Genomic DNA, 72,089 nt, shown 5'->3' with positions numbered 1-72,089 from the left:
ATTATATTTATATTTTTCAGTGTATATTAAATATAAATATATTAGAAGTTTAATCAATAAATTACCATAAAAAAAATTATTTTTGTTTAAAACGGATAAAAAAATGGAAGTTAGCGTAGATGCTCAATTTTTTTTAATTATAATCATTTTCACTTGGCAAATTATAGATGGTGAGTTTTTTTTAAAAAAAATTTTTTATTAGGGCACAAAAGGGAAAGTAAATCACGAAAATACCCATCCATAATTTCAGCAAAGCAGGGCAAAATTGTAAATAAAAATCACGCTATTCCTTCTTTTAAACCCTAGATATCAGCCCTTTCTTTTCTCAACCTTGTAATAGCTGCAACAAGAAATCCAAGCGGCTGCTCTTCCTCTGCATCTCTGACTTTTCTTCCTATCAGCACAGGTTCGTTCTCCACTTTCTCTCCTCTCCTATCTCGCTCACTTCCAAAATATGCTGCCCATCCCCATTTAATATGACCCTTTGGCAATCTTTGCTTGTTGCTTTGAATGTATATCTGGGTAGGTTTTAGAATTAGGTTTTGGATTTGATTGTGGTGGATCTGATGATAAATACTTTATGTTGTTTATCTTCAAAACGTGTGTTATTGGATTTTAGCTTTCTTCAAAACTTTCAAGTTCAGATGATGTTTGTGTAGTTTATACGGGAAAAGTAAATATAATAAGATTGTTTAAGTTTATTTTCTATTATAACTATTGAAGTACTAGCTTGTATTCTCTGCTGATACAGTTTTGCGGATTGGATTGTTATATTAAGATTCTATTTGGCATTGCGACACTCTAATAATTATGTTAGGCCATCTCCAACGCTGCGCTAATTTTCATTTTGGCGTTGGAGATGGCCCTCCAACGCTGCGCCAAAATCCAACGGAATTTTGGCGCTCGCTACAGTGTCACGCCAAATATGGCGTGACACTGTAGCAGCGCTATTTTTTTTTTTTTTTTCTTTTTTTTAATTTATAATATAATTTAAAATTTATTTCTTTTTCTATTTTTTTAAATTATAATATAATTCAAAATTTATATATATTTTCAATTAAGTTTAATTTTTTTTTAACTTTTATAATTTATTATATTTTTAATTTATTTTATATTTTTATAATTATTATTTAATTAATACATTTTTATAATTAATATGTTTTTTTATTTATAAAATAATTAAATATTTAAATATTGGATGGAAATATAAATATATAAATATTTAGGTTGAATATATAAAATTATTTGAATTTTTTGGGTGAAATATATAAATAATATAATAGTAAAGAGAGAAGAATATAAATAGAATATTTTTTTTGGTGTTAAAATTGGTGCATAAGGTTAGAGATAATATTGCACCATTTTAGTGTAAAGCACCAAAATAGTGCACCATTTTTTTACACTATTTTGGTGCTTTGCACTAAAATGGTGCAATATTATCTCTAACCTTCTACACCAATTTTAACACTAAAAAAAAATTCTATTTATATTCTTCTCTCTTTAATATTATATTATTTATTTTACTTTAATTTTATTTATATATTTCACTCAAAAAATTCATATAATTTTATATATTCACCCTAAATATTTATATATTTATATTTCCATCCAATATTTAAATATTTAATTATTTTATAAATAAAAAAAAAACATATTAATTATAAAAATGTATTAATTAAATAATAATTATAAAAATATAAAATAAATTAAAAATATAATAAATTATAAAAGTTAAAAAAAATTAAACTTAATTGAAAATATATATAAATTTTGAATTATATTATAATTTAAAAAATAGAAAAAGAAATAAATTTTAAATTATATTATAAATTAAAAAAAAAGAAGAAAATAGCGCTGCTATAGTGTCACGCCATATTTGGCGTGACACTATAGCGAGCGCGGAGGGCCATCTCCAACGCCAAAATGAAAATTAGCGCAGCGTTGGAGATGGCCTAAGAGGAGGTATTAAAATTTGATTTAAAAAGAATTTTTGATATCTTTTAGTTATAAGAATAAAATAACAAAATAGCTTTATAAAACTGTTCTTTTCAATGGCATCATCTAATGATGCTGCCCTGATTTGGTCTATAACCTCAATCTTAAACTTTGTTTATATATATGTATATATTTATATATATATATTGATGATAAGACATCTTCTACAGAATGGGATGACCAAATTCACCCTGTAGAGTCTTTAGCTGCTAAGACTCGGAATGTGTGTGTGTACAGTGATATTTTTGAACTTGTTCTTTTTAGAATCTCTTTGATCTGCATTTGGTTTCCTGCAGGATGGATACTCAAATTAAGCATGCCGTGGTGGTGAAAGTAATGGGAAGGACTGGATCAAGGGGGCAGGTGACTCAAGTCAGAGTTAAGTTTTTGGATGACCAGAATCGGTTCATCATGAGGAATGTGAAGGGACCCGTCAGAGAAGGAGATGTGCTTACCCTCCTTGAATCTGAAAGGGAAGCTAGGAGGCTACGTTGATGGGTGTATTTCTGCCACTCGTTCCTTGCTTTTTATGATGTAGCAAAAGCTGTTTTGTTGTGGTAGCTAAGAGTAATTTCCAATGCTTTTTATGAGGTTTGTCATCTGGGTTACGTTCTTCATCATAACAATATCAAGACATGAATTTTGAAATATGGGTTTTCTTAAATACTTGACAAAGGCCTAGAGTTTGTTGCGAATTGTGGTTTCCTTTGTTGGGATTTTTCAATACTACTGTCAATTTGTGTTGCTTGCATCTCATTTTTGTATGTGAAAATGTTTAATAGCCTCGAATTTACTCATGGCATGCAAGTAGTGCAATAATATTAGCTTAGGGATTATTAGGGTTTTTGTTAAATTCGAACTCTCTTGCCTGATAAGTTCACTTTCCTAGGGTAGAGTGTATTTTTTTTTTTTCTGAAATGTTTGGATAAAATACCAATCAATTAAAAAATATACTAAATATGTTATGTTCTTGAAATTTTGAAGATTTTTAGTTAATTTACCCAACTAATCAAGGACTTGGAGTATTTGGTCTTATAAGTCTTTAGTAATTACTTGAATAAATTAGTGTAAAAGCATAATTTGCATTATATAATTTGAAATTTAGTAAAATTTATAATTTAGTTTTTATTTTTTTAATAATAAATAATTTAGTCTGTGAATTTTAATTTTTTTTAACAAGAGTTTTATTATATTTACCATTAGTTTTTTTTTAATCGAAGAAGTCAAATTTAAATTAAAAGGATTAAATTATTATAAATATTAAAATTTTAAGTTAAATTTGAATTTAAAAAGGCTAAATTATTATAAATATTAAAATTTTAAGGATTAAATTGTTGAAAATTATGAATATCTTGTTCAAGATATGAAGCTTTTGTTAGCTTGTCATCCTTCTTGGTCCGTCAATTCTGTGTCTTGGAAAGCTAATAGTTGTGCACTTTGGGTTGCTTGTATTTTTAGGCAAGGCTTTTTGCATGAAGGCTGGACTACTAATCCTCCCCCTCAGTTATTGGTGAGACTATGTATGGAGCTTTCTCTTCTTTAATGAAAATATCTTTTACTAAAGGAAATTGTTAAAACTATTAAAATTAAAAGAATTAAGTTATCGTAAAAAATGACAGCTTCTCTTCTTTAAAAAATTGTTAAAACTGTGAAGGGACGGTGCATGCATGTCATAAACATGATAATCGACATTAGAGATTTTATACCTAAAATAATAATGAATGCCAAATTATTTCGCTGGGGATCACGGTTCTGGAATTTCCCTTAATAGTATTAATCCACTCTTTTTTGGATTTAGCTTTTATAATGTTGTTATGTTGAATTCAATTCATAATAGTAATTTTTTTTAATTTTAGTTAATTTAAAAAATAAAGTTAATATAATTAAAATAATTGATATAGTTGAAATGAAATTATATTGTAATTGACTATTATGAAATCTCTTATCCGTTAGTTATTGGGAGAATATTCGGTAGGGATCCTACGGAATAAAGAATAGATTACAGAAGAGTAAGAGAAAACGCATGTAGAGAAAAATATGATATAAGAGTAAGAGAAAACGCATGTAGAGAAAATTACGATATAAGAAGGTGGTTCATTTCTTCTGGGGCTGGAAAAAATTTTGTTGTTAGTAATTGACTTTTAGCTAGGTCAAGGTCTTCCTTTCCTTAGAGTTTATCTTATTAGTGTGATAGCAGTAAGTTCTTATAAAAAATGTTGGTATCTCTTTTACTCTATTGGAGATATTTAATATTATTGCAGCAATTGGTCTTTCTGTTGTGTCTCTTCTTTTTAAATCTTCTCTTGCAAATTCTTAACTCTATCAAAGTGTTCTCGACTTGCCAGCCATCTGTATCATCTGAATGACAACCACAAGAATGGATGCTCGTGTAGAGGGAATAGAGAAGAATTTGCAATCCCTTGAGGAAGGAGTTCGACAATTATGGGCGGATAAGATGAAAAAGAAAGATAGTATTTCTATTCATTTTAAAAAAGAGAAAACAAACAAGGATTATCTTGAAACAAGGAAATATGAAAAAAAAAAGAGGAATGGTCGAGTCTTTTCTAGAGCAAAGATGTCAATTGTGAGCAAAAGTGATATTTGGAAGAGAGGAAGGATTCTTATATGGCAATTTCGACGGTAGGTTTTGGATGTGGCTCAAAGAATAAGACAATTATAATTTCTGATCAGGGGCAGTCAGAGCAACGAGATTGTAGAAAGCCAATCTAGATATGTCACGTGTCCAAGATTATGAAGACAACAAGATTGTAGAAAGCCAATCTAGATATGTCACGTGCCTAATATCATAAAAACAACTATTACCTTCAAATTTGAAGAATAAAAAATCAGTGGGGAAACCTCTAATGTAACACAACAATCGCCCAAAATAAGTCACGAGCTATCACCATAAGACCAGAGCCACGTAATAAGAGTCTGATAAATCGATATGTGATCCCAACTGTTAAAAGGAAGACCCGAATATTGTAGCATCTGGTTTTTCATCAAAACTCGCCCTCTTTTAAATAGATCAAATCTTCACATAAAGTCGTTATTAGTAGACGGGATTCCCTATCAATTAGCCGGTACCAACTGGATTTTTAGGAAATGCGATAATAAACTTCATCTTCTTACATTATAAAAACTAATGATCACAAAGATAAAGTACGCATCCTTACACAACTACTATTGAATTTTAAGCAATTCTTTACATTCATTCTTTTCTTCAGTTTACTGACTTAAGTGTCAGAATGGCTGCCACAAGGTGCCAACCACATTACGTTCTCTTTTTTTTCAGAGTGACCAATCGTGATACAACTTAGTTTCGGCCACATCAGAAAATAAGTAGATAAGTAATAACAAAAGGTCTATTTTGGCCCTTAAAGCCCTTAAATTTTCTTTTTTAATTGAAATAAACCCTTTTAACTATTAAAATGGATCAAATAAGGCATTAAAATTTTAATATTAGATTAGATTTGACATGTGAGAATATATAGACTTTTCAAATTCTAACAGATGACAGATATTAAGCCTCTATTTGTTTTTAAAAAATAATTTATATTTAAAAAATATTTTTTACGAATGAAAATATTTTCCATGAAAGATATTTTCCTGTAAAATGACTTATTTTTCATTATTAAATTATAATTTAAAAAAATAAAATATATTGATAAATTTATATATAAATATGTTCGTACGATTTTCGAAGTACAAAAAGTAATTCTCATTTTAATAGAGAAAATCATTTTCTTAAATTGACATAATTTTTTATTTAATAAGAAAATATTTTTTGTTCATTATTTTTTTAAATATCTTAAATATTAAAAAATATAAAAAAAAATTTCTTAAAAAATATTTTCTGTGAAACAAAATAGAACCTAAATGAAACTTTCAAAATTTTAAAATTTATCAGATAAACTTTTACTTTTAATTTAGATCATTTTCTCATATTATATCATGTTGTCTTATGATTAACGTCTTTCAATGATGTCTTTAAATTTATATTGTCTACTTATATTTCAATTAAATAATCAAATAATGAATTATTAGATCATAATCAAATTAGTGACAGTAGCTATGATGAAAGTAGTAACTCCATAAAGAAATTTTGAACCATTTAATAAAAAATAAATGATCAATTTGCTTTAAAATACATTAAATACTCATTATGATATTTTATATTGGGCCTACAAGATATGCATGGCTTTGGTTAGATTTAAATAGAGTCACATTATAATAAAATCTCTCTTTTATTTATGTCTAAAAGTTGAAAATTTTATTTATTTTATTTTAAAATTTGAAGGGTATATTTGATCTATCATAAAAATTTTAAAAATTTATTTTAACTTATTATAATAGTTAAAAGGCTTTTTTGAGGTAGAAAATTTAAAGATTTAAAAGATTTTTTTTTCTTCTTAAAGATATTGAATTTTTATTCGTTCATTCATAAATATGGATTATAAGCCCATTATAATCAAATATGGGCTTATAGTCTTCATAAAAACTATATGACTAAAAGATTCCTAGGTTCAAAGAAAATAGAAGATTATAAAGAAAAAAACTCTAGAGACTCGACTTAACCACTTACCCATATTCAACCTAGTTGAATGTTCCAGAAACTCCTCTCTCTTTCACTAGAGCACCGGCCACTGTTACAAGTTGGAATCACAAACATACCAAAGAACAAAGAGAGACATCGCCAATAGCTAAACAACCTTATTATTTCAAAACTCAAAAGGGAAGGATGCCTGTGACTAATCGATCAATTGCATTACCAAATCGATTGGAGGTTGTGATCATCGATTCTATAGAGAAATAAAATAATATATTCAGAATCTTCAAGCACTATCTTTTGATTCAAGAAAGGAACTACTCTGAATTGACAATTAAAGAAGGAGTGCATACTCATCCATGACACATTTGGAGTCTTCTTTTGCTCCTCCTTTACTTCAAAATTCTGAAAGTCTAGATTCAAGTAGCCTTCCCAACTTGCAAGAAGAACCACACTTTTACAAAAATGAAAAAAAGATATCGATAGCTAAAAGTATGCCCTCATTTATTATTATTATTGAAAAGAAAAATAAAAAAATATATACATCTCCACCCAACTAGAGGAGGGTAACCCGCAATGAACTAAGAGTTCTCTTTTCGCCTAGAAGGACAAACCTTTCAAACGAAGGCAAAAATGATAAGCTAATTTAGAGAAGGCAGAGGCCTAAACCCTTGAAGGGAAAATTCTTTCTATTAAAGGCTTATAAGATTGTTAGCCTATACTTAGAGGTTAAAATAGTTAAAAAACTATAAAAAGTTATATGCATCGTAGTTGCATATGGGGTATGCATCAGTCGATTAGATGTGAAAATAGTAAAATTAAATAAATCAAATTTAATATTTAATAAAATCAAATCGAACTGTATAAAAAATAAAATTGAATTGAACTGTATAAAAAAAATCAAATCAAACTGAATTAATTTAATTTGATCCATCAGTTATTGATTTTCCAAAAATCAATTGCTTGAAACAATAATATACAGAGAATTAACTAAATCGAACATTACATATTAATCACAGTAATCACTAACAAAAATTAAAGAAAAATTTGTAATATTAATTTATTAGTTAAATATTACATATTCTCATAACGCAACATTTAGCATTTATCTATTATTTTTCAAAAGTAAATAAATAAAAGTAAATCATAGACTCACAGTGATTGGAGTTCCATGATATAATTTAAAATAAAAAAAATAAAAAAAATGAAAATTTTTTATAAATTAAGAAAAAAAATACAAAAGTTAATAATTTTTTAACGAAAAATTAACGAGATAAACTATCTGTTATTTCATGAGTTATGGTTTGATTTATTTAATTTTTTAATAAAAATTAAATTAAATCGATCTCATTAATTTTTAAAATAATTAAAATCGAATGGCACCAAGTTATTCATTAAACCGATCTAAATTTTACTTCGATGATATTGCTTGATTATTTGGGTTTGAAGGGAATTTTGCTCAGCTTACCAGACTATAATACGTTAGAAATACTCGATCATAGCTCTTCTTTCACAAATCAGTTTCGAAGAAGCTCCTCAAAATCACAGAAACAGCTCTTTCCTTCCATAACAGAACCCGACTACAAAGAAGAAAGAAAATTCAGGTACCCTAGCGATCACTATCTCATATTCGCAAAATTCCGTCCTTTTGTCTCTACTAAATTCACTGAATTTAATAATTGTTTGCTTTAATTTTCTCTTTTAATTACATTGATCCTTTAATCAGTCATAATGCCTGAGCAGCAAATTCCAGGTACATTTTAATTATATCTATTTGCAGTGATGTGAAATGAGACGTGGTTTACATTTGCGCTCATTGATCTGCTTGTTGTTCCTCTGTTTCTGGGTTTTATGTTGCCTGGTTGAAAATGGAAGAGTAACTTGAGTTAGATCATGGAATTTTGGATGATTTAGGTCTCTGAACTGTTGTGAATTTTGTCATTTTCAGTTGTTTCACTATCAATGGACCAAGCCGGACTGACTACGGAGCAGGTGGGTGATCCTTTCACTTGTACTAATATAATTTATATGAAAATGAAAATAGTTTGTTTTAATTTTCTTGGGTATTTCTCTTGATCTTCACTTGCTGATGTGACCGCTTTCTCATGTAATTTCAAAGAAAAAATGTTTGTTAACCGATGTTTAAAGGGGATTTTTTTTGAAGAGGTCTATTGAGTGATGTGATTCTGGTTTTGGTATAAACCGTCTTCGTTCCATTTTATAGGTTCTTAAGAGGGATATCCCATGGGAGGCGTATATGACGACAAAGTTGATCTCGGGGACAGACCTTCAACTATTGAGGCGCTATGATAATCGATCTGAAAGTTACAGGGCACAATTGTTAGATGATGTAATGTCTTATCAATCTTTGCTGTCGTAAAGTTTAAATTGTGCATATGTGTCTGTAGAATTGTATGTTGGATGTAGAGATTGTTTCCTTTCCTTTCCTTCTTTTTCCTTTTCTTTTCCCAATTCCATGGAAGCAAATATGGGTCTCTGGCAATAAAATTTCAGGTTCATATCTTTAGATCAGCTACTTTATGCAGAATATATGACTTGTGGGATTGTCTTTGATCCTGTGTTGAACTCTCTTCAGTGGGAATACAAATAATTACCTTTTTGCAACAAATTCATTCCTTGTTTTAAATTTGTGGAGTATCTCACATTCATTTGATAAATGCTGGTGTTATTTAAAGGTAGGCATGATCAGCAATGTGAAATTATCATCTCTGAAATGACAATTTTACTTTAACCATATTTGATTAAAAAGGAAAATGGGAGGTTTAGACTTAAAAGTGGGCAATCAATGGTATTTCTACCATATTTCAATATATTTGGTCTGTTGATTCTCATCTGTTCCTATCTAATACTAAAGTATTTATAAATTACCTTGGTTACAAGCTGTGTGTTTCTAGGTTCTCTATCTTACTGAGTTCTACGAGAGTTGCCTGAATCTGCTTTTGACAATGCCAGGATGGTCCAGCTTATGTTCGGGTATTTGTCAGCATCTTGCGAGATATATTTAAGGAAGAAACAGTTGAATATGTTCTTGCTTTAATTGATGAATTGCTAACAGGTAACTGAAAGATGTTTGGCCTTGTATTGTACTGTTGTTATTTACAAGTTAAGTTTTTTATGATTTTCTTTGGCAGCTAATCCAAAAAGAGCTAGATTATTCCATGACAAGTCTCTAACGAATGAGGATACTTATGAACCTTTCTTAAGTTGAGTATTTGTTCAACTTTTTTTTTGTTTTTCATTTTTCTTTTGAGCCTTACTTGTGTTTTCTTTAAAACATTGTTTTAAGGGTGCAATGGGATTTTACCTCGTTGTGTTTACATATAGAAGGACTAGCTATAGAAATAAGTGAGAACAGGATTTAAAGAAAAGGAGGAAAAAAACTGTTAAATGGAAGAGACTTGTTAGAAGTATCTATAGAGGCTGTTACAGGTTGCCAGCTGTTAAGATCTCGGGAGAAGAAGTTGTAATGAGAAAGAGCTAAGGAGCTTATAAGTAATTCAGATCTTTGAATAATAATCTCAGATCTTTTCTCTCATATATATCTCTTTCTCTCTTTTCTTTACTTATCTATCTTTGACTCTTCTCCTTGTAAGACTGTAACTACTATTCCTTTCCATAACTGCATCATTCAGTTTCCCTCCTAACACGATGAAATGAGGTTCATTTCAGTTATTGGATGTGGCATTTTCTTGTTTGAATTTCAGTTGGTTCTTGGATGTTCTTGAGACTTAGGTTATCTTAGTGCGGGCATCTCAATAGCCATTTCCTGTCAAAAGCTGATTTATAGCTGTTGCAATAAGAGCTCTCAACTTATCTTCCCATTGGTTGATGCACTTATCTCAGTTTACCAAGCTGGAATTTTAAAAGTAATTATTCTTGCATTCTAGTGAATATTTGTTTCCTACACTTGTTATATACTCATCGTGTCGAAAAAGAAAGAACCGAGTACAGAATTTTATGCTGCCATCATCAGTTTATAGTGGCTCTGTCAACGTTAGCATGACAGTATATATTTCCTGGGCCATAAGAATAATAGCAGATTGAGGCCTATTGAAAACCTAGTTTAGAGTTAGTTCATTGAAAAATTCGTGGCTCTTGTACATAATACATTTTTCTTTTAACATTTGTAACTGTATGCATATTTAAATTTATGTTTATATTTTGAACCTTCAACCTTTGGCCATTTCTTTTCCAATATATAAAACATAATAGGTCTTTTTCATTTGTTTTTTGATTATTTGGATCACCCTAATGTCATTCTAGTTTATTCAAAATTATGAAAAGTAAAACAACCTCTTTGGTACTCTTTCAGATTGCTATGGAAAGGTAACTGGTACATACAAGAAAGGAGCTGCAAGATACTTGCTCTGATAGTTAGGTACTTGAAATATTAGTTCATAACTGATGATTAGGTGAACTTCATGTAAATTGAATATTTCATTATAACTTCACTGCTTTCATAGTGCTAGGCCAAAAACACAAGATTGCATCACTGCAAATGGACAAGCATCAAATTCAAAGAGAAAAGTCACTTCCATTGATGATGTGTTGAAAGGATTAGTTGAATGGCTTTGTGCTCAGGTTTGTGTAGAGTTTTGAGAACATCAGTCAGTAAGCTTAATTTGATTGTACTTATTGTCATATTTTGCTCTTGATACCCAATGTCATGCAGCTGAAGAAGCCTTCACATCCTACTTGGGGTGTTCCAACTGCTATTAGTTGCATTGCAATGTTACTGAAAGAACCTGTGGTGAGGTCTTCTTTTGTTCAGGCAGATGGAGTGAAACTTTTAATTCCTTTAATTTCTCCTGCTTCTACCCAGCAATCTATCCAGGTAAGCTTCGTCACATTCCAGATTGCTGGCTTAATCAATGTATTTCTACCTAAATATTTAAGTGTACATATCAGCTGCTGGTATGTCCAGACCGCATGTGGATTTAATCAAGTTTGTTGGCAGGCTGAACGAGCATATGATTTTTACAAAAGCATATTTATATGCAAGCTTAGGAGATTATGAACATTTTGTTTGAAATTTGCAATCGAATATTAAATATTGATTGCTTATCCTTCATTACAGCTTCTCTACGAAACATGTCTATGTGTCTGGCTATTATCTTACTATGAACCAGCAATTGAATACTTGGCTACTTCTAGAGCCTTGCCGCGATTAGTAGAGGTTGTAAAGAGTTCCACTAAGGAGAAGGTGAAGTCTCCTTTTTGTTTCGATAGCTTGTCTTTGTAAGTACTCATTCTTCTAGTTAGGTGCATCAGGTTTGAGTTCGATCCTTTATCGACTTTCCTCACTTTTTCCAGTTATGCAATTATTTTGCCTTCTTTTGGATTATAAATTGAATTGTCTCATGGAACATCTTCACATGGTTTATTGCAAGGCAGGCTAAACCATGTCTTTTTTAGCAATTTGTCATGTTTATGCCTATAAAAATATTAAATATTATGCTCCATCTGATTTTATTAAGTTGGTTGCATTATTTTCTTCTAGGTTGTCCGGGTCATTGTCTTAGCCTTTAGGAACCTGCTTTCCAAAGGTACTTTTGGCGCTCAGATGGTAGATCTTGGTCTACCACAGATTGTGCAGAGTTTGAAAGCACAAGCATGGAGTGACGAGGTAAGACAATTAAATGGCGTAATTTTTATTTTTCTTCAGCCATTATTATTATGTGAATATACAGAATAAGCAATAGGAGGGAATGAGGATGTACTTTCCTTTTTGTATAGTATGAATCTCAGTCCAATATCATGTCTGCATTAAACTCATATCATGCTAGGATGAGCTATTACTATTATTGATCACCTTGACATATATGAAGATTATCATCCCTTTGACATACATGAAGTGTAAATTCAGCGCGAAGTTTGTCATTTGTTTTATAGTAGTGATCATTTCTGATGATGATGATCCTTGTATAGCTTTTTTCTTTTTCAAATTTTCTTTCCTTAAAATGGAACCATGCAGCCACTGGGTCTTTGGATGAATATGCTGTCCAATAACTGTGTTAGGGTCCTTGGAAATGGATCGAGTTATGGGGCTATTGCTGAAATTTTCTGGGGGCAAAATTTTCTTTGTGACCTATGGTTGCAATTGAAAAGCCTCCTTAGAGAGAACTTGAAAATATCTTGAGTTGAAGTACTCAAAAACTTTGGAAAGTTTTCTCATGATTTTTTTATTAAGTTGTTGCACCTAAATACTAGTGGGAGATATAACCATCTCTTAAAAACAAGGAACCATTAAACAATATAAAGGACCACTCTCCTAGGAAAAACAAAAACTAACTTGTACTATTTAAATCATGGATCAACTATTAAGAACATAGTTTAACCACTAGCTACACGACTCTTAAAAATAGAACTACTAACTTGCAAAAAATAACTCGCACTATCTGCTAACATTACTCCTCTCGTTCACTGTATGCTTGTCCTTAAATGCAAACTTAGGAAATTTTTGGAAACTATTCAGCCAGTAGCTGGTCTATTGCGACATCTTTCGGGTCATCATTTGCTAAATCCAGCCAAAATAATTCCTTGCACCAATGTCCTTGAACAAAGGGTTCATCATAATTAAAACAAAGTTCTTTCCATCATCGTTCCTCCATCTTATCTCTGTTCAAGTGTTTTAATTATTCGGGTACCTTGTGCTTTCGTTATTTATTGAGATGAACCAATTTTTCCCCTCATAGAGTCTTGACATGCTCATGGCAATGACTAGGTCTATTGGTTGATGAAGTTCCATCTCCACAGCGATGTATTCTTGCAACCCACTAAGATAAAACTGCATTTTTTGATCCTACAAGAAGCTCAAATTGGGTTTAGTAGTCAGCAACTGTTCCTTTTTTCTTTAATTTTGCTAACTCCCCAAATTTGTTACTATAGATCAGTAGCCTAAAAGGGAGATTGCATTGGTGCTTGATTACTTCCCAAGTCAAGTTAGAAAAATCTTGGATTAATTGCAAGAACTACAATTGAGTTGTGCAACCTTTTTTTCTGCAAAGGTCTATTAGTGTCGAAAGAAGTGTTCACATTTGCTTAGCCATCCTAATGAATTTTTTTTTACCATTGAAATGAGGGAAATCTAATTTGGTGGAACAATCATATCATTGCCTGAATTATCTGAACCCGTTGATCCTACTACTCCCTTGCCTCTGGATGCGCAAGAGTGGCTACTTCCCTCTGTCACAAGTGCTGGGCTATAGTTTGTAATGTCACGGATAAGAGATTTCAACTTAGCACTTAATTCTTCTTGGCGAGCCTTGTTGGCAGCTTGCTTTTCCAAGAATAAAGCAAGAATTCTATCAAGTTGTTGGATTGAGTCACCCATAACCGCTGGCTCTGATACTAAAATGTTAGGATCCTTGGAAATGGATCTGAATTATGGGTTTGTTGTTGGAATTTTCTGGAGGCGAAATTTTTTTTTTTGCGACCTATGGTGGCAATGGAACAGACTCCTTAGAGAGAACTTGAAAATCTTTTGAGTTAGAAATACTAAAAAACTTCGGAAATTTTTCTCATAATTCTTTTATGGAGTTGTTGCACTTAAATACTAGTGGGAGATATAACCATCTCCTAAAAACAGGAAATTGTTAAGCAACATAAAGAATCACGCTTTTACCACCAAGGAAAAGCAAAAACTAACTTGCACTGTTTACATCATGGGTTAACTATTAAGAACAAGGCTTAACCACTAACTACACGACTCTTGAAAACAGTACTATTACCTTGCCTTTTTTTTTTTTTTTTCCAATCCTTGACAAATGTTCAACATAATGTTTATCATTTTGAGCAAATTAACTCCTTGAGTAGTATATTTTTGTTGATGACATCATGTTCTGTGTATGTCCTACTTCTTTTTAAAAGTGCCTTGAGTGGCTTTAAAATTTTCCAGGACTTGTTGGAGGCTCTGAACCAACTGGAAGAAGGCTTGAGGGATAACATTAAGAAACTGAGCTCTTTTGATGAGTATAAGCAAGAAGTTCTCCTTGGGCATCTCGATTGGTCTCCCATGCACAAAGATCCTATATTCTGGCGTGAAAATATTAACAATTTTGAGGAAAATGATTTCCAGGTAATTTTTTTATCCATCTTTTCATGCCATGATTGACTGATACAATGGTGTAAGTGATCAAAGTATGTTTTGTTATGTGGCACTTGATGCGTGGAAGAATCATACAGTAACTGTTTGGTTGAGGTTAAAGAAGGCATGAGAAGCAGTGGAGAGGAGAATAAAAATAATAGAACAAATATTAGTTTCATGTGCGTAAATACGTTGCCTAGGCTAGATGTCTTGTCAATTTTTGATTTGGGAAAAAATTGTCCTTGTGGTTAAGGCTCTAAAACTGTCTCATGTATTTTGAGAAATAATCTGATCAACTACTAATTGCATTTTATTTTTCTTTTCCCTTTTAGTTGATAGAATTTTCTTATGTATATATCCTCTGGAAGCCCATCAATTTGCAATTTTTGGCATTATTAGAGTACTCGTTGTTTTAGATTACTGAGCTCCAAAATATTTAATCTTGTGCAACAGATTCTAAGGGTCCTTATTACAATTTTGGAGACATCGAGTGACGCAAGAGCTCTGGCTGTTGCTTCCTTTGATCTCTCACAATTTATACAGTACCACCCTGCTGGGCGGATTATAGTGACGGACCTCAAGGCGAAGGACCGAGTGATGAAACTGATGAACCATGAAAATGCTGAAGTTACCAAAAACGCCCTGCTCTGTACTCAAAGGCTTTTCCTGGGCTCCAAGTATGCAAGCTTTTTGCAGGCCTGATTCTATGAGTGCCATGTATAATAAGACTGTAATGTTCCGGGCCATCTGCATAAATTGAATGAATCCTGAAGTTAGCTTCTTGGTTGTCTCGGAATTTGATAAGAGCTCCTCTTTACCAGGCGTTAAATTTTGACAAATTGAAGAATTGGTCTTTTCTGTTCTACCAAATTGCGGAATATTGTTTGCAGTTTCTTAAGTATTTATTAATTTTTTAATTTTTTTCTTTTTTTTCTTTCTTTCGGATGTACATGCCTTTGGAGTGTTAGTTGGTTTGGTTGTTCAATAATGTCATCTAACAATCGGGAAATTTTTGGAGTTTACATCTATAATTCATTGATTTATGCAGTTTTTTTTACCCATTCTCTCTAATGCTAACTTTTGATGACTGAAATTCAGGAATTATTCATCATTTGAGACCTCAGTTGCCCACCCCCACCCCCTCCTTTTTTTTCTCCCTCTCTCAAAATAGACTTATTTTTCTTCGTAATCGGTTTTAAATTATTAGCTACTTTCCTTTTTAGGTAATTTATTTATTACTTTTCTAATATATCTCTATTTAATATATATGGAAAAGTAAAATTAATTAGTTACACTAATAATTTAGTAAGGAAGCAATATTAGGGAGTAAAAGCTAGTCTTGTGCAACTCAATTTTTTAATAACTTTACCTCTTTTGTGAGACAGTTTATCAATACCTGTGAGTGTTTCAATTCTAGTAGAACAATTGAACCACTTCAACAAATTTCTTAACTAGGATAAATTTAGGTAAAACTGCACTTTCAAGTTGTGTTACGTTGCACCGCATCTTATAAGCGCACTATTTTTAGAAAAGGAGTAATTACTGATGTGTTTCTACAGTACTTAACTAATTAAATTATTTATACATTTTACTTATTAAATTAAAATATCTCCATAAATTGATTCAGTTAATTATTAAAGACATCCGTCAAAAATAAGCTTTTTAACCATTATTCAATCCATAAGTGTCTAAAATACACTTTCGATGGCACTCATCATCACAGTTGTAGATTTGGCATTATTAAATCCGGTGGTTGTGTCAATACCTTCTCCCTGTGCTTGTTTAGTCTCTTCAAGTGAAGCCAACTTGCTAATATTAGAGATCCAACTATTTTCTTTTGTTTTTTTGTCAATAATTCGTTTTTATTGCTAATCCTATCAGTATTCAAGCTACAAAAAGCCAAAAGGATCTAGTAGCTGACAATGATTTTCTAGTAGCCATTAGTGTAAGTCAACTAATTTCCCTTCTCGACATTAAAGGGGCCCTCCTAATCACACATCTTGCATCACTTCTCTCTAAATCTCATTGGTGAAATCACAATCAAAGAATAAGTGCTCCACTGTCTTCTCATGAACATTACAAAAAGCTGCATTTAGCATCGGCTAGCAACCTCCACTTAATCAGTTTAGTTTTAATAGGTAACATATTTAGAATGGCCATCCACACAATAAAGCCATGTCTAGGCACCACATGTCTTCCCCGCAGCAGTCCTAAGCACTTCCTACTATATACCTACCAAAGTTAGTCTCCATTCAATTTTATCTTTCTGATTATCCCACATGCCTATATCTCCTCACCTCCTTCCATGCCTGATCAGTGAGTTTGTTTAGAGGATTATTGTAATACCCGGCTTAATTTCGACGTCGGAATTCTAACTCTCTGACGAAATTTCCATCAGAATCTGAAATAATAAGATTTTTATAAAATAAATTTGAAGTATTTTTAAATATGTTTAAAAAAAAGAGAATTAGAAAAGTTTTAAGGTTCGACCGCCGAAGGTGGCTTTTCCAGCCACCTATAAAAGACATTTAGCTTGAAAACGTGAGAACTCTTTCTCCATTTTCGGGCAGAGGAAAGTCATGCTCTTTCTCAGACGCTTTTTGCTGAAATTACTTTAAATCTCTTGGAGAATTCATCAGTTTTTACTTTATTTTTGAAGATTTGAGTTTGGATTTCAAGCTTTAACTTTTGGAGATCTTCGAAAATCGATTTCCCTCTTCTCCAAGTCTTAGTTGCTGTGTTTTTCTGTGTTCTTCAAGATGTAAGTTCAATAATTGCTTTTCTTATATTTTCTGAAGGTTTTAAACCAATATCACAAGTTGTTAGACCATGCATGATTGATTATTCTAAAGTTTTAAAGTTTGAGTTAGTTTTAATGATGGATGATTTTCTCTTGGTATTTTGTTGATGCAAGTTGAGTTTAGAACAAATTTTTGAGGTCCCTTATGCGTGTTAAGTGTGTATGGTAGTCTTTAGACTGTTGCATGTAAGTTTGGGTTTGTTTATTGGCTGTGAGCATAAGGCAGAATCGAATTCTGCCTTACTAGAGAACCCAGATTCGGCCGTCGAAGCAAGATTTGGCCACCGAACCTGCCTGTGGAGGCAGCCATTTGGCCGCCTAATCTGCCCCCGAAGGTTTTGACCTTCAGATCCGTGAGGAACCTTTGACTGCCAAACCTGCCATCAGAAGTCCCATATTTAGCCTTTTTCTGCTTGTTTCCTACGAGTGTTCTTGTGTGTTCTTAGGGGTTTCTTGGGGGTTGTTTTAAGTGCGGTAAAAGTTATATTTGGTCTCTCATTTAAGTCCATCTATGTAGGATCGGACTTGAGAGACCGTAGAGACTTGCAGTGATGCAAGTTGAGTTTAGAACAAATTTTTGAGGTCCCTTATGCGTGTTAAGTGTGTATGGTAGTCTTTAGACTGTTGCATGTAAGTTTGGGTTTGTTTATTGGCTGTGAGCATAAGGCAGAATCGAATTCTGCCTTACTAGAGAACCCAGATTCGGCCGTCGAAGCAAGATTTGGCCATCAAACCTGCCTGTGGAGGCAGCCATTTGGCCGCCTAATCTGCCCCCGAAGGTTTTGACCTTCAGATCCGTGAGGAACCTTTGACTGCCAAACCTGCCATCAGAAGTCCCATATTTAGCTTTTTTCTACTTGTTTCCTACGAGTGTTCTTGTGTGTTCTTAGGGGTTTCTTGGGGGTTGTTTTAAGTGCGGTAAAAGTTATATTTGGTCTCTCATTTAAGTCCATCTATGTAGGATCGGACTTGAGAGACCGTAGAGACTTGCAGTGAGATAACTGCTTTAGTATTAAGCGTACATCAACCAAAGGTGAGCAGAACTAAACTGAATCATTATTTAAAGAAATCAAACTTTTTAAGCATGTTCATGCATCACAAATGTCATGCATATGTAATTTGGTTGTTTTGCGTTAGAATTTACGAATATGATGTATTGCATAATTTATTGTTATTGTGGACGGATGTTGGATGACCCACTAGCCCTCGAGTATATTATATTATGATGGGTACGGAAGTTCAGGTCGAGACCCATTCTACGTCCCTGGTAATATGCAAGAGAAAGTCCAAGTCGAGACCCATTCTACGCCCCTGGCAATATGTAAGAGAAAGTCCAGGTCGAGACCCATTCTACGCCCCTGGCAATATGTAAGAGAAAGTCCAGGTCGAGACCCATTCTACGCCCCTGGTACTATAGATATGTTATGTTATGTTATGTTTAAGAGGAAGTCTTGAGGAGCACCCGTCGTGGGCCGAACACTATTGGAATCTGTAGAGGGTTACTGGTGACAAGTCCATCTTGATGTGAATTGTTTGTGTTGTGACGCATTCATACGATCATATATTTTATTGAACTATTTTTTTTTGTTCTACTCAATAGGCTTTTGTAGCTTATCCCCTTTTCCCTAACCCTAGATTTGCAGGATCAGAGTTAGCCCAGAAAGTCGGCTGAGTTGCCAGTATAGTTTGTTATAATAGCATAGCTGTGGACATGTATTAATTTGTAGATTAGAATTGTGCTTTGCCCGGGTTCTTTCTTGTAATCTCTACTTTATGATCCTTTTACATAAAAGTTTTTAAGTATAAGTTATGTTTGAATCGAGCTTGAAGCATGTAATGTTAGCCATACTGGAGCATTTGATGAGGGCTCTGGTATGGGTTTTATATTTTCAATTATGATACATGCACAGGTCGAGTTTTGCTTCATGCAATGATTTTATTTTTGTTGCTCATGTGATTATGTATAGAATTATATCAGGTGTAACAGGATGTATAGTAGGCTTACTATAGGTTCCGGCAACCTTAGGTCGATCAGAACCCTAGCACTGGTAGCGGCCTGGGTCATTACAATCAGGTAATCTCCACTGCCCAACTCTCCACAATTCATTCACCTTTGCCTTATGAGAGATATTAATGTCCTCAATTTTGATGGACATGAATCTATAAACAATGTTATAACCATCTATCTAGGAATCAACCAAAATGAGAACTCACCCTTCCCTAACTTATACAAATAATAACTTTTAAACATACCTCTCATGCCTACCAGGTGCCTCCAAGCCTAGTTTGCTTCCATTGGCTTAGTTATCCCTAATAACTCAATTGCTTTAGTTTAAGTTTCATTGCCTACTTCACCCATAAAGCTGACTTCGAAATTAATGATTCCCATATTTGTTTCCTAATAGATGCAACATTCCGAGTCCCGCTCTCTTTTACCACTAATCCTCCTTCCTTTTTGGCCTATATATAGACTCCAAGGATACTACTCCTTTTTTATCCCTTTCTAAAGCCCCATTCAATAAGAATCTTCTACATCTCTTGTCGATTTCTTGAATAATAGCTTTAGGAATAATGAAAACACTGCACCATCACACACATATAAGCTTCTTAACACATAATTAATAAGTTGTATTTTGCCAACATAAGAAAGATGCTTAACTACCCAATTATTCACCCTAGCAGTTATTTTATCAATCAAAGGCATACACTGCCTCTTGTAAATAATAGTTGATACCAAAGGGATTCCTAAATAGGTAATAGGCAATATACCTTCCCTGAAGTTCAAGGTTTGCAAAATTTGCCTCTTCACTTGAATCGAAACTCTTGCAAAGTACATAGAGCTTTTGGAGTCATTAACTTGTAAGCCAAAAACAGGCTCAAAGTGTTTTACTGCATCCCTCAGACTCTTCACAGGCTCAAAGTCCCCATGACTAAACAAAAATAGGTAATCTGCAAAGCACAAATGATTTACTTTCACCTTCTTGCACCCTTTATGAAACTTAAAGCTGGCTGGCAAATTAACTATAAGGGCTCTAGACAAATATTCCATGACTATGGCAAAGATTAGAGGGGACATAGGATCCCCCTGTTTAAGCCTCTCTTCCCAAGAAAGAAACCTTCACAACCCCCATTCACCATCACTGAAATTCATGGGGTTCTAATGCACTTCATAACCTGTAATACCCGGCTAGACCCCGGTATCGGAATTCCTACGTTCCGGCGGATTTTCCGTTGGAAGTCGGGATTCGAGGATGTCGGAGCTTGCCCTAAGGGTATAAGAAAGGTTTTTAAGATGTTTTTAAGTGTTTTATCATGTTTGCATGTTTTGAGTTAAGAAAATTGAGTTTTGAAATGAAAAGGCCAAGGGGACAAAAGCCAGGTTCGGCCGCCGAAGGTGAAGTTCGGCCGCCGAAAGTGGCATGGTTTCGCATGCACGTTAGGCCGCCGAAGGAAGAGTCGGTTGGCCACTACAAAAGCCCCTTTGCCCGAGACTGGAGTGTTAAACACTCTGTTTTTGGGTCAAAGGTAGGTTCAAGCTCTCCTTGGTGTGCTTTCTCATGTTTTCCTCAAATCTTGCATGTTTTAACTTGATTTGAGCTTTGGTTTAGAGATTTGAGCAAACGGAAGTAAAGTTGAGCTCTTGGAGAGTTTGATTGAGTTTTCTCCTATCTCCAAGCTTGGATCATCAATCCTCTAGTTCTTCAAGAGGTAAGCATGGATCCTCACCTCCCCTTATGTTTAAAGTAAGTGTTAAGAAGTTTTAGTGAGTTATGGTATGATTGGGGGTATAAACATGAGTTTGAGCATATGTTGCTCATATGAGTTTTGTTGTTGTTTTTGGGGCTTGAACTAGGTTTTAGGCCTCTATATGCATGAGTTATGTTATATGTTAGTTGAGAAGTGTTGGTATGCATGTTCTGGGTGTTTGATAGGATTTTGGAGGCTGAGAGCATGAGTTGTGCTCGGATTCTGCCTTTCTGGAGAATCCAGGTTCGGCCGCCGAAGCAAGGTTCGGCCGCCGAACCCCTTGTGGAGGCAGTTTCGGCTGCCAAACCTTGCCCCCGAAAGCTAGGCTTTTGGGTGAGAAAGGGGCTTTCGGCCGCCGAAAGAGGGAGTTCGGCCGCCGAAAGTGCATGAGTTTCGTCTCTGGATGAGACTTTCGGCCGCCGAAGGTGCCGCCGAACATGCATGAGTTTCGTCTCTGGAGGGAGGTTTCGGCCGCCGAACCAGCCGCCGAAGGTGCTCTGTCCAGCCTTCTTTTGCCCATTTTCCATGCATACCTATGATGTTTTAGAGGGGTTTTGGGGAGATAGTAAGAGTTATGTTTAAGTAAGTTTGGTCCTCATTTGAGTCCACCTGTGTAGGTACGGACCCGAGAGACCAAGGAGGCCCACAGAGTTAGAGTTACAGAGACTGCTCAGCAGTTGACAGAGGTGAGTGGAACAGAACTTTATTTTAAAAAGTGAAGAACTGTTTTAGCATGATTCATGCATCATTAATGCCATGTTTATGTAGGATGCTTTGCATTAGTATTCACTAAGTTGCTGCATTGCATTATTACTTGTATATGTGGATTGGACCGAGGCGATCTCAATAGCCCATAAGTCTGTCATTAGTGTACGTCCTGTGTGAGCTCCTTTGGGGCCGGGCATTTACCTTGGATGAGTCCTGTGAGAGCCCTTATAGGGTCGGGCACCATGAGTAGTTAGTGCAAGACCTGTGTGAGCTCCTTTGGGGGCCGGGCACTGACAGAGGGAGTTTTGGGATCATGTCCAATCCGAGCTGTGAAATGTTTGTGCAGTGATCGCATCATATGATAGCATGTTTTAAATGTGAATTTTTTATAGATTCCGCTCACTGGGCTTTAGCAGCTCATCCCTCTCCCTAACCCCATTTTTCAGGGCCTCAGAGAAGAGAAAGAGAAAGAGATAGCAAGGGTAAAAGGCATATGTAATAGTATAGAATAGTGGACATGATAATGATGTACAGTACAGAGTTTATGTAATGTATAGACATGATGTCATAGTAAGTTATAGAATTGTGCTTGGCCCTAGTGCTTGTTATCCCTTTGTACATGATCCTTTTATGTTTATGAGATAATGTGATGCGCTAGGCTTGGTGCATGGTAGTCTTTCTATCTCTGTAGTTACTGTATGGTACCATAGCAGGTATCACTCTTTGAGTGCATACAGACAGAGCATGCATAGTCCAGGCTTAGTTGATGAGAAAGGTTTCAAGAAAAGAAAAGTTAGAAAAGCAAAGAAAAAATAAAAGAGTAAGTAACAGTTTTAAGCTTAAATATGATCATGTATGGGATTTATCAGGTACACAGAGTTGACAGTAGGCTTACTACGGGTCCCGGCGGCCTTAAGCCGATCTGGATCCTAGTGCCGGTGATGGTCCGGTAAGCGGGCTGTTACATAACCCATCCCACAAAACTTATTTGGAAAGTATAACCCTAACAACATTTTCTTAATAAAGTCCCACTGGAGTTTGTCATAGGCTTTCCTCAAATCTACCTTCATGGCACAACAGGAACCTTATATCCTCTACGGTAATTCCTAACTAGTTTATGAGTTAGCAACATATTTTCAACAATTTTTTATCCTAGTATAAAAGCAGACTGAGGCAAGTTGATTACTCTGCTAAGAACATTCCCTAACCTAGTTGAAATGGTCTTTGTTATGAACCTTATAGATAATAGTATAACACGATATAGGTCTGAAATCTGCCAAGCCAGCAGGGCTCTAGGTCTTAGGAACAACTGTTAAGGTAGTAGAGTTGAATTGCTTCAGAAGCCTACTAGTTTCAAAGAACTCTTTCATTGCCCTTATAACATCTGCTCCTAGGATTTTCCATACCTTATTAAAGAAGAAACTATTGAATTCATCCATTTTTGGAGCTTTATCACACCCTTATACACCATATTGTAGCTTTAATTTCTTTATTTGTGACAATAGAGCATAACTCATCCGCCTCCTCCTCACTCACAATCACTCTACTTTTTATTATCTCTGTACAAGCATGTTGCCTACTGAATTCATTAGACCCAATCAAAGTCTTGTAAAACTCAACTATTGCCGCATTTATTTTGCCTTGGTCAAAATTTTCCCCATCATGCAACTTTAAGCTCATAATTTTAGTTCTTACATTTCTAATTTTCACAAAGTTGTGGAAGTACTTAGTATTTGAGTTACTAATCCTAATCCAATAAGCTCTTGAATGTTGTTTATAGAAATCCTCTTCCTGCCTAAGAAGCCTCCAAAACTGATTAACAATAGCTCTTTCCTCATCTAGTACAATCTGATTAAGAGGATCCTCCTGCAGCCTCGTTTGTACTCTTTCCAACATCTGTATATACTTACATACTCTTTCAAATATATCAAAAAATTCTCTCTTATTTGGCTTCCTCAAGTTCTGTTTAAGATCCTTCAACTTACTCCATAATTTGAACATTGCAGATCCACTTACTTCGAAATGCCATGATCTTTGTACTATCTAAAAAATTCAGGATGTGATGCCCACATATTAAAAATCTAAACGGTACATTTCTAATTTTCATATCCTTTCTCATACTCACAATCAAAGGAGAATGATCAGAAAGACCAGGAGGTAGAGCTTCAAACTCTAAAAGAGCATACTTCTCTGACCAGGTCAAATTCACTAGACATCTATCTAGTTTCCTCGAAATTCTACTCTCTTGATCTTTGTTGTTAGTCCAAGTGAAAAAACAATCCTTAGACCTCAACTCTAACAAGGTAACCACAACCACACAATCAGCAAAATCCTAGTTAGACTCACCATCAGTTACATTCCCTTCTACAGCTTCCTGTACATTTAAGACTGCATTAAAATCACATTGAATAATCCAAGGTGTACTTGTACTATTTGCAATATTATGAATGGATTCCCACAACTATAAACAACTGTCCAACAAAATTCAGAACCATACAATGGATAAACTACTCAGTCTTTAACATAACTTGTATTTGGATTTGCTGGGCATTATAAGCAACACAAATTCTTCCATTATTTGCAAATTGATAATTATCAACAAAATTCCATCCATGCAACTGTAGACTATCTTGTACCTTCTAACATTTCTCTTATATCACCTTGTCTTAATTAATTCAACAATAACTAATTTTTTCTAATAATCAGAGTGTGCACCTATAACTGCTTCCTAGGGTCATTGAGGCCCCTCACATTCTAGGATCTTATCATTTCCCCCTATTGAGGGTTTACTTGCTCTCTTGGTCCTCTTCCCATCTACTATAACTCTAATAATATTCTTCTCTTTTAACATTCCATTTGCATCCCAGCCCTCCATATTGTTATCCTTTGTACCTATTTTGCCTTTTCCTTTTGATTTACCTGCCATAATCCAAGACTCATTTTCCTCTAACCCTTTAGTGCTTTGAATTACCCCTTCTATCATGCTATTTCATCTCAATTCATCCACATTCTGCTCATTACATTCCATATGCCCACTTCCACCTGCATCATTTTTTCCCATATCTCTTCCTCCTTCCCCCTCAACATTCTTCTTAACTTGCCAAATCTGCATCTCTTGCTTTCCTTTACAATCCTTTAAAGTATACCCAAACCAGTTGTATCCCTTACATTTCATTTGTGTCCATTCATATACAACTTGCTTAGTAATTGCCCACCACTCTCATCTTCCAAAACCACATTTTTAGAGAAAGCCCCACTTAATTCTATCTCCACTAATACTCTAGTAATCTCAGCTTCGAGTTATTCCCTATGCATTGATCTGAGAACAAAGGCTTCCTTAACACACTGCCTATTCTATTTAAAATTACATTAGACCTGAATTTCCGTGGTAAACCTAGTAGCTGAACCCAAATGGGAAAATTTTGGATTGATTCAAGGTTTATTCAATCTAAGTTTCCATGGAATTAAAACTAGGGGTCTCCTACCAAACGCATACGATCAACCTTTTAAAACTCTAACTTTACCTTCTTCAGTCTTAAAATTAAATAAGAAAATATTATCCTTAATAAGATACACAAAAATTAAACTAAACATCTTCCATTTCCCCATGGCAAAGCGCTCCACTCCTTTGAAGCGGGATTCCATCCATAGACACTGCCAATTAGAGCATTGTTCCATCTTACCGACTCTTCCTCTACTTCATCAAATCTCAATTTTACAATTCTCTGACCATTAGAGATAATTGGCGGTATATATTTCAACACACAGCTACGATCTCTAGTTTTATTCTTCACAAACAGATCCACCTGTGTTCTCTCCCCATCTTCACGCTTAGCACACCCCTCCTCTCTTGTTGCAACTCGTTGTTCCCCATTCTTTATTTGCTCATCCTTATCTATGATTTTGACACCACCCAAGCCAAGCTCATCCAACCCAAAACCATCATACCTCCTTTACTTTTCTTCCTTTCTCAGGTGAATTGATTGATGGATCCTCCCTCATTTCATTCTTTATTAACCCTCGATTGGCATTTTTCAGTGTCTGATGACCCTTCTTCCTCATAATGGAGACGGCGTATGTTAGCCAAGGCTAATGAGCATCGAGAGAAAGCTCATTGTCTCTGTAGAATATTATTTTTGAGATATTACTTGATTTGTATCCAACTATTTCCTTAATAACTACACTCTTCATAAACAGAGATATGAACTTAGATTTCGCATCACTCCATCTTCAAAGTTACTTGAACTTTCTCCATTGTTTGCAGTATTTGGGACGTTGGCCTCTTATTAATGAATCCATTGGCTTCGTAAGACTAATTGAAAAATTTTTTCCTTTGGATTATCATTCGATGGTTTCACCATGTCGATAGGATGGATCAAGGAAGGAAATTTTTATTACTTCGTCGAAGCATTTCAATATACAAACTGAATAAGATGATAAAATATCAAAACTTTTGATAGTCATGGACAGTAGCGGAGGTTGACTAAAATATTTGCGGGGCAATCAGTTATAGTAATTATAGAATAAACTTTACAACTTATAATTATATATAGTTCATAATATATTCATATGCAAAAAGATATACAACATCTGTCTAAAATTATTTATATTTTACAAGTAAAAAAATTAATTAAAAAATACATAAAATAAATAGTTATATACCTTTATTTAAAGTATTATTCTTCATTCTTTTGGAGATTTAAGGTCTTCGATGATTGAATTAAACTTAAAATTTTTAATTATTTCTTTTTCTATATATACCACCATATTATTTGCAGGAAAATCATTTTAGGGTCTTTCTTCTTGAGGAAGGAACCAACAGTAATGCAATGCATTACCGTAACATCTTATAAGGAGATGATGCCATTTTGTAAGGGTGGGAGTACACTGATAGGTACAGTAGTACGCAGATAGAAAGTCAATGATTGCAAACACTAAAAAGATGAGAAAACCATGCAAGTGGAGCAGCAGAAAGAGATCACGCAGAAATTTATGGACGCAATTTCACAGGCTGCACAGAAAAGCAATAAACACAGTTGGTTAAAAGATAAAAAAGTCATGGAAAGAGAATATGTCTTGAAGAGAAGGGCAGGGCAAAAATGAATATTCGCAAAGAAAAATTGATACTATTCATATACTGTTACAAATTGCAACTGAGTTTTATTATATATATATATATATATTTGTTTATAAAATTATTGATAATTGCATAATAATCGCCCAAAGTAAACTATGTACTAGCACTCAAAGACAGAGTCACATGGTAAGGGTCTGATCAGAGGATAATTAGTCCCACCAAAGGAAAAGAAGACCCTGACCCTTCAGGTCTCAGCAAAACTCGCTCCCTCCACTAGGGGGAGGCTCTACAGAAAGTTACCGTTAGAGAGTACAAATCCAGCAGATCCCCATTACACCTATAATCATAGGATCCCTTATCAATTAGTCGATGATTCCACTGGATTTTTAGGAGATGCGATAATTAACTCCATCTTCTTACAATATAAAAATTAACGATTGTAGATATCAAGGTACATAATTCTTACATAATTATTGTTAAGTTCTAAGTATTACATACACTCGCCCTTTTTCTTCAATTTACTGACTTGCGCATCGGAGTAATTGTCATAGGTGCCAACCATTTCACTTTCTCTTTCTTACAGATTGACCAATTACGACACAATTTTGTTTTAGCCACATTATTTGGTTCCATTTTTGAAAAACCTATTGAATTCTCTTTGTTCATTTGGATTAAAACTGGTCTCTTATTCCCCTTTCTATTCTCTAAAATGGTTGATAATTCACAAGCTACTGCCAACAATGGCGTAGTAGTAGACAAAACACCCCAACGATGTTCAACAAGGCAGATCTCACTCATCTAAATAATGAGCAAATGCTCCAATATATTAAAAGGTTGCAGAGTACTCTCAGGCATTATAAAGCTCAAGAGGAGGCCTCATTTATGGCTCCCAGGGTAAAAGGGGACGCCTCCATTGGTACTCTAAAGACTCGGATGGAGGCAATTCAAATGCAGCCTAAGAGGAAAGAAAGCTGGAGAAAGAGGAGTTTTCAGACGAAAGGATGTCGGCTGGAAGCTAATACCGGTCATACAAAGATATCAAAAGGAGTAGGAGAAGGATTATGGGCTGGACGATGCCTCGCCCTTTCAGAAGAGATCTTGGCAGAGACATTTCCTGCTAAATTCAAACTTTCAAGTTTGGAAAAATATGATAGAACATTAAATTTCAGAAGTCACTTGGCAATCTTTAGGACAACCATGCAGCTTTATGATATCAATGATTTCTTGCTGTGCCGAGTGTTTCCGTCAACACTCACAGGTTTAGCTCAGAAATGGTACTAATATCTAAAACCAGAAATTCAGAACTTTATATAATTTGCTATGTTATTTAAATCTATCTTTATTATTTGTATACCTCCTAAAAAGCTTTCCTCTAACTTGCGAAAGATCCACCAAGAAGAGGACAAATCTTTAAGGAGTTTTATCTCACGGTTCAATGTAGAAGCAATACAGATGGTAGAATTAAATCACAAGATAGCATGTGAAGCGTTGAAACAACATCTGAGTTCATAGATTCTCTAATCAAGAACCCAGCCACTACGCACCAACAGCTAATGGGCAAAGCCCAAAAGTACATAAAGCTAGATGATAAAATTTAAGCATTGAGAAAGGACAAGAGGACGAGTTAAAAGCAAAACCAATAGACAAAGGGCCGATGATTGTTAATGTATTTGCCTTAGGCCATTATCTTAGTCCTTTTGTATGTCATTTTGTTTATTAATAAAAGAGATTTTATTATCATTATTATTTATTTGCATGATTACATAATAATAATTAACATCCCTGTTACTAATAATAATAATAAAATATGACTAGTATGATTATTGATTGATAATCATGAGATAATTATGTGTATGTTGATATAAATCAATAATCATAGATACTTGTTAGAGAACAAAGTATTTGATGGACCCATACTGAGATCACTACATGAGTTATTGTCATAAGTGAATCTCAAGATAGTTATGTTTTAATCCTTTGACTTGAGATTGTCATAGTTTTCAACATAAGGACTGCTATGTTTTGATATAATCAAATATTGTCTTTAATTGGATAATCATAAAGGTATGGTTGAACATAATAGAAATTATGTAGAGGATATTGAACAATCAAGATAGAATTTATCCCTCTTTTTGAGAGAGATATCTTCTGAGCCCCTCGATAAGTGAGACTGAAAAATGCATGGCCGTGCTCAAAATGAATTCATAATGTGATTAATATTATTTGGTTTTATCAGTCTACTTAGAGATCGAGAAATCATAAGTTTGAACATTATAAGTTTGACACTGACCATGACTTATGTTCAAACTAGATATCGTGTGACAAAAGGATTAGCACATGTTCTATTTATTAGGCTTTATCGGACTATTGATCCTCGTATTAATTGGATAGTTATAATATATTGCTAGAGGCCACTTATGATTTATAAACCTAGTTGGACTGGACCTATTGCCAATTAATATGAGTCTATTAGGATCACACAGAATAGAATGTCATTGATGTGCTATGTCATATTAATGGGCTAAGAGCCTGTTAGTTAATCCATCCGTTCAGAGAGCTAGCACTCCAAACGGAAACGTTTGTGTAGATACTGTTGAGGATATTCATTTCAGAAGCAGTACCATCAGTCCTGATAGGAATTTTGAAATCTAAAAAGTTAGTTTCTTTATCCTTCCTTTCGAATTAAATGACGCACTCGGATCCTAAAAAGGGAAATAAAAATCTTTTATTTTTCCGCTACGTATTTTGGGTTGCAGTGATCTCTGACCTTCCTTACAAGGATAGGAAGGAGACCAAAAAAAGGCCATAAGGTGGGTTTCGCTAGGCATAATCCATGCATCAATCCCACTAAATAAGGCATCTTATGCCAGGCCACAAGGTGGGTTTCGCTAGACCATAATTCGGGTATTAGTCCCACTAAATAAGGCATTTTATGTCAGGCCACAAGGCGGGTTCCACCACGCCATAATTCGAGTGTCAGTCCGGCTAAACAAGACATCTTATGCTAGGCCATAAGGTGGGTTCCGCCAGGCCATAATCAAGATGTTAGTTCTACTAAACAAGGCATCTTATGCCAGACCACAAGGCGAGTTCTGCTAGACCATAATCCGGGTGTTAGTCCCGCTAAACAAGACATTTTATGCAAAGCCACAAAGCAGGTTCCACCAAGCCATTCTCGCTAAACAATGCATTTTATGCCAGGCCACAAGGTAGATTCTGCTAGGCTATAATCTGAATGTTAGTCCTGCTAAACAAAGCATTTTATGCCAGGCCATTCCCCCTAAACGAGGCATTTTATGCGAGGCCACAAGGCGGGTTTCGTCATGTCATAATCTGGGTATTAATCCTGCTAAAAAAGGCATCTTATGCCAAGCCACAAGGTGGGTTCTACTAGGCCATAATTCGGGTGTCAATCCCGCTAAATAAAGTAGCTTATGCCAGGCTACAAGACAGATTCTGCCATGCCATAATCTAAGTGTTAGTCCCGCTAAACAAGACATTTTGTGACAAGGCCACAAGCAGACCACGTGACCGGGTATTAGTCCCATCGCAAAAAGCTTTTAAGGCATTTTTATGCCTAGGCTATAAGGCGAGTATTCGTCAGGCTACAAGACTGGGCGTTAGTCCTGTTTCGCATAAAGTTTCTAAGGCATTTTATACGAAGACCACAAGGCGGGCGTGCACCAGGCCACATGACTGGGTGTTAGTCCCACTTCAAAAAAAGTTTAAAATGCATTTTATGCTCAGGTCATAAGGCAAGTGTTAGCAAAGCTACATGACCGGGTGTTAGTCCCATTTTATAAAAAATCTCTAAGGCATTTTTTGTCAGGCCACAAGGCGGGCATCTTCCAGACTCAAAATCTGAGTGTTAGTCTCGCTACCTAAGACATTTTATGTCAAGGCCACGAGGCGAGTATCCGTCAAGCCACATGATCGGCGGGTATCTGCCAAGCCACATGATCGGGTGATTAGTCCCGTCAGCTAAAGTAAATTTCTATTAAAAAGCATCACAAGGCGGGTAACTGCCAGACGAGTCTTTGAGTGTTAGTCCGAAAAAACTAAAATAAATTTCTGCCTAAAAGTGTCATGGGGCGGGTAACTGCCAAGCAACGCTTCGGGAGTTAATCCCAAAAGACAAAATTTCTACCAAAAAGTGCCACAGGATGGATAACCGCCAAGCGAGTCTTCAGGTATTAGTCCCAAAAGATAAAATTTATGTCAAAAAGCACTACAGAGCGGGTAACTGCCAGGTGAGTCTTCGAGTGTTAGTCCTAAAAGACTAAGGCAAATTCATGCAGAAAAGTGCCACAAGACGGGTAACGGGTAGGCGAGACTTCGAGTGCTAGTCCCGAAAGATAAAGTTTCTGCCAAAAAGTACCACAGAACAGGTAATCACCAAGCGAGTCTTCAGGTGTTAGTCCCAAAAGATAAATTTCTGCCAAAAAGTGCCACAAGGCGAGTAACTGCTAAGTGAATCTTTAGGTGTTAATCCCAAAAGACAAAGTTTTTGTCGAAAAGTGCCACAAGGCGGGTAATCGCCAGGCGAGTATTCGAGTGTTAATCTTAAAAGACAAAATTTCTACCAAAAAAAGCCACAGAGCGGGTAACTGCCATGTGAGTCTTCGAGTATTAGTTTCAAAAGGCTAAAGCAAATTTTTGCCAAAAAATGCCATAAAGTGGGTAACTGCCAAGTGAGACTTCGGATGCTAGTCCCAAAAGATAAAAACAAGTTTCTGCCAAAAATCACCATAAGGCGAGTATTCGCTAGGCGAGTCTTTAAGTGTTAGTCCCAAAAGACAAAGCAAGTTCTTTGTCGAAAAGCGCCATAAGGTGGGTAATTGTCAGGCGAGTCTTCTAGCGATAGTCCCAAAACACAAATGCAAGTTTTCTGTCAAAAATCGCCACAAGGCGAGTATCCGCTAGATGAGTCTTCGGATGTTAATCCCAAAAGACATAGGCAGAAACTTGCCATGCGAGTATTCGTTAGGCGAGTCTTTAAGCGTTAGTTCCAAAAGACAAAGCAAGTTCTCTGCCGAAAAGCACCACAAGGCTGATAATTGCTAGGCGAGTCTTCTAGCGATAGTCCCAAAACACAAATGCAATTTTTCTGCCAAAAATCGCCACAAGGCGGGTATCCGCTAGATGAGTCTTTGGATGTTAATCCCAAACGACAGAGGCAAAAACTTGCCAAAAAGCGCCACGAGGCGAGTAACCACTAGACACATGACCAGGTGTTAATCTAAAAAATATGAAAAACAATTGTAAGTTTCGAATTTAAAAAATCAAAGACCGGCAGAGGAACTTATGATATTGCATAATAATCGCTCAAAGTAAGCCATATGCTAGCACTCAAAGACAAGATCACGTGGCAAGAGTCTGATTAGAGAATACTCGGTCCCACCTATACTCGTCTCAACAAGACTCGCCCCTCCACTACGGGACAAGACTCCAAAAAAATTATTGTTAGAGAGCGTCTAACAGATATCAGTGATCTCATTAGATTTTTAGGAAATGCGATAATTAATTCTCGCAGAAATCAAAATACGCAATTCTTATACCACTACAGTTAAATTCTAAACATTATATTACACTCACCATTTTCTTCAATTTACTAATTTAAGCATCAAAACCGTAAACTCGAATTACCTTTCTTTTTTTCAAATTAACCAATTATTGCATATTTTTTTCAAATTGCCCAATCACATTTCTGAATCGATTATAAATAAATTTTCAAACAAACATTTATTTATTAATATAAATAGAAATAGAAAGCATTGATTGTACAAACTTTCTGTCCACAAATTCACAAACAAATTATATTACCATTCGTGATAAATCCATTTGTATTTAGAAACAAAATTTCAAATTCATTTGAAACTAAATTACAAACGAAGTTTATTAGAACAAACTCTTGTGTTCTTTATAATCCGTTTTCTGTTTGTAAAATCGAAATCAAATTTTCCATAATGAAATAGACACATTGAGTTGATGCTAAAAAACTAAATCCTCAAATTTCAACCCACGTCTCTCCAATTAATTACGACCACCTATTTCATATAAAATATTATAAATTAAAATATAAAATATAGCATATGAATTAATTAGTTTAATAATAATAAATATACTAATAAAATTTATAACATACTTTAAATAAAACCTTGGGGAAAAAATAACATAAAACATTATTCCCACATTCATTCATATAATTTTTCAACATTACATCTTTTCTCAACAAGCCAAATTCCATATACTTCTATAGGTGTACATATCGGACATCACAATTTATAAATTAGCACGTGATACATGCCAAACTCCTCCTCAAATCTAACACCCATATCAATCTAGCATTTTCTTTCTTCCTTTCTAAAATCCTCCTCTTTCCTCTCTTGGGTACTTCATTATTTCACTTATTTACATGATGGAGTTTGAAATCTCTCTGCAACACCGGCCTCCTCCCACTAAGGCTCAGATGTGAGTGACCAATGTCATTCTGAGTGTATATTGACCAAATATATTGAGCTTCATGCAAACTCCACCGAAATTTTACAGTGGAATCCAGTCTAAGTATCCTCTATACTTCCTATATAGAGGGAGGGTAGGACTATATATGGCTAGTATTCTATGATGAATCCTCCCGTTGGAGATCTATGGGGGACTCCCTTCCTCCTCTTGGCAGTAGTCCTGTAACTCAGGGAAGTTGGTGGTGGTGTTGAAGGTGTAAAGCTTTGGATTTTGCATTTGTTATTGTCACTTCCCTTGTTCATAATTCTAATGCTATCATTCATTGATTCTTCTGCATCTGATGATTCATCCATTTCCTTGTGCATTTTCTTTTTCTTGAAGCTGTTTGATGTCCCAGCAATCTGATCATCACAAATTCCAAATCAATCAATTAGCCATGTAAAGTTGCAATTGATTTGATATTTATTTCATTTATTTGATTTTTTAAACAGGAAATACAAGCACATTTTCCCTTTTTTTTTTAATTTTTAATTTCCCCTTTTTTCTGACGCACATTTTTCTCCTTTTTTATTTTATATTGAAGGGGATGGGGAATGCATTTCTAACCCCTTAATTTTAATAAAAGTACCAAAATAAATATGCAAGTGGGCCATTTTCCCAGAAGAATAAGTGAAATTAAGAAATGGCAAAAACCCATCTTAATTTTAACAAGAAATTGAAGAAATCAATAGTTGGAAATGGATTAAATTGACTGTAGATGGAAAGAAATGTTAGGAATCAAGAATTGGCAGGAGGAATAAATGGAAGAGAAATTCTGAAGACATACCTTGCAACCAAGTGAACAGAAACAGAAAGAATCAAGAAGGCTACGATCACAGACTTGACAAGTATTGGTAACCCCTTTACCAGGCCTAGGCTGAGGCCTCTCGTTCAAGAACACAATTCTAGCACTGTTGATAATGTAGGTCTGAACTCCTGTAATGTCCAAGTATTTTTGAATCTCAGAAACCCTGATCACATCATGGTATGATGACCTCCTTATCTAAAAAAAAAAAAAGGAAATCCATGATTTTGCCAAAAAAATTCTTAGTTATTTACATAATTAAGGTGATGATCAGAACCCATACCTGAATGGCTCTATGGCCTTTGTGAAATGAGAGACAGGCAGAACAAAGGGCGCCATTCATGCAGTCCAAGCAATACATATTGCTTTCACTCTTGTGAGCATCAGCATGAAGCTTGCATTGGACAAAGAAGCTTGTTTGGAGAAGAGGACGCAGCCACGGCGGCCACTTGATATCTTCTTTATTATCAGCATCATCACCGCCATCTGCTGGGCCTCCACCGCCCTATATATTTATATATACAAAGAAAATACAAATGGGTATTCGATATCTCAATACAAGAACTCAAAACACAAATAAAAACAGAGACAAAAGCAGAGAAATTAACATAAATAAATCAAATGTAATGACACTGATATACTAGTGTATAAATTTGTTTGAGCTAGGGACTGACCATGATTCTTCTGCTTTTGGGTTTGATTTCTCTCACAGTGGTCTCTTGATCAGTGATGATCATTTGGAGAAAGAAAAAGGAGCTTTCTTTCAATCTTTTCTTCTTGCTGAGAGAGAAAGAGAGAGAGAGAGAGAGGAGGCGGGGCAGTATAGCTTTGTAGTGGTGGGTGGAGGATGGGTGAGCCTGAGGGAGGTGCTTATCTTGGGCTTAAAAGTCTACCACCGAACCTATATACGAACCTAGACCAAAAAATAGATGCGTTTGGTCTGGGGAACTGACCTTTCTCTTCTTATATTATTTTATAAAATTAAAATATTAATTAATTAATAATTTTTTTCATGTAATAAAAATTAAATAATAAAATATTAGAATAATAAATAAATATAACACAACAATTAATTAATAAATTTTTTAAAAATTTAAAAACGTTTTAATATAATAAATTTTCACAGAATTAAATAATATTTAAAAAAAAAATACTTTTCGTTATATTTTTTTATTTATTGCTTAAAATTTTTCTGACCTGAAAATTTATACCCAAATTTACTTGGACATAAAATATTGTGGAATATATATTTAGGACAGATGTTTGTCCGTTCTGTTTGAAACTTGGGAGGTGCTCTTTTCAACACGTGGAAAGTGGGTGAGTCAGCAAAACTAGAAAGATTTCACAAGTCACCACAACCTTTTCCCGGCCCACTCCAATCTTTACAGGGGGCTTTTTGCAAAATTAGGGGTTGAAGAAAAATTATTTGTGGATTTAGGTTTAGAAAAAAGTTATTTGCGGATTTGGGGTTTGACTGCCAGGTGGCAGCCGAAAAATGAGCGTGGCGCCTATTTAACAGGCGCCAGAACCTGGCGCCTATTTAACAGGCGCCAGCAGTTTTTTTATTTTTTTTTAAGAATGGCCTGGCGCCACTTAGAGTGGCGCCAGGCCATTCTTTATTTTTTTTTTCTTTTTAAGAATGGCCTGGCGCCACTCTAAGTGGTGCCAGGCCCTTCTTTATTTTTTTTATTTATTAAAATATTAAAATATTATAATTATATTAATTAATTAATATAATAGTATATAAATATTTAAAATTATAAAAATTAAAATTATTTTTATTGGACGGCTATTATACAGTCGTACATAATTACAAAATAATATTAATGTCCTAATATTTTGGAGAGTTATGAAATATATTATTATATAATTTGATAACCGCCGGATTTTTCTAACTCTAGAGGAAGCTAAACCCGAAAAAGTGAAATAGGTCTAAGGTCTCAGAAACTCACTTCATTTAGTCGGTCCAGCATCTTCGGTCTTGATGCAGACAGACACGGGGCAGATCGGGCTGCTCGCGAATCTGAGTTCAGCACGAGAAGTCCAGCCCGGTGATGTGACTTGAAGAAGAACAGTAAGCCTAGTCAATTCGCAGCTCTGCCCGCATGCGCGCTATAAGAATTAAATAGCCGTCACGTGAAGAGAGATTCTGATACTTCCATACTAGCGATCTAAGCTCGGTTGTAATTAGATAATATTAGATATTTTTATAATAATAAATATTTTTTATAATTTTAATATATTAATATTTAATAAATTTTATTATTAATTTTTAAATAAAAAATTAATATTATATTATGATTAAATATATAAAAATAATTCGATGGTAATTAGATATATAAAAATAATTCAATAATGTTCTTTATATTTATTTATTGATAAAATTTTTTATTATTTTAATAAATTAATACAGTAATTTTTATTTAAAAATTAATAATAAAATTTATTAAATATTAATATATTAAAATTATAAAAAATATTTATTATTATAAAAATATCTAATATTATCTAATTACTGTTTTTCTTCAAGTCACATCACCGAGCTGGACTTCTCGTGCTGAACTCAAACTCGCGGACAGCCCGATCTGCCTCGTGTCTGTCTGTATCAAGACCGAAGATGCTGGACCGACTAAATGAAGTGAGTTTCTGAGACCTTAGACCTATTTCACTTTTTCGGGTTTAGCTTCCCCTAGAGTGAGAAAAGTCCGACGGTTATCAAATTATATAATAATATATTTCATAACTCTCCAAAATATTAAGATATTAATATTGTTATGTAATTATGTACGACTGTATAATAGCAGTCCAATAAAAGTAAATTTAATTTTTATAATTTTAAATATTTATATATTATTATATTAATTAATTAATATAATTATAATATTTTAACATTTTAATAAATAAAAATAAATAAATAAATAAAGAATGGCCTGGCGCCACTTTAAGTGGCGCCAGGCCATTCTTAAAAAGAAAAAAAAATAAAGAATGGCCTGGCGCCACTCTAAGTGGCGCCAGGCCATTCTTAAAAAGAAAAAAAAAAAGGTTGGCGCCATTTTAAATGGCGCCAGGCTCTGGCGCCTATTAAATAGGCGCCAGACTCCTTTTTCGGCTGCCACCTAGCAGTCAAACCCCAAATCCGCAAATAACTTTTTTCTAACCCTAAATCTACAAATAATTTTTCTTCAACCCCTAATTTTGTAAAAAGCCCCTTTACAGGACTCTCTTCAGGTTCTGGAAGAATTTATGAATTCGAATTAACATGAATTTTCCAGGATTAATTTGTTGGAAAGTAAAGCAGAAAAATAAATAATAATAATAATAATAATAATAATAATAATAATAATAATAATAATAATAATTCGTACCGTATATTGTTTAAACATATGTTATATGGAAAATGATTGAGAAAAAAAAAAACTTTGATTCATATTTAAGTTGATGAGATTATTGGTGTAATTTTTTTATTAAAAAAGGTTAAAATTGTATTTTCATTTTGTAGACTTTTACAATTTTATTTAAATTGTGCATCAAATTCTCTTTTCTATTAAGATTTATTAGTTTCAATAATTTTTATGCATATGTTGTTCCCCATTTTATCCTTTCTCATTATGATTCTCATATTCCAAGAGACTCCACAAACAATTTTTTTTTATTTTCAAAAAACTCATCACCTATTTTTCAAGAAAATCTTCATATTTACTTTTATTTTCATATTAAATTTTATCAGTTGATTACAATTTTTTATTGAAACTAAATTAATTACACTCTTAATTCCATTAAAATTAATTAATTTAATGGTACAAGTTAAATTTTATCATAATTAAATTAAATAAGTTTTTGATTAAATTAAATCGATATAATATATTAAATGTAAGATGAATAGAATCATAATTAAATTGATTACGCTCTTGATATTAGTATTAGATACAAGTTAAGTTTGATCATAATTAAGTGAATTAAACTTTTTATATACAGTTGACAAACTAACTGTTATTATCATTAACTTGATTATATTTTTAACTAAAGTGAATTGATGCCATATATTTGACATAATACAGTAAAAAAATAAAATTAATGTGATTAGTTAAATTTGTAAGAAAAATAATATAAAATAGTTGATATCGATGTTTAAATTAATAAACTAGAAAAAAAGTAAATAGGATGTGTTACTCTAAATTTAAAGATTATGTAAGGATATCGTATTTTTATTTATATAATCGTTAGTTTTTATACCGTAAAAGAATAGAATTAATATATATTAAAAAAATTTATGAAATAACAATTAAAATTAACTATTAAAATATTTTGGTTACTAATCAATTAGCGACCTGGTACAATATAAAAAAAAAGGAGATTTTTGCTTAGCAAAAAAATTAATAGTGAATGATGCTAATTTTGGTGGAAAAAAATAGCTTCAGCGACTATATTAGCAACTATATAGCTATGATTTCGTGATAAAAATATGACACTTTAATATCGACCAGTTAGCGACTATCTTATCAACTTTTTAGCGACTAATATTTGATCGCTAATGCTTTTTGTGGTTGACTTGTACCGACTAATTACCGACTAATATTTGTTCGCTAAAGTTTTATCTATGAAACTTATTAAAACGGTCGTTTTGATATTGATATTGGGGAGATATCTAACCAAATCCCTTGTCCTTCTCGTTGTTTTCCTTCAAAATTGTTTACTCCTACTGCTGTCGCCTGAGAATACACAAGGCACCATTGTGCTGTCGCCCTCACCCGTGAAGAAGCTCCATCGCTACTGTTGTGTCGTTGCTAAACCCTGGCGATTCGTATTTTTTCCCAGCCAGTCCATCTTCGAAAGGGAAATACCCAAAACCAAAGGAAAATAACATCTTTGGTTGTTCAAAAGCCGCCATTTCAAGTCCTCCAACACTCTATCTCAGCTCAGCTATAGCTTCGTTTATTTTAGAGAGTGTGAGATTTTGGAGAGCGAGAGGACTGAAAATAATCGGAAAATGGTGAGGGAGAACGAAAGCTACAGTCTCAACGGAGTTTGATAAAGAGGGAGATTAATCTAAACCCTAATTTTTGAATGAGGTTTGTGCTTTTTTTTCTTGTAAATTTTTAATTTAATTATTTTCTCTGTATGTCCCCTTGTTTATATCGATGGTTGTTTATGAACTATAATTCATTTTTTATCCAATGCTTTCGCAATCTTCTTGTGCATTGATGATGAATTTAGCTTTTGTTTCGCGGGTTTTTGCATATACTGTTTGTTTTCGTTGGATTTATCACAACTGTTTAATTTCGTGTCAGCATGCAAATTTTATTATTCTAAGTGTGAATTGAGGATTAGCACAGATATGAAGATGGCTCGCTTATTGATATTGGTAGTTTCCTTAATGGATTTTGCCAAGTTGAGAGCTTTATGTTCATTTTCCTCCTAGTTAGTCTCAGACGATGACCAAAACGTGTGGGGATTAATTACTTGATATTTGTTGATTCTTTCATATCTGGAATTTTTTTATTTTGTTTTGTGCTCTTTTGTTCAATGAAAGGTTCATCCTCTTGTAAATAAAACACATGTTCATATAAATACTAGTTTTTAAATAATTAATTATACATAAATGTAAATAAATATATTTTTTAAAAATTAATCTTATATGTAATAATAACAAAAAAGTCATTATTCATATGAATAAGTACTTTTTTTAACCTCACTTGAAAATGTTCTTAAGACCTATCAAATGACCCTATAATTAGGTGATTGATGTTGTAATAACTAGGAGAGAAATATATAATTCTGTTCAAAGTTTGAAAATATCTTTGACCTATAAGTCTCTAAATTAATGTGTTTTATACGTTTTCCTTAGCTTAGAATTGAAGTTGTTGATTATTTGATTGGTAAAATTGACTATGGAAATTCTGTAATATAATTGATTCTGAATTCTAATTAGAATAGTCTTCAAGGAAAAAGCTTATACTCATACATAGAGCAGTGTATAGCAATTACTAAAGTGGAAAAATGTTTGCAACTTGGAAATAGCAGCCCCTGTCTAAAATACAATGTAAACATATAAAATAGTGCAGATCATACCTGTGAGATGAAAAAAAGATTAAGAAAAAATATTTCATTTTAATTTAGAACTATCAATTGGTGTGAAAAGACCAACAAAAGCATAAAAACAGAGACACATTTCTGATTTGGGAACACAAGAACTTAGTCCAATTCTGAACCATCACTTTAACCCACAAATAATCTCAGAAAAAAAAATTTTCAGTCCCCACAGTAAGTGCTGCTGGCACAGCAGTAGCTGCAACTGCAGCAAGTGCTGTTGTGCACAGTGCACTTGATGCAAGTGCAGTAAAAGCAAGCTGCACTTGCTATGCATCACAATGTATAGGAGAGAAGAAGATGCTAAACTTGAAGCAGGTTAAGACACTTGAGAAGAGCTTTGAGATGGGGAATAAGCTTGAACCTGACAGGAAAATGTAGTTGGCTAAGGCCTTAGGACTTTAGCCGAGGCAGATAACTATATGGTTTCAAGATAGGAGGGCTAGGTGGAAGACTTTAAATTTTAGGTGCAAGTGTAGCAGCAAGCTTGCAACATTGTTGCTGTGCAAGTGCAGTGCAGCTTGCTGATGCACTTGCTGCAAGTGCGCTGTGCACTGCAGCATTGCTGCACTTGCACACTACACTACTGCACTTGCAGCATTGCTGCTGTGCAAGTGCACTTGCTGCACTAGAACTCTATTCCTTAAAATAAGGCAATACAAACCATAATGAGTGGGAAATAAAGAAAGGGATCTTGCAGCACCTATCTAACACGTGAGGAACAAAGATAAATGACAGGTACAATAAAAATCGACACTAAATACAATCAGAAAAGGCCAGAGAAAGATGTTAATTTCTCAAATAAATGGCTTGCCACTCATAATGTCCATATACTAAAAACATAATATCCATATACTAAAGATGTCAACTGTTTGATCTGGTGGTTTTAAATCCTAGTTTTACTTTAATAATGTCCATATACCAAAAACATAAACACTAACCAAGAGAATTTGGAACTAATTTTCTTGACATACTTTGATACAGTCCATATAATTGAAAAATAAACACTTAGACCAAAAGAACATGGAGCTGATTATCTAGTAATTATGAAGAGTGAAGAGTCAAATCAAGCTAAGAGGATCTTGCTAAAAAGTGTATGATTGCAAGCACCAAAGACCTTATAACCACATTAGTTAACATGTCATGATTGACAGCAAGAACAATACAGATCTCAAGGATGAAAGCAAGTGTTGTATTAATATTATGCTGTAGTGGGTGCTCAATGCATGATTAAAATCCAATTCTAGTTCTGCAAGTTATAAAAGTTAACAAAAAACCCAAAATAATAAAATCTTCCAGCTAGATTTGAAGCTATATTATCCTTCAGCATTGCAAGTAATGACTTAAAATAATTTGTCACAATTTCTTTATCTTATCTCCATTAAACCAATTATTTAATTTATTAAATACAATCGCTTTAATAGACCAATGAGATTGGATAATAAATCATTGCATTAGGGTTTAAATAGAGGAAATGCCATTAAACAAGCAAGAATATAAAGCAAGATATGCATATAGAAAGGGCCTCGCAGAATTGTCACAATCAGTAGGGGTATCTTTATTGCTGCATCTAGTCCCACAAAGTGAAATCAAACTCCCTTTAAAATATTGCCTTCCTCGATTAGAGGACTACTCTGAGTTTGTTTTAATTCTTCACTTGAAGGTGGTCCTCCTCCCAAATTTCCATTTGCTACTTGAATTGGTGATTTCACCGCCTGGAAAGGAGTGGCAGCCGAATGGTCGATTTCATTGATCACCAAAAATAAAAATTAATCACAATTTTATTTTTTTCCATTCAACTTTGAGAACCAAAAAAAAATTAAGAAATAAATTAGAGTTAAAAAGAAAATGAATAGATCCAAAGACCCGGTAGTTGCTAAGTTGGTCTGCGTAATCAGACTTGAGTTGCTACTTTTAGAATTTAGATGATGATCCTTCAATTTAATTATTGTATATTGACATTTCAGGTAATTGTTGTTATGTTATTAAATATTCATTTGATGCTTGTAAAGAGATAGCCCTGCTCCTTTCAATCCATGCCTAATATCACTTCCTTCAAGCAAGCTCTCATTTCCACTATTCCATCAATAAATGATTGGCATGCTGCTCTTGGACATTCCAATAGCAGAATCATATCTTTGCTAATCAAGTCTTTTATTAGCCTTGTTCTTCTAGTCAATTTCAAATTTGTTCTTTCTATAACTTAGGAAAACTGTCTAGGATTCCTTTGGCTTTAGTTGAGTATCATAGTACTGCTCCTTTTCAAATTATTCATGCTGATGTTTAGGACCTGCTCCCATTTCATCTAGTCTTTGATATAAATTTGTTCTTGTCTTAATTGATGATTTCACTCATTTTAATTGGGTTTATTTACTTAAAAATAAGAGTGATGTTAATGCTTCATTTTTACAATTTGAAACCTTGGTTTCTCGTGAAATTAACTCAAAAATATTATCTTTTCATTCTGATTGGGGTGGAGAGTTTTAAAACTTACATCCATATTTCAAAAAAATGGAAACTATACATTGTATAGCTTTTCCTTACACTCATGAACGAAATGGAATAGTAGAGCGAAAAATTTGCCATCTTGTTAATACCTCTTTAATTCTCCTTGCTCATTCAAATATACCAAAACAATATTAGAATTATGCTTTTGAAACATCTATTTGTTCAATAACATAATATTCCATATCATAAATTATTTACCATACATCATTCTTATGAGCTTATCTATCCTTTCGGTTGTACTGTCTATCCTCTCTTACGTCCATATAAGAAATACAAATTTGAATTTCGTACTAAACCATGTGTTTATCTTGGTCCAAGTACTTCTCATTGTGGTAGTCATTGCTTAATTAGATATTGAGTCAGGTAGAGTTTTTATAGCTCGAAATGCTCATTTTGATCCAAAGACCTTGTACCGTAACAAAGAGTCCACATCTATTTCCACCTCTACTTCTTTCCCGTGGCTACATGTCTCGCTTCTACCACCTCAGTCTTCCACCTTGGATGGGAATCACCACACTTCCTCCTCTAATATCTCCACCTCTTCAAATTTAAATGTTGTTCATACTCCTCTCCAACCATTTTCTCCTAACCAACTTTCCTTTCCAAATTTAAATTTAAATCCCACTGACACACTAACGTTATCTTCTTCATCCAATCCTAACTCCCCCTTTAAATAATCCAACCACTTCTCAATACAGCTTACCTCTTGTTGTTGACTTATCTCACTTTAATTCTACTGCCAACTCAATTCTCTTCCTTCCTCAACTGTTAATCGCACACATTATGTGACTCTATGACCAACCACTATGACCAAACGCCATGTCTATTTATCCACTAAAAAATTGACTTCTTAACTATTAAGCCAAATACTTTTAACTAAGCCAAAGACTATGAACCATGGAGAGCTACTATGCAATGTGAAATTAATGCATTGCTACAAAATCAGACTTGGACATTAGTACCTCGTCTGAAAGATAAGAATATTATTGGCCATAAATGGGTTTATCGGTTGAAGAAAAAATAAAATGGGGAACTTGAGCGTTATAAAGCATATATGGTCGCAAAAGGTTTTTCCCAGCAGCTTGGCATTGACCATCATGAAACATTCAGTCCAATTGTTAAGCCAACAACCATTCGAACTATTCTCTCTCTTGCAACAGTTCACCGTAATTTCTTATTAATATTTATGATGCCTTTCTTCATGGCTTTTTAGATAAAGTGATTTATATGCCTGGAATAGGATTATTTAGGTTCCGTTAGGAATTTTAACTAATAACATTTGATTAAGACAAAATTAAGAAAACAAAAGGTTAGAAACTGAAATTTCTTATTAAATTCTCAAAAATTGAAAAGTATCTCAAACATTCAAGAAAATAACTATTTATAATAGAAAAAAAATCCTAATATGAAAAATTATGAAAAAATCCAAAAAAATAATAAAATTATAAAACTGACCCCCTAAATGATGAAATTTTTGCTTCGAACTGTGGCTATTATCACACTTTTGAAAGTCATGCGTCTTAAAATGCCCTTTCCGAAAAGCTATTGTGGGCCTCCAACAGATATCGACAACAAAAATTAAGTCTGGTCCAAGTCTGTCATAAAATCTAAGGCTAATTGCTCTGCATCATTCCCTTCCATTTGTAAAGAACTCGACCTCGAGTTGTCATTAGTAGGATAATACTAAAATAAATCCGCCACATTGAACAATTTGAAAATTTTCATATAACCTGGGAGGTCAAGAGCATAGGTGTTGTCATTAATCTTCTGAATAATCCGAAATGGACCAATCTTTTTTAGGTCAAGCTTTTTTTTTGTCCTCCACCACGTTTCTTACGTAGATATACCATAAATTGATCACCGATATTAAAGGTCTTGAAACACCAGCTTTATACTTGTTGTTGGCTTTCACAAATGCATTATTGTACCTATTTGAAAACATCCACATCTGATTTGCTAAGTTGTTTGCTGCAACACTATTATGAAAACATGTAAAGAGGGCAATAAGGTCAACTGTATGCACTAGCATTCTCCTGTACACAACTACAAAGGGTGACATCCTAGTAGAGTTGTGGACAGAACCATTATAAGCAAATTCTGCTTGGACAAGAGCAAGATCCCAAGCAGTTTTCTTATTACTGTAGATGCAATGCAGAAGATTGCTAAAAGTGCGATTCACCACTTCAGTTTGGCCATCAGTTTGAGGATGAGCAACACTACTGTATCGAAATGCAATCGTAAAACGCTTATCATAAAGTCATCCAAAAGTGAACTAGAAACTTCACATCTTTGTCAGAAGTAATGGTCCTAGGATGTAAATGAAGAACCTCCTGAAAAAACAGTTTTTTGCAATATGAGAAGTATCATTAGTTTTCTTGCAAGGAATGAAATGTGTCATTTTGGAGAGCCTATCAATGACAATAAAAATGGAATTAGATCTACGTTGAGTAAGTAGAAGACTAAGAACAAAATTCATAGTCAAGTCCTACCAAGGGTATTCTGGAATAGGTAATGGAGTATATAAGCCCGTGTTTTGGGCATGACCTTTCTGAGTTTGACAAACTGGACACCTCTATACCATTCATCCTGTATCCCTTTTCAATTATGGCCAATAAAAATGCTCTTCTAAACCAACAATAGTCTTGTTACGCCCTAAATGACTACTCAAACCTCCACCATAAACCTCTCGAATTAATTTTTACCGCAGAGAAGAATGACGAATGCATAACTCGTTTTCCTTAAAAAGAAATTCATCATGTATCAAGAACCCACAAGCAGGCTGACGAGCCTAGACCTTCACCCATATATCAGCAAAATCATCATTTACAGCTAATAAATCCTTCATAAATTCAAAACCCACAATCTCCTGACTAACTGTAATTAGCAGCCTCCTACTCAAAGCGTTTGCTACCTTATTACTATGGTCAGGCTTATGTTTTATGACATAATGAAAAGCTCCAAAATAAGCTGCCCATCGAGCATGCATCTTATTCACATGTTTTTGAGTCTTAAAGTGAATCAAAGATTGATAATTTGTGTGAATAATGAACTCTCGTCCCATCAGATACTGTTTCCAAGTTTTAAACGTCTGAAACACTGCATATAATTCATGTTCATAAGTATAACACTTCTTGCTAGCATCATTCAATTTCTCACTAAAGAAGGCAATAGGCCTATTAGACTGTGATAACGCACCGTCAATCTCAACTCCACAAGCATCACATTCAACCTTAAACAGTTTATCAAAATCATGTAGAGCAAGTATAGGGGCAGAAGTAAGCTAATCTCCTCAAACCTTTTATTAGCAAAGTCAGTCCAAGTAAATTTCTACACTCTCTCTTTCTTCAAATAATCTATGATAGGGGCAATGATGCTGCTGAAATTTCTGATAAACCGTTGATAGAAAGTAGTAAGTCCATGAAAGCTACGAACTTCTGAAATATTTTTGAGAATGGTCTATCTTCTTGTCATCAACATGCATCCCTTCTGCACTAATAACAAATCCAAGAAACAGAATGTGCTCGGTCATATAGATGCATTTTTTTAAATTAATAACCAACTCATTTTCTTGCAAGAATGTCATGACTTGATGGAGGTGCTGTAAATATTCTTCTTCGCTGCGACTAAAAATCAAGATGTCATAATAAGCAACCACGAATTTGCATAAGAAAGGATGCAGAACCTGGTTCATTAGTTGCATGAATGTGCTAGGTGCATTCGTCAAGCCAAATGGCATAACCAGCCACTCGTACAAGCCTTTCTTAGTTTTAAAGGTTATTTTTCATTGATCTCCCTCAATTCAAACTTAGTGATAGCCACTTTTAAGGTCGATCTTAGAGAAGACTTTAGACCCTGATAACTGATCCAACATGTCATCTAGGCGAGGAATAGGAAATCGATACTGAACCGTAATCCTATTGATGGCTCTGCTTCCACACATATTCTCCAAGTTCTATCTTTCTTTGGAACCAATAAGTCAGGGATTCCATAAGGGCTAATGTTCTCCCGAATGTGCCCCTTCTTTAATAATTTTTCAACCTATTTTTGAAGAATTTCACTTTCCTTTGGGCTCATCTTGTAATGAGGTAGATTTGCTAATTTAGATCTAAGAATGAGATTAATCTAATGTTGAATATCCTACAAAGGTGGAAGCTTTAAAGGCTCCACCACTACTCTAGGAAACTCCTCCAACAGCTCTTTGACAGGTGGTAGTAAAGATGGTGCATCCTCGACTTCTTCTTTTGTTCTCACCAATAAAGTCAATGTGCCTCTAGATTGCTTAATTGCGCCTAATAGGTTTTGCACTCTGCAAAAACAGCAACAGCAGTTTTTCTTTTAACTTTAGAATGTTTCGTAGAACCAGAATAGGGGCAATTTTTCCTTACACTGTAATTGCCTTTATACTGTTGAGTTTCTGTCGAACTAGAATTTTTATAATTAAAATTCTGATTAGACTGATGTCGAGGCTGCCATTCAACACGTTCTTCCGCTCTTTTAGCCATCTCAATGGAATCTGCCAAAGTGGAAATCACGACTACTCCCATCATACAACAAATTTTGTGATTCAGTCCCCTCTGATAATGAGCAACTTGCTGGGCATTATTCTCACAGTTATCACAATTCGCTTGCCATCGTAAAAATTTCTCTATATATTCATCCACACTTCGACTCCCTTGAATACAGTTATGATACCAGTTATACAAAATTTGGACATGATCGCTAGGCAAGAACCACTACTCAATCGTCTGCTTCATCAACAGCCAATTTCGTACAGGTTCCAACCTCTTGGGATAACGTTCGTTTTGAATAAAATTTTACTATGTTGTTGCACCACCCTTTAATTTATAAGCCATAATCAGACCCTTTCAATCCTCTTCCATGTTCATAACTTCAAAAAATTGAGCAATCTCCGCTAAATAATCAATGACAGATTCTACATTCAATAAACCAGAAAAGTTTTGAAGATCTATCTTTATCTTGTAACCTTCGTGATAATCCTGTTGGAGATTTGCAACCACAGAATTTGCCGGAACTGGCTATGGGCGTTCGGCTGCAGCAGGTTGGTTGTTACCTCATTGTAGGGCTAGTTGTTCAATCGTCTCCCTCAATTCTGCCAAAGATGCCTCAATTGTAGCAAGTCACGCCTCTTAGTTGTCGACTGTTTAAGTTTCGTCAGGAGTTTTAACCAATAATATTTGGTTAAGATGAAATTCAGAAAACGAAAGACAACAAGCCGAAATTTCTTATTAAATTCTTGAAAATTGAAAAGTGTCTCAAACAGTTAAGAAAATGACTATTTATAATAGAAAAAAATCATAATATAAAAAGTACAAAAAAATTTTAAAAAATAATAAAATTACAAAATTGATCCTTAAACGATGGAATTTTTACCTCCAACTTTATGACTATGCTTATGGCCATTGTCACATTTTTAAGAGTCCTGCGTCTCAAAATTTCCTTTCTGAAATTTTTAAAAAGTTATTGTAGACTTCCAACGGACGTCGATAACAGAAATTAAAACCAGTCCAAGTCTACCATAAAATCTAAAACTAATTGCTCCACATCAATGTTGCAACCAATTAATTTTTTTAATTCTAATTATCCAGATTATTTTTATAAGCTTCAAAGATTATTATTCGGTTTAAAACAGGCTCTTCAGACATGGTTTCATCATCTCAGCGCTTTTCTTTCTCAGGTTGGTTTTGAAGCTTCTAAGGCATATTGATCCTCATTTATTCATAAGTCCGCTTTTGTTAAATTTTATATTCTTATTTATGTGGATAATATTTTCCTCACATGTTTAGATGAAGTCTTTTTGGACTCCTTTTTAGCAAAATTAAAAATAGTCTTTCTTGCCCATGATCTTGGTGCTCTACATTATTTTCTTGGAGTTGATGTTTAATCACTTCTAACGGAGTTATTATTGTTTCAAGCCAAATATATTGATGCCCAAACAAACATGACTTCTAGTAAACTGTGTGTTACTCCTATGGCTCTTGTGCTCTCTAAACAGTGCTTCTCTTTCTTCGGGTGCGGAATATCTTCGGATTATTGGTGCTTTGCAATATATCACTCTCACTCGATCTGATGTAGCTTTCTCTATTAACAAACTATCTCAATTTATACATGCCCCTTTGTTTAGTGTGGTAATTTAATAAATTTTTTTTTTTTTTAAAAAATTGTTTTTGATTTTATTTTTTTTAAAAAAGGCTATGCACTTTTTACTTTCTTCTGTTTAAGCACCATCATTATTTATAATTTAGTTCACATGTATCTAACCCTTCTAGCTTGTATGATTATTGAGTTGGTTCTTTGTTTTTTTTCTTAAGTATAGTAATGCATGTTCTAATTGTCATCTTTTAACCATCTGATTTCTTCTTTTTTTATTATTTTTATGTTTTTAAATATACTTCTTTCCTTCTCCATTAAATTACCTATTGTATAAAATGCAAAAATTACGGATGGTATCTAATAGCAGGGTGAATGTCCAAGTTATAATTTTAATATTTCAAAATTTAAATTATTTTATAGTACTTTATACTAAAAGAGAAGGCAAAATAAAATCTTGCAAACATATTACAAAATAAAAATAAAAAAAAAATCTTACAATACTTTATACCAAAATTGAACACAAAAAATTAAAATGTTATTTATTATTGTGTCTGATAAGTTGGGAGATCGTCCATGCGTTAAGAATTTTTAACCAGTTTTATTTACTAAAATTATCGATCGAGAGAAAAATGACAATGAAAAAAGGAAGAAATGGCAGTGAGAAAGATAAAGGAATTGAGAGAGAGAGGGATATTTAAAGGGAGAGTCGAGAGGGAGAGAAAGGGAACTGTAAAGGGAGAATCGAGAGAGGGAAAGGGATTGATGCAAAAATTGACAAAGAGATGGATGGAGAGAATCATGGGAGAGCCGAGGGGGATCAACGAAGAGAGGGGGAAGAGAGGAATGAATTGATTATCGAGAAAATTAATTTGTCTCTTTTTTTAAAAAAAGAATATTTATAATTATGTGTAGAAAATTTTAGCGTGAACGTACCTTTACCTATACTTTTACTAATAAATTTTCATTTTTACTTCAATCTATTAATTTATATAAAAGTAAAAAAAATTATTTTTTCATCTATTTTTTAAATAAATAAAGAATTAAAAATGTAATTGCCAGTGCTCATGCATTTCTGTATCATCAATAAATTGAATGCTACTATTTGGTCGCACCCTATTTCGAATAGTTGGATTTTTTTTATTTTTATATTTGTTAGGAAATATGTGGTCTTATAATTGGAATTGCTCCTTTAAGGCAAATTCCTTTCCTATTCCATTCATATCAAAGTTGAGTTGTCTTTCCTTCTTTATGTCCACTGGGATAAAAATTGAGTCCATCTACCATATAAGACAAACCACGTAGACTAACACTATATTTTAGATAAAGAGAATGAAGTAAGGTTTTAAAGTAAGATTATCATTTTCTTAAGTTTTATTTCTTCGTGTAAGATTATTTGAGAGAATAAAAAGGTTTTAAAAGTAAATTACAAAAAATGAAAAGTGAATTTTTTTTTTATAAAAAAATAATTTATGCTGAAAACTATATGATAAAAGACTATTTAAACTCCGTCAAGAGTTTTAATCAATATCGTTTAGTTAAGACGATATGAGAGAAAGATAAGATAAAAATCAAAAAATCTTATTGAAAATTTTTAAATTTTCAAAAATGACTCTCTAATAGCAAAGAAATGCTATTTATAATAGAAAAAAATTTTAATATATAAAATTATAAAAATATCAAAAAAAATAATTAAAATGTAAAATTAACCCCTAAACGATAGAATTTTCATATCGAATTTTGTGACAGACTTGCGGTTCTTGTCATACTTTTAAAAATTGTGCGTCATGAAATTTCTTTTCTGAAAAGTTATCGTGGGTCTCATCGGATATCAACAATAAAAGTTAGAACCGGTCTAAATTTACCGTAAAATCCAAAACTAGTTGCTTCATGTTACTATATTTTTAATTCACTAATTTAATGGACTGAAAATTTGATGGTTTTTAAATTTTCAAAGTCATGGTTCTCTCAAATAAAAATTCATTATTTTTAAAACTTAAAACTATTAACTTCCAAAATCGCATCTCAATCAATGTGAATTTTCAGTATAGAGATATTGCACCTCAAACAAATGATCTTTTAATCTTTTATTTTTATTCTAATTGTAAAAGATTAGCAAGTTCAAATGATCATCCCTTTATATTCTAGTGAAACTTCCACGTTCAGAATATGTTACTCCAAGCGATAAAAATGAGGAACTTGTATAGTATGATCCTTGAGGAGCAGATCAAAAGTTGATTGTATATAGACATCAACACAATCAATTTTATCATGCTCACCTTGCAAAGATTAAGTTTAAAAGGAACAATGGAAAAGAAATAAAATATAACTGTTGTAACAAACTAACAATAATAAGAATACACACTTTTTTAATCGTAATAATAAAAAAAGAGATATTATAAAAAATTTAGTGTGATTCAACAATAAGATCTACGTTTATAGAAAATGTAAATGTAAAGTTTCACTATATTAAAAAAAGAGTAAGACAATCTCTTAGACCTCTCAAAATTCTAATCTTAATATTTTTTGAACTCTGTTTCTAATACATATTTTCATTTTTTATCCCATTCGGATTATAATGAGAAACTTTTTAGATCAAGCCACAATTCGACCCATAAGAAAAAAAATACTCAAACATATCACTTGAAATATATCTCATGGAGGGTATAAGAGAGATACTACTAGAATATATTAAATAAAAAATTTTTAACAATAAAATTAGCATTTTAGAAAATAAAATATATTCATGAACCTTATATTATAATTAACATTTAAATGTAGTTATAAACTAATTTGTAAGACACAAGAAATTACAACAAATAATAATGACTATCATCTAACAACAGGCTAAAAGGCATGATGAGTTGCAAAACTCACAATTTTTTTCCTCATTTAATTCCTTGATTTTACTGTAATTTTTACGTATATATTTAATTTTAATTTGAATTTAATTTTGTACAGGTTTGTGAGCAGAAGTTGATAAAAGGAAGAAAAATTGCTGAATTAAAGGATTTTTTATACAGAGAAACGATGGGGAGATAAGATAGATTTTGCCACCTAAGCAAAGATAATATCAGCTTCAAGTGGAGTCAAATTGAATCAAACTCAATAAGATGAGGATAAAGATCATATTAGGATAGAGATAAGATTAGGATAGAGATAAAATAGGGATAATAGATTTTATTTTAATTTTTATCTTTTTGTACCTATATAAAGACTCATAGCATCTAACCTGGAGAATCATATTATACCTCTCACTCTCATTTTCTCTTTTGTTGCCCCCACCTTCTTCTCCATTTTCTTTTCTTTTTTTGTTCTTCTTTTGCTTAGTTGTTATAATTTTATTATGGCCATAAGTGGCTAAACATTTATTTTCAGTTGAAGGTTAAATTAATTTGAGATTTGTTCAAGTTGTGAGGTTATGCACTACAACTCTCTTCATCTTATTTTTATTTTCTATTAATTTCTGAATTCGAGGAATACCACCTCCATTGTTGTTTTCTTGAGAATTCAAGGGGCCCATTAAATCTCTTGGGAAGACAACATATTGCTAATTAATCTAATTAGCTCCGTAATTATTTAATTGGATTAATAACAAGTAGAAATTAATATATTAGTTTATATTAAGAAATTAGTAGATTTGATTTAAATAAAACGCGTGTTTTTATTGATCAAGTTTGGGTTCTTCTCTCTAAATGCAGTTGACTAATTAAATCTACACGCGTGTTGGGATTGTTAGTTAACTAGGAATTAATTTAAGCGCGAAGCGAATTAATTTATTCATAAGGAAGAATTGGTAGGATTCGCGTGTTTGACCACTATAACCAAACAATAGATAATAATATGAAATATTTTGTTTCTAACCAATGATCAACTGCAAAATATCTCAATTTGATTACCTTCAGCTGAAAGTTTTTTAACTATTTGTTTCTTCAATTTTAATTGTATTATTTTTTATTTTTTCCTTTAAGTTTATTTTTTTGGCTTACCCAAGGCAAAATCACTTTCATCGAAAAAACTCTCTTCTTCTCACTTTTTGTATTAAACTACTATTCTATTTCAAATTGGTTATCTAAATTAAACAGGATTAAGGTCTCTGTGGGATCGATACTCACTTATCCTATCTACAAGTTCTTATCAATCAAGAAAAGGGAAGTAAATTTTAAATTGACGGATTCGGCACCCGTCAAATTTTGGCGCCGCTGCCAGGGACCTCTAATAATTTGTTTTTGTTTTTATGACCAGATCTGAGAATAGCAGGATTCAGTTTGATCCAGAAATTGAGAAGACTGCAAAAAGGTTGAGGAAAGCAACCAAGTTGCAAAAACAGGCCAATTCGGGAGCCTCTCAACCATCTGCCCGATCTCCTTTGCGCACCGAGGAGACCTTACCTTCAACACCAACTGAGCCTCCAATTGACACAAATCAAAGAGACAATATGGCCGCAGCTGCTGCCGCTGAAGAGCAACCCCTTTGCATCACATGCCCAGTATTGAATGCACCTTTGGAATTACGAACAGGTATGATTCATATGTTACCAAAATTCTAAGGCTTGGAGAATGAAGACCCTCATCGTCATCTAAAGGAGTTTTATGTGGTTTGTTCAAGTATGAGACCACAAGGTATAACTGATGAACAAATAAGGTTGGTAGCTTTCCCTTTCACTTTAATTGAATCTGCTAAGGATTGGCTCTACTATTTGCCCCCAGATTCAATCACCACTTGGGCGCAAATTAGAGACTTATTCTTAGAAAGATTTTTTCCAGCGACCAAAGCATCATCAATAAGAAAGGAAATAAGTGGAATTAAACAAAGAAAAAATAAAACTTTACATGAATATTGGGAAAGGTATAAGAAATTAATTGCAAGTTGTCCAAAACATGGAATCACTCCAAAACAGCTTAACCTTCATTTTTACGAAGGACTTATGCCATTAGAACGAAGGATGATTGATGCTGCTAGTGGAGGTGCCATTTCAGAAATGGAACCTGAAGAAGGTAAAACCTTAATCTCTAAAATGGCTGCCAATTCTAGATAATATGGCCAAGAAGAGGACAGGCCAAGAAATGCCAATGAAGTAAGTATTGCATCTTTAGATTCTAAAATTTCACAACTAATAGCTGCAATTCAACAATTAGCTGCAGGGAACAATGCATGAACTTGTGGTATTTGCAAACAATCTGACCATCCCACAGATTTGTGTCATATCCTTCAAGAAGGAGAGCAACAGGTAAACGCCATTGGAGGGTTCAATGGACAACAATTCAATGGACAACAAAGGAAGTATGACCCATTTTCAAGCACTTACAATTCAGGGTGGAGAGATCATCCAAACCTTAGCTATGGGAATAGACAACAGAACTACCAATCAAGAACCAACTATCAAGCTGCAAAATCAGGTATGTCTCTAGAAGACATTGTTCAATCCCTTGCTAATAGCACTCTTGCTTTTCAACAGGAAACAAAGTCAAGCATACAGAATTTGGAGAATCAAATGAGCCAACTTGCTACTTCAGTGAGCAAACTAGAAACTCAAGGGAAACTACCCTCCCAAACCATACCAAATCCAAAACAGAACATAAGTGCAATTACGCTGCGAAGTGGGAAAGAGTTAGACTTTGCCAGCCCGAAGAAGCTTGCCTAAGGCAGTAAGGCAGACCAGAAGACAGAAGCAGAAATAGAGATTCTAGAAGAGAATCAGCCTCAAAAATCTGAGGAAGAACAATCCCCAATGTAGGTAATACATCCACCTTTTCCCAAAAGATTTGCTCAATCAAAAAGAGAAAAGGAAGAGAAAGAGATCTTGGAGATTTTTCGCAAAGTCCAGGTAAACATACCCCTTCTTGAAACCATAAAGCAAATATCCAGGTTCGCGAAATTTTTAAAAGACCTTTGCACTAATAAAAGAAAATTGTATGGGTACGAAAATATTAGAGTAGGGGAGAATGTATCAGCTGTACTCCAAAGAAAAATTGCATAAAAATGTAAAGACAAAGGCATGTTTGCGATATCATGTAAAGTTGAAAACCTTGAAATCAAGAAGGCAATGTGTGATTTAGGAGCTTCCATAAATGTTATGCCTCTATCAGTTTATTTGTCTTTGGATGCAGGTCCTTTGAAACAAACAGGAGTTACACTCCAACTCGCCGATAGATCAATAGTTTATCCTAAGGGCGTGTTGGAAGATGTTTTGGTGCAAGTGGGAAGATTAATTTTTCCAGCTGACTTTTTTGACTTGGATATGGAAGATAACAATTCATCCAACTCTACAGATTTATTGCTAGGAAGACCATTCCTCAGCACAGCTAGAACGAAGATCGACGTGCATGAAGGCACACTTTCAATGGAGTTTGATGGAGAAGAGGTAAAGTTTAATGTTTATGATGCAATGAAGCATTCTGATGATAATTTTTATTTTTTGCAGCATAGATGTAGTTGATCCTCTCGCTCAAGAAGTCTTTGAACTAAGCAAGAAAAATAAGTTGGAGGTAGTTTTAACCGAAAACTTGACAATGGGCTGCCTTGACAATAGCACATCACAATTCAGTGAAGAAATCATAGAAATAATCCACTCATTGGACACTTTGAATCATAAGGCACCAGAACTTGAGTTAAAATTACTTTCAGCTCATTTGAAATATATATTTTTGGAAAGTAATAACACATTTTCAATCATAATCTCCTCCAAGTTGAATCCTTTAAAAGCAATAAAGTTAATTTGGGTGTTGAATGAATATGAAGAGGGAAGTGGATGAAACATAACATGCCACTGTCCAGCCTAGGACAATAAACAAGGGCGCTGCTTGGGAGGCAACCCAAGATTATAGGCTTGCCCAAGCCTATAGAGTCACAAGTAAGTTTTCATTTACTTTTTAGTTTTAAATTAATTTATTTGTTATTTTTTGAGCAGATTGGATTTTCTAGGCAATTCGAGACTTTAGGGAACCTTTTTGGAGATGGCCAGCGCCGTCTCCGCCGCCATCCACTTCCTCGCCGGATGCAACCACACGTCAGCGTTTGCAGATGTGATGAGTTATGATGATGAGGAGATGAAACATGAGATTCTGAAGTAACTCCAAGACCGAAAAATGCAACCCACCACCAGCTTGAGTTCTATGGACTTACTCCTCAGGGAAGTTTTTTTTTAACTTACTTTTATTTTATTTTGTGGACTTTCCCGTTTGATTGAATTTTTTCCACATTGAGGACAATGTAAGGAGTAAGTGTGGGGGGAGATGTGGTATGGAAATTGAAGTTTTTTTTTGTGATTGTGATTGATGAACATTCTGAAATTTTTGGAAATTTTTGGGAATTTTTATTCTTTTTCTGCCATTTTTCTTTGAGTTTTTTGTGTTTGAGGTAGAGGCTTGCCCAAGCCTATAAACACTTTTGTTATTTTGATTCTCAGCACTTGCACTTTAAATTGTTTCTCATATTTAATTTTTATGATTTCCAATATTAAGCATCATTTTATTCAAAAAAATAAAAAATAAAGAATAAAAAATATTTTTTATACAGCTCCTTACTTACCATAAGAAATTGATATGTCTTTTATCGTAGAATACAAGTTATTATGCCATTTGTATGCTAGTTTAAATAGAAAAAATTTATCATTGTTCATTTTATTAGTTTTATTTTCAAGACTTATTTTGAAAGCTTATGAAGTACGGTCCTTATTTAAATAGTTGGGTAATGAATGCATGTTCTTTTAAATGAGTTGCTGTCCTTTGTTGAGAATGAATTAAAGGATATTTTCTAGACTATATGTTTATATAGAAATTAAGGGGTGTCATCAAAGAAAAATAAGAAAAAAAAATAAAAAAAATAAAAATCAGAAATAAATGGACTCCTATGACCCACTCCTCTAGTTGCTTGATCAATTGGTTACCAACCCGATGGTCCAAGTAGTGCGGTACTTGGCGTCCCCTTAAAGTGATTCCGTATGGAGAAATCGGTGTTTGGAAGAGCATCACCCCTTTTGGGCCGTTTAAAAAACTCGCCCATACCTTTTTATTGGGTAATTATGAGTGGAGCTAGTAGCCACCTGAGCTGAATAACCTGAGGCAAGTGGCTCAATAACCATTTGTTTCACGTTTACTTTATCGGTTTCAGGCAAGATATAGTAGGAAGTGTAAAAAATAAATAATAAACCCCCAAATCTTTAAATTTTATTGGTCTAGTCAAGAGTTCTAAGATTTTATTCTTTCAAAAGGGCAGTTTAATATTATATGACATTCTAATATTTTATGTGCTTGAAATTGAATTGAGGACTAACTTTATGAGTTGAGAAACATGTTTTAAATATGAAACTTGTTGAAGTAAACTTTGGTGAGTTAAGCTATTTCTGCTATCATCCTATTGCATGACAATTTGGTTCTTTGCTTTGGACAAATTAAATTTCAGATTGGTTGAGGACAGGGTTGTATTTCATTGTTTCATTTCAATTTTTATGCTTGAGAACAAGCAAAGGTGCAAGTGTGGGGGAATCTGATGAGTTGCAAAACTCACAATTTTTTTCCTCATTTAATTCCTTGATTTTACTGTAATTTTTATGTATATATTTAATTTTAATTTGAATTTAATTTTGTACAGGTTTGTGAGCAGAAGTTGATAAAAGGAAGAAAAATTGCTGAATTAAAGGATTTTTTATACAGGGAGGCGATGGGGAGATAAGATAGATTTTACCACCTAAGCAAAGATAATATCAGCTTCAAGTGGAGTCAAATTGAATCAAACTCAATAAGATGAGTATAGAGATAAGATTAGGATAGAGATAAAATAGGGATAATAGATTTTATTTTAAATTTTATCTTTTTGTACCTATATAAAGGCTCATAGCATTCAAACTGGAGAATTATATTCTACCTCTCACTCTCATTTCCTCTCTTGTTGCCCCCACATTCTTCTCCATTTTCTTTTCTTTTTTTCTTCTTCTTTTGCTTAGTTGTTATAATTTTATTATTGCCATGAGTGGCTAAACATTTATTTTTAGTTGAAGGTTAAATTAATTTGAGGTTTGTCCAAGTTGTGAGGTTATGCACTACAACTCTCTTCATCTTATTTTTATTTTCTATTAATTTCTGAATTCGAGGAACACCACCTCCATTATTATTTTCTTGAGAATTCAAGAGGCCCATTGAATCTCTTGGGAAGACAACATATTGCTAATTAATCTAATTAAATTTGTAATTGTTTAATTGGGTTAATAACAAGTAGCAATTAATATATTAGTTTATATTAAGAAATTAGTAAATTTGATTTAAATAAAACGCGTGTTCTTATTGATCAAGTTTGGGTTCTTCTCTCTAAATGCAGTTGACTAATTAAATCTACACGCGTGTTGGGATTGTTAGTTAACTAGGAATTAATTTAAGCGCGAAGCGGATTAATTTATTCATAAGGAAGAATTAGTAGGATTCGTGTGTTTGACTACTATAACCAAACAATATATAATAATATGAAATATTTTGTTTCTAACCGATGATCAACTGCAAAATACATCAATTTGATTACCTTCAGCTGAAAGTTTTTTAATTATTTGTTTTTTCAATTTCAATTGCATTATTTTTTATTTTTTCTTTTAAGTTTATTTTTTTTTGGCTTGCCCAAGGCAAAATCACTTTCATCGAAAAAACTCTCTTCTTCTCACTTATTTCAAATTGGTCATCTAAATTAAACAGAATTAAGGTCTCTGTGGGATCAACACTCACTTACCCTATCTACAAGTTCTTATCAGTCAAGAAAAGGGAAGTAAAATTTAAACTGACAGATTCGGCACCCGTCAAGGCATGATGGTAAGATCCATTGAAGGTCATTATCACTTTATCATCTATAAACTTTGATATAGAATGATCTTCACGTTGCTAGATAATCACTTCTTTGTGACTTACTCATAATAGTTGTCTATATGTTTTTCTATCATATCAATTTATAATTTTAATTGTTGTTTGACTTTGTTAATATCTTCTTTATTAAATCAAGGTAACTGTACTAATACCAACTTTGGGATTGATATGTTATGATATCGTTTAGTAAGCCTTTAGCCCACATCTAATATCTCAAAATATGATCTAGTCAGCAAGTTGTATAGGTGGACGCGACTTGAAGCGAGTGTCAACTTATTTAATTGATAATATGGATTTAATATATATATATATATAACCGTTAAAATTGAATTTCCAAATGCCTTCAATTAGAGAATGTGTCAACTGCATCTCTAAAGACAAGTGGCTTCTCCATCACGTTCTCCTTTGAGTCATCTACAACCATCTTTTCACCTCTTATATACTTCGCCTTCGCCATTCCTACTTCACATTTTACAATTCTGATAAGAAAATAACCACAATCCTTCTTTGTTTAATGAAGATTACGACTTCCTCTATGGCAAAGGCTATGATTGTGGCGAGGGCAGGGTAAGGGAAGCAGTTGTTTATTGGAAAAGAGCTCGAGAGGCATTGGAGTATATGACGTTGGTGTTGAAGAGGAAGGAAGTGAAATCTGTGTAGGTCTATGGTTCTAGAAATTTTGGAAAATAAGAAAGAGAAAGCATTGATGGAGCCATCATTAGATCACCTGAGAATATGGAGCAAATTACTTGTATTAAAATTGTAAAAAATAATAGAATTTCCACAATAACTCAGCTCATTATTTTAAGGATTTTGGTAATGAAAGTAATGCAGAGAAAAAGCAAAGCTTGAAAAGGAATTTTCTAACTTTTCAACGAGGGGTATATATGATATTTTGTAATACGTTGCCCACAAGTACTGTTGTATTTGACACATGTCATTTATACATCTACATAGGTGCGAATATAATATACACACCAATTTATATTATTTAAAGGAAATATTAAATATCACTTTTACAAAGTTAAGAAAGTAAAATGAATAAATTAAAGTTAAAAGGGATAAAATGACAATTCATAAAAAGGTGAGGGTGAGGGGACAAAAGATATTTTTTACTTAATTCTTTTAGTATTCTCGTTGTAGTGTATTTAGAAATTTTTTTTTAAATGATTTATGCTGAAGACAATATTTTTAATTCACCAATTTAATGGACTGAAAAATTGATGGTTTTTAAATTTTCAAAATCATGGTTCTCTCAAATAAAAATTCATTATTTTTAAAACTTTAAGCTATTAACTTCCAAAATCTCATCTCAATCAAAGTGAATTTCCAGTATAGAGATATTGCACCTCAAACAAATGATCTTTTAATCTTTTATTTTATTCTAATCATAAAAGATTTGCAAGTTCAAATGATCATCCCTATATATTCTAGGGATTGTTTATAGATATCAACACAATCAATTTTATCATGCTGAACTTGCAAAGATTAAGTTTAAAAAGAAAAAGAAAAAAAAATAAAATATAACTGTTGTGACAAACGTACAATACACACGCACTGTTAATCGCAATAATAAAAAAAATATTATAAGAAATTTAGTGTGATTCAACAATAAGGTCTACGTTTATAGAAAATATAAAAATAAAGTTTTACTATATTCAAAAAAGAGTACGACAATCTCTTAGAACTCTCAAAATTCTAATCTTAATATTTTTCAAAATCTGCACCCAATGCAGATTTTTATTTTTTACCCCATTCGGATCACAATGAGAAATTTTTTGGATCAAGTCACGATTCGATTCATAAGAAAAAATACTCAAATATATTATTTGAAATATATCTCATGGAGTGTATAAGAGAGACACTACTAGAATATATTAAATAAAAAAAATTTAACAACAAAATTAGCAGTTTAGAAAATAAAATATATTCATGAACCTTATATTAAAATTAACATTTAAATATAGTTATAAACTAGTTTGAAAAACACAAGAAATTATAACATATAATAATGATTATCATCTAACAACAAGCTAAAAGGCATGATGGTAAGATCAGTTGAAAGTCGTTATCGCTTTATCATCTACAAACTTTGATATAAAATGATCTTCACGTTATTGGATAATCACTTCTTTGTGACTTAGATTACTCATGATAGTTGTCTATATGTTTCTCTATCATATCAATTTATAATTTTAATTGTGTTTGACTCTATTAATATCTTGTTCATTGAATCAAGGTAACTTCACTAATACCAACTTTGGAATTGATATGTTATATATAGTTTAGTAAACTTTTAGCTCACATCTAATTTCTCAAAATATGATCCATTCGCGTTTACTTGAAATTTTTGCTTGAATAAAATCATCTAAATTCATTCCATCAAGAATATGTCTCACATTACTAGGTAGCATCCATGAGTAATTTTAACATTATCAAATGCTTTTTTCCTATTATACCAATAAACTTCTCGAGACATTAGTAGATAGTGTACGTTAATATTTATTAGGCAAAAAGTATATTTTGCCCCCTTAACTTTTCATGAATTGCCGTTTTACTCCACAGCTTTAAGTTGTTCCTTTTTACCCCTCAACTTTATAAAGTGATATTTAATAGTCCCTAAATCCTAGTCAACAAGTTGTATAGGTTGGACGCGACTTGAAGCGAGAGTCAACTTATTTAATTGATGATATAGATTTAACATATATATATATATATAACCGTTAAAATTGAATTTCCAAATGCCTTCAATTGGAGAATGTGTCAATTACAGCTCTAAAGATGGGTGGCTTCTCCATCACGTTCTCCTTTGAGTCATCTACCGCTACCCTTTCACCTCTTATATACTTTGCCTTCTCCATTCCTACTTCACATTTTACAATTATTCCCTTCCTCTCCTTCTGAGTACCTCTCTTGCTCCAATTACTCCTCCTTCACTCGCTCCAATTGTTCCTCCTTCACCTGCTCCAATTGTGTCCCCTCCCACCCTCCTCCCCCTCTCCCCATCCTCTGCCCACCTTGCGTTGACCTCAATTTCTCCTTTTTCACCTTGATAAAGCCAATAAGCAAAATTTTGATAAGAAAATAACTACAATCCTTCTTTATTCAATGAAGATTACGACTTCCTCTATGGCAAAGGCTATGATTGTGGCGAGGGCAGGGTAAGGGAAGCAGTTGTTTATTGGAAGAGAGCTCGAGAGGCATTGGAGTATATGACGTTGGTGTTGAAGAAGAAGGAAGTGAAATCTGTGTAGGTCTATGGTTCTAGAAATTTTGGAAAATAAGAAAGAGAAAGCATTGATGGAGCCATCATTAGATCACCAGAGAATATGGAGCAAATTACTTGTATTAAAATTGTAAAAAATAATAGAATTTCCACAATAACTCAGCTCATTATTTTAAGGATTTTGGTAATGAAAGTGACACGGGGCAACTAGCCTTGAATTTTACGGCAGACTTGGACCGGGGTTAACTTTTATATTTTAATTATTATTTTTGGATATTTTGGGTATTTTTATAATTTTGCATATTAGGGTTTTGTTTCTATTGTAAATAGCCTCCCTTGACTATTAGGATTTTAGACTCCTATTAGGATTAGGATTATTTTTGCATATTAGGATTTTATTTCTATTGTAAATAGCCTCCCTTGGCTATTAGAATTTTGGACTTCTATTAGGATTAGGATTATTTTTGCATATTAGGATTTTATTTCTATTGTAAATAGCCTCCCTTGGCTATTAGGATTTTAGACTCCTATTAGGATTATGATTATTTTATTTCTATTATAAATAGCCTCCCTTGGCTATTAGAAACTCACTTTCCAATTGTTAAGAAATTTCAATAAGACTTTTAGTCTTTCAGTTTATCTTTTCTCCTATTTCGTCTTAGCCAAACGATATTGGTTAAAACTCCTGACGGAGTCTAAATAGTCATTCTTTTCTCTTATTTCATCTTAACCAAACGATATTGGTTACAACTCCTGACGGAGTCTAAATAGTCCTGTATCAGATTGGTATCAGAGCGAAGTTCGACCATGGCAGATAACCAAGAGGCGCGACTTGCTGCGATTGAGGCATCCTTGGCAGAATTGAGGGAGATGATCGGACAACTGACCCTGCAGCAGGGAAGCCACCAACCCGCCGTCGCCTCACACCCCCAACCAATCGCCAATCCTGTGGCCGCCAATCTTGTGGCCGCCAATGCTAAGGTCACCTATGTGGTGAAGAAAATCTTATGTTCAACAAAACAGGAGGATGAGACGCAAAGGAGGAAGATTTTCCAGGCAAAGTGTCGAGTAGGAGAGGCAATTTGCAGGCTAATTATAGATAGCTGCAGTTGTGAGAATTTGATAGCTAAGCAATTGGTGGAGAAATTGCAGTTGCCTATACAGCCGCATCCGTCACCATACAAAGTCGGATGGATTAAGGAAGGTCCGACAATTGAGGTCAACAAAATCTGCAGCGTGCCTATCTCGATCGGTAAATCTTATACTGAACTTGTTAATTGTGATGTTGTGGATATGGATTGATGTGGAATTTTGCTAGGTAGCCCTTGGCAGTTCGATGTTGATGCTTTGCATAAAGGGAAGGAGAATTCATACACGTTCACGTGGAATCAAAAGAAGATTACTATCTTGCCTTCCGGTTCTGCGAAACATTCTAAAATGGAAGAGAAGAATGTTGTTGCTATTTCTACGGGAGTGCAGAAGCTATCAGGCGCAGTTGAGAAATCTGGGGGCACACTGACTTTATTGGTGAAAGAAAAAAGTACAATGGAGGATGCACCATCTTTACCACCACCCGTCAAAGAGCTGTTGAAGGAGTTTCCTAAGATAGTGGAGGAATCATCAAAGCTTCCACCTCCGCGGGATATCCAACATCAGATTGATCTCATTCCTGGATCAAAATTACCGAATCTGCCTCATTACAAGATGAGTTCAAAGGAGAGTGAAAACCTCCAAGACCAGGTGGAATTTGCTTACAACAGTATTGCAGCAAGCAACTTGGCAAAGCAGCACGTGGATGTTTTCAAACAGGTACAACAATACCTTACAGAAGCCGATGACAAATATAAAGCTACAGCTGATAAATATAGGCGTTTCAAGTCCTTCAATGTCGGTGACCAAGTTATGGTGTATTTACGCAAGGAGCGTGGTGGAGGACAGAAAAAGCTTGACGCCAAGAAGATTGGTCCATTCCGGATCATTCAGAAAATCAATGACAATGCCTATGTTCTTGACCTCCCACCTGAAATGAAAATTTCCAAGACGTTTAATGTGGCAGATCTATTTCAGTACTACCCTGCTGATGACAACTCGAGGACGAGTTCTTTACAAGTGGAAGGGAATGACACGGGGTAACTAGCCTTGGATTTTACGGCAGACTTGGACCGGGATTAACTTTTATATTTTAATTATTATTTTTGGATATTTTGGGTATTTTTATAATTTTGCATATTAGGGTTTTGTTTCTATTGTAAATAGCCTCCCTTGGCTATTAGGATTTTAGACTCCTATTAGGATTAGGATTATTTTTGCATATTAGGATTTTATTTCTATTGTAAATAGCCTCCCTTGACTATTAGGATTTTAGACTCCTATTAGGATTAGGATTATTTTATTTCTATTATAAATAGCCTCCCTTGGCTATTAGAAACTCACTTTCTAATTGTTAAGAAATTTCAATAAGATTTTTAGTCTTTCAGTTTATCTTTTCTCCTATTTCGTCTTAGCTAAACGATATTGATTAAAACTCCTGACGGAGTCTAAATAGTCCTTCTTTTCTCTTATTTCGTCTTAACCAAACGATATTGGTTACAACTCCTGACGGAGTCTAAATAGTCCTGTATCAGAAAGTAATGCAGAGAAAAAGCAAAGCTTGAAAAGGAATTTTCTAACTTTTCAACCAGGGGTATATATGATATTTTGTAATACGTTGCCCACAAGTACTGTTGTATTTGACACATGTCATTTATACATCCACATAGGTGCGAATACAATATACACACCAATTTATATTATTTAAAGGAAATATTAAATATCACTTTTACAAAGTTAAGAAAGTACAATGAATAAATTAAAGTTAAAAAGGTGAGGGTGAGGGGACAAAAGATATTTTTTACTTAATTTTCTTAGTATTCTCGTTATAGTGTATTTAGAATTTAAGGATAATTACAATCGATTAAATTAAATCAATATATACTATTACAATATAATAACTTATTTTATTCTGCAAGTTAAACTTAAAATCAAGTGAGGAAGTAAAAATGCGGTGATTCAGAGGGATACACAAGATATAATGTGGAAGTGGAAGCCAGCTCCGCAATTATTTTAAATAATTAATAAGAAATTACAGTAAATGATAATATTTATTTAATCTTGATGAGAACCTTGACGCAATCTGGTTCCTTAATTATTTGGAATGCTTTGTTTATATCTTCCAATGGAACTTCATGTGTCAAAAGTTCATCAAGATGAAGTTCCTGCACAAAACCATTTATAAAGATTAATTTTCCCACAATAAAATTTAAATATTATATTATATTATTAAACAGACATTACCTTGAGTTTTTTTTTTTTTTTTTATGAAATTTATTAACAAAAAATTGTAATAATATTTCTATTGTATAAGAGGGTGGCTCACCTTTTTATTATATTTGTCAAATAAATAGGGAAAGTCAGATTTCAGCTTAAGTCCTCCAAAAATGCAACCTTTCAGAGTTCCACCAAGCAGCAAATAGAGAGAGTTGACCTTGATATTGGCTTCATTGGTTGCACCTACTACTATTGTTTTCCCTATCCCCTGTGCATTTAACAATCATATTTATTCCACTCATTCGTATATTAGATTTTTAGAAAATTTATTATTTTATATTTATTTTAAAATTATTTACTTAAAATTTATATATATTTTATAAAATTAAATTATTTTTTATTAAAAGAACTGTTTATTGATTTATTTTAGATTTAGACAGAAATTAAATAGTTTTAAAATTACAAATTAAATAATATATTTCATTTATTTAATAATTTTTATATTTTTTATTTTTTATTCAATTTTTTATTAATATTTTCATTATATTTATTTTAAGTACATTAAATTTTATTAAATATTAAAAGATATTTTTAAAATTTTATTAAAAATAAAATAAAATTTTAATAGTCAATTTATATATTATTATAATATAAAAAAAATAAGAATAAATTTGAGATTAATTAAAAAAATAAATAAAAATTATAAAACGATGAAAATATATAATTAAAATTATAAAAATTAAATATTATAAATAATTCAATTTTTTAATAAAAAAAATCGCAAAAGTTGAATATTATAAAACACAATGATATTTTTATCTGGTGATTTTGAAATAGAGTTAATTTCATAAAAATTTAGAAATTTATCCTTAAAATAATTCCCATTAATTTTTTTTTTCAAATTAAACAAAATAGCTTTCATGATCATTTTAAGCCATTAAGCTCCGATTAATCTCTTATGTGAAATGAAAAACTTACAGGTTTTGTGGCCATGAGTGCTTCATTAATTAAGGAAGTCACACCACTGCACTCAATGCAAACGTCAACTCCTAGTCCACCAGTCTTTTCCTTTATCAGTTCTGAGATGGATTTCTCAGATCCTTCAGGATTTATAAAATCTGTCATCCCAAAAGCTTTTGCCTTTTCTTCCTTTCTTGCATTTATATCCACCCCAATGATTTTGATCGCCCCTTGAATCCGAGCTGCTTCTACGGCCTGCAATCAGTCGTATACTCCAAAAATATATATAAAAAAAGAATTAATTAACTTCATAAGAACTAATATACTTGGTAATAATTTATGGATCCATACCCCTAATCCAACGGCACCAAGGCCAAGTACAGCAACTGTAGACCCTTTCTCAACTTCAGCAACCTTCCAGGCTGAGCCAAATCCAGTTGAGAACCCACATGAGAGGAAGCTTGCATGTGCAAGATTTAGAGTTGGATCAATCTTGGAAACTAAGTTGGCATCAACGACCATGTATTCAGACCATGTTGAGCAAGAAAGAACATGATAAAGCTTTTGACCTCTAACAGACATTCTTGAACTTCCATCAGGCATTAATCCACTGAAAGTTAGTGCAAATTTTAAGCACAAATTGGTCTTTCCTGACGTGCAATTCTCACACTCTTCACACTCTCCAACGTATCCTGGAATCACAAGGTCTCCTTCTCTTAAACCTTCCACTTCATCTCCAGTGCTCTCTACAACTCTGAAATAATAAATGTAATCAATATGAACGTATCAATTTTTATTTTTTAAAATTTATAACATAGAAATTTAATAAAACCCACAATTTTAATAAGAAACAATTTAATATATAAGATTTCTTTTTGTTAAGTAAATATTTTTTCTATTAAAATTCACTATTAAATTATAATAATTTAGTATTTTAAATTTTATTTTTTTACTATTAATAATTGTAATAATTTAATCATTATAATTCATGTTGATTAACAGTAACATATGACTATTTTATTAAAAAAATAAAAATTCATGGACTAAAATTTTATCATTTAAAAAAATACAGATTAAATTATAAATTTTGCTAAATATCAAGGACTATATTGTAAATTATACTTTTTCTTTCACCTATATGATATTGTAAAAATGAAGGCTTACCCGACACCTTCATGCCCTAGAACACGAGGGTAAAGTGGCTATACATAAGAAGAAATGATCAAACGTTAAATCCCCAGAATGGAAAAAGAGGAAAGATTATAAATTATAAGTTTGATTTTAGAGAAAGTATACTGACAAATGGAAAGCCATGGCTGCATAAGATGTCAGTGTGACATAAACTAGCATACAACATCTTAACTCTGATCTCTGATGATTTAGGAGGCTCAACTTGTATATCTTCTATCTTCACCGGCTCCCCATGTCCCCAACACACAGCGGCTGCAGTATTGTTCCAAGCAAAGAAAGAGAAATATATATTATCTGTGTATTCAAAATTAATGGCAATAAAAATCCTATAACCATGCTATATACCTTTGCAGGTTATGACTTGGGATCTGCTGCTCTTCGACATTGCTGAGGATCAATTGGTGGAGGTAAAGCAGAAGTTTTGAGCGTTCTCTCTGCTATGCGTTGCTGCGTCTGCTTGTAAAGGAAAGTGTATATATAGTGCAGATGGTTAAAGATTTCATTTGGGGATGCAAGGACTTGATTAGTTTAATTCGAAATTAACTTTTAAGTTCGCTCAATGAACGAGCCAAACTTAAGTTTTATCTTATTTGATTCGTTAAAATTCACGAGTTTCATTTATTTTTAAATTCATAAATAAGTTTATAAACTTATTAATCAAGTAAAATTATAAATAAACTCATTATATAAGCTAAATTCGATATTATAAAAAATTTGAATCTTCTAAATCTGAACTCTACTCGATCTATTATAGTTTTAGAATTTATAAAAATTTAATTTATTAAAATTTAAGAATTCGCTTTTTATAAATTTTATAAACCGATTCATATATATATTTATTTAATTAAAATTATTTAATTTTAAATTATTTAATTTTAAATTAAAATTTATTATAATTAAAAATAAATTAAATTATTTATTAACTATTTGAAATTATACTCGTTAAAATCTCACTCTAATTTACTAAATGAATTGAAATTAAATTTATTAATATTTTGCTAAATGTGAAAGAAAGTAAATAAAAAATTTTTGACAAATCAAATTTAAATTTTTTAAAATTTAACTGGCTCAACTCATTTTCCATGTAAATTTAGATTATTTTTTGCTTGAATTTATGTGGCATAGAAACAATTCAATACGACAACTCATCAGTTGGCAAGTATGGCATTTTATTGCTTTTTTATTCTTCATTTTTTTTCCATTCACTCATTTTGGGTGGACCCCGCCCTGGTGAGCTGGATGTTATTATTTTTTGTTTGTTTTGAATTGACTCACTCACCATACATTAAATCTCACGGCAATTATTGACTACAATAGATCTATTATAGATTAAGAAACAAATATATGAATAATTTTTATATAAAAATTAAATAAAATTTATATTTTAAATTTATGATACACAAAATTAAGTAATTTTTATTTTAGGTGAAGAGTCATAACAGAAGATGACCTCTTTTTTATTTTTGGATGAGTAGTTTGTCCACTTTCTACCATTTAAAAGTGAAAAAAAACTGGGTAAATAAATTTTTATTAATTAGAATTTTTTGAGTTATGACAAATAAATTTTTATTTTATTTTTTTATCTTATTTTATTTTATTTCTTAATTCTCAGCAACGAATTGACTGGTCCTTCATGTACAAGTCTTTATTGATGTGCTTCATTTAAGTCCAATAATGACACAAATCTATTATATTTATAATTTTTAAACTTTGATTAGCATAACTTATTAGATTATGAATATATAAAACATTGACTTAAGAAAATTAATATTTTGATAAGCAGCCGCCTATACACAGTTGGTGGCTGGCTTGACGAATGGTTCGAGATTATGTTGATTATTTTGGCTGAGGCTTCTCTTTCGGACCAAAAGCAAATTAAACAGATAGATGAGACAATAGATATTAAAAAATAATAAAAGAAAATTACATTTTAATCCTGACATATTCATCATTGAATTTTTATTCAGTTAAAATTGAAATTTTTTATGCATTAAATTTAAAAATTGTGATTAAAAAAATATAAAATAATTGAATTGTAATCATAAATATTGAATGATGAATTTAAAATTGAGAGTTTGATCTTATAAATAAAATAAATATATATCGAAAATATTTTACTGTTTAATAAAATATTAAAATTTTATAAGGTAGTTGAAGTTTTTTAAAGTTTTTAAATCTTGAGAGTATAATTTTTTAAATTAAGATTCTTGAAGGTTTTTAAAAATATTCTAAAATCTCCCATTTCAAACCACTTGTTGGATTGAGAAATTTTTTCTATTAAAAACCTTCAGATACCTTTATTTTTGTCTGAAATAATAAAAAATTATAAAAATTTAAAAATCATGAAAATTTTTTATTTTGTACAACTATATTTTACTATTTCTTTCAAAACAGAGTATGCAGTGAAGACGATAAGAAATTGGCATATGGAAGAAAGTGAGCAGTAGTTGTTATTGGGGCTCTACACGATTTTTGAAGATATTGAATCGAAAAATTGTATCAGGCTGAATCGATATTATAGAAATTGATATATTAATAGTTTTAATAATATTATGATTATATTATATAATTTTAGTAAAATATTTTGTATTTCATACAATTTTAAAATAGTCTTATAAATTATGCTACTAAATTTATATGATAATATTTAAAAATATAAATTTTAATTTTATAAATTATTAAATAATATATAATAGAAAACCTATAAAATAAATAAAAATATAAATAAAATTATTATTTGTGAGTTGTTTAAAACTTAACTTAATAAAATTTATCTCAATATATGTTTATATATATATTTTCTTTAATTATTTTATATTTAATATTATTTAATTATTTTTATAAATTATATTATTTTTTTTAAAGCAAAATTATTAATTATATTAATAAAATTTTATTAAATAAAAAATATATCTTTTCAAACAGGAAACGTCTCTCTAGCTAAAATATGAGTAGTTAGAGTGGCATGAAAATTAATCTATTATATTATTTATATAATTTAAATTTAAAACTCTCTTTTAATTATTAAAAGTTTTCAATACTGTAATTTAAATAATTTAATTAATTAATTACAGTTATTTTTATCTAAGCAAATTATATATATATATATTATTTAACCATACATATATTATTATAATTTTTAATTATATTAATTATATTAGTGAATAATATAATATAATTTTATATATTAATTATATTGATATCTTTTAATTAAAATTATATAATTAATAATTATATTCAAAATAATATAATTTAAAGAGAATTGTATATAATATGCATTATTATTATTATTAATATTAATATTAATATAAATTAATATTAAAATATATTATCACATCAATTATTATGCTTATATTATTTTTATATAATAGGATTTCATATATTATTTTATTTAAAACATCATATTTTATTTTATCTAAAATTTTAAATACACTATTGTTTGTATCAATAAATTCTATAATTTATTCACTAACATATGTATAAGAGAATTTGTTAAAGCAATCCAACTGATATTTTCTTTTTATCTTATATTTTCATACTCAAAAAATTATGATACAAACTACATTGATTATTATTATTATTTCAAAGTTAGTTATTTACTATTTAAAAAATAAAAATATTATAATTTTATCTATAAAAATCAAAATTTCAATTAGAATTAACTAAAATTTAAATTAAAAAAGTTAAAATCTAAACTGAAATTGTATAAAAATTATTTAAAAGTGTATTAAAATTTAATTTTTAAAATAATTCTTAAAAATTAAAAAATAAAAAATTTAGTTCCAATTTTTAACTTTTAACAATAATCATATCAAAATTAAAATTCAACAGTTTTAATTATTGTATCATTTGAATGAAAGTGCCATTAAAGCTGCAAATCGGCTTAATATAATTTCTTGATGGTGCGGCAGATGTTGTAATGGCGTGATGGACTGCTAGGAGAGAATCGTGGTGGTAGAGGTCGTATAAGGGTATTTTTGAAAATTAAATTTTTACCATCATTAACTTAATAAATTTAGTGAATGGAGGATGCCTGATTTGACAGAGGTAACCATTAAAACTTATATTAATTATGACACTTTAAGGCACTAAAATTTTTTTTTTCTATTATTATTTTGAGATAGGATTGAGAGAAAAGTTTGAAAATTTTGTAGATGAATTGGATAAAAAAAATTTCAAATATTTAAATTAATTCATATCCTATATATTTAAAACTTTGAATATTTAATACTAAAGTCATTTTTTTTAATTTGTCATACTAAATTGAATTTAAATAAATTATAATATAATGTTTAAAATTTTTTATTCTAAAATATCTGGTCCCTTAATTTAAATGTAACATTGGACATAAATATATTTCATATTTATCATATACAATAATAAATATATTATATGCTATAAATATTTATTATAAATGAATTTCTATTATATAAGAAAATTTATATAAATATTATATATTAAGTAAAATGTTGATTTAAACCCTTAAATAAATATCAAAAGTCTAGTTAAACCTTTAAATAATTTTTGGGTTCAATCAGGTTCTCAAACTTATTATCAATTTAGCGTTAA

At 32.5% G+C, this 72,089-nt stretch overlaps 5 protein-coding genes across 7 annotated transcripts; 2 read left to right on the top strand and 3 right to left on the bottom strand.

Annotated features, from left to right (window-relative positions):
- Positions 1-332: 332 nt before the first annotated feature.
- Positions 333-2,746, top strand: LOC122724328 (40S ribosomal protein S28). The gene is made up of 2 exons (XM_043958797.1): positions 333-406; positions 2,292-2,746. Exon 2 carries the CDS (start codon positions 2,293-2,295, stop codon positions 2,488-2,490), a length of 198 nt encoding a protein of 65 aa, XP_043814732.1. The 5' UTR covers positions 333-406; position 2,292; the 3' UTR covers positions 2,491-2,746.
- Positions 2,747-7,987: 5,241 nt separating this feature from the next.
- On the top strand, positions 7,988-15,708 carry LOC110620977 (V-type proton ATPase subunit H). Of its 2 annotated transcripts, XM_021764937.2 has the most exons (13): positions 7,990-8,148; positions 8,271-8,297; positions 8,493-8,536; positions 8,769-8,894; positions 9,518-9,620; positions 9,697-9,769; positions 10,878-10,943; positions 11,029-11,146; positions 11,238-11,399; positions 11,643-11,768; positions 12,066-12,191; positions 14,463-14,642; positions 15,105-15,708. In XM_021764937.2, exons 2-13 carry the CDS (start codon positions 8,276-8,278, stop codon positions 15,351-15,353), a joined length of 1,395 nt encoding a protein of 464 aa, XP_021620629.1. In that variant the 5' UTR covers positions 7,990-8,148; positions 8,271-8,275; the 3' UTR covers positions 15,354-15,708. The 2 variants fall into 2 exon arrangements, with proteins under 2 accessions (XP_021620630.1, XP_021620629.1); XM_021764938.2 differs by lacking the exon at positions 8,271-8,297 and having other exon boundaries at positions 7,988-8,148.
- A 7,650-nt stretch (positions 15,709-23,358) lies between these two features.
- LOC110621443 lies at positions 23,359-25,081 on the bottom strand. The gene is made up of 5 exons (XM_021765726.1): positions 24,928-25,081; positions 24,697-24,825; positions 24,253-24,294; positions 24,032-24,201; positions 23,359-23,949 (listed from the first exon to the last, which is right to left on the bottom strand). The coding sequence occupies exons 1-5, from the start codon at positions 25,079-25,081 to the stop codon at positions 23,359-23,361; spliced, it is 1,086 nt and encodes a 361-aa protein (XP_021621418.1).
- Positions 25,082-33,153: 8,072 nt separating this feature from the next.
- LOC110620225 (protein RGF1 INDUCIBLE TRANSCRIPTION FACTOR 1) lies at positions 33,154-35,156 on the bottom strand. Its single transcript, XM_021763869.2, has 4 exons — positions 34,964-35,156; positions 34,573-34,794; positions 34,272-34,487; positions 33,154-33,846 (listed from the first exon to the last, which is right to left on the bottom strand). The coding sequence occupies exons 1-4, from the start codon at positions 35,024-35,026 to the stop codon at positions 33,595-33,597; spliced, it is 753 nt and encodes a 250-aa protein (XP_021619561.1). The 5' UTR covers positions 35,027-35,156; the 3' UTR covers positions 33,154-33,594.
- Positions 35,157-65,067: 29,911 nt separating this feature from the next.
- On the bottom strand, positions 65,068-68,027 carry LOC110620574 (8-hydroxygeraniol oxidoreductase). Of its 2 annotated transcripts, XM_021764364.2 has the most exons (8): positions 67,866-68,027; positions 67,630-67,772; positions 67,494-67,531; positions 66,681-67,083; positions 66,348-66,584; positions 65,479-65,637; positions 65,202-65,317; positions 65,068-65,135 (listed from the first exon to the last, which is right to left on the bottom strand). In XM_021764364.2, the coding sequence occupies exons 1-7, from the start codon at positions 67,903-67,905 to the stop codon at positions 65,204-65,206; spliced, it is 1,134 nt and encodes a 377-aa protein (XP_021620056.1). In that variant the 5' UTR covers positions 67,906-68,027; the 3' UTR covers positions 65,068-65,135; positions 65,202-65,203. The 2 variants fall into 2 exon arrangements, with proteins under 2 accessions (XP_021620056.1, XP_043814819.1); XM_043958884.1 differs by lacking the exon at positions 65,068-65,135 and having other exon boundaries at positions 65,139-65,317.
- Between the last annotated feature and the right edge of the window lie 4,062 nt (positions 68,028-72,089).

This window comes from Manihot esculenta, chromosome 8, assembly GCF_001659605.2.
Source record: "Manihot esculenta cultivar AM560-2 chromosome 8, M.esculenta_v8, whole genome shotgun sequence".
Classification (NCBI taxonomy): Eukaryota; Viridiplantae; Streptophyta; class Magnoliopsida; order Malpighiales; family Euphorbiaceae; genus Manihot; species Manihot esculenta.
This window is presented reverse-complemented; position numbering and strand designations above follow the sequence as displayed.

Bases quoted from the DNA above. Each gene is read 5' to 3' on its own strand.
- LOC110620225 (XM_021763869.2), bottom strand. From the start codon at position 35,026: ATGATCATCACTGATCAAGAGACCACTGTGAGAGAAATCAAACCCAAA. The intron at 34,795-34,963 runs GTCAGTCCCTAG...ATAAATATATAG, and splicing joins CCAAAAGCAGAAGAATCATG to GGCGGTGGAGGCCCAGCAGA. The intron at 33,847-34,271 runs GTATGTCTTCAG...TGTGATGATCAG, and splicing joins TCTGTTCACTTGGTTGCAAG to ATTGCTGGGACATCAAACAG.
- LOC110620977 (XM_021764937.2), top strand. From the start codon at position 8,276: ATGCCTGAGCAGCAAATTCCAG. The intron at 8,895-9,517 runs GTAATGTCTTAT...TGACAATGCCAG, and splicing joins GGGCACAATTGTTAGATGAT to GATGGTCCAGCTTATGTTCG. The intron at 11,769-12,065 runs GTGAAGTCTCCT...ATTTTCTTCTAG, and splicing joins AGAGTTCCACTAAGGAGAAG to GTTGTCCGGGTCATTGTCTT.
- LOC110620574 (XM_021764364.2), bottom strand. From the start codon at position 67,905: ATGTCGAAGAGCAGCAGATCCCAAGTCATAACCTGCAAAG. The intron at 66,585-66,680 runs GTATGGATCCAT...GACTGATTGCAG, and splicing joins TTGGTGCCGTTGGATTAGGG to GCCGTAGAAGCAGCTCGGAT. The intron at 65,638-66,347 runs GTAAGTTTTTCA...TTAAATGCACAG, and splicing joins CACTCATGGCCACAAAACCT to GGGATAGGGAAAACAATAGT.
- LOC110621443 (XM_021765726.1), bottom strand. From the start codon at position 25,081: ATGAAATGTAAGGGATACAACTGGTTTGGGTATACTTTAAAGGATTGT. The intron at 24,202-24,252 runs GTGAGTCTAACT...TTACCTTGTTAG, and splicing joins AGAAGGGAATGTAACTGATG to AGTTGAGGTCTAAGGATTGT. The intron at 23,950-24,031 runs GTGAGTATGAGA...TGAATTTTTTAG, and splicing joins CTGATCATTCTCCTTTGATT to ATAGTACAAAGATCATGGCA.
- LOC122724328 (XM_043958797.1), top strand. From the start codon at position 2,293: ATGGATACTCAAATTAAGCATGCCGTGGTGGTGAAAGTAATGGGAAGG.